This window comes from Corapipo altera, unplaced genomic scaffold (assembly GCF_003945725.1).
Source record: "Corapipo altera isolate COAL_440 unplaced genomic scaffold, ASM394572v1 23b, whole genome shotgun sequence".
NCBI lineage: Eukaryota > Metazoa > Chordata > Aves > Passeriformes > Pipridae > Corapipo > Corapipo altera.
The window spans coordinates 10483691-10555779 of NW_020884885.1; the positions used below are offsets into that span (position 1 = coordinate 10483691).

At 37.3% G+C, this 72089-nt stretch overlaps 1 long non-coding RNA gene across 1 annotated transcript; it reads right to left on the reverse strand.

Moving 5' to 3' along the window:
- Window positions 1-24239: 24239 nt before the first annotated feature.
- On the reverse strand, window positions 24240-53222 carry LOC113946768. The gene is made up of 4 exons (XR_003527542.1): window positions 53121-53222; window positions 39855-39934; window positions 29921-30039; window positions 24240-24344 (listed from the first exon to the last, which is right to left on the reverse strand). It is a non-coding gene; the product is annotated as an uncharacterized LOC113946768 (long non-coding RNA).
- Between the last annotated feature and the right edge of the window lie 18867 nt (window positions 53223-72089).

Sequence of the window (72089 nt, forward strand, 5' to 3'; positions counted from 1 at the left end):
GCATTTTAGCCCACATGTTCTGGAACACACTGTTTTCTCTTCTTCACGAAGTCATGCACACTCTTAATCTGATCAAGAACTAGGAGGCAACAGAAAAGAAAGCCATACACAATTTGGAAGATATTTCAAAGAAGAGATATACTACATGCACTTCCTATATGTAACATCCAATCCACAGGAGAGTAGGTGGCACACTGAGAAAAGAGTTGACAGAAAGTGTGAGTGGGGAAGAAAAGAAAACTCTGCCTGAGGCAAGACCATCATATCATCCGCTGAAAACAGTGTATAGTCTTCAAAACATTCCTGTCTGTATCCTAAGGGCAACCAGTTCACAGAGGACACTATTTTGGGAAATCTACATTATAAGAGATGAAAGTCTCCTTCAGGGTTGGGATGTGGGAAACATGGAAGAAAAGGTTTTGTGATGGACTCCTTCCACAGCCCTCCTAGACTACAGAATCTTTTATATATTAATATTTTGTTTTTTTCCTCTCACCATCATGTTTAAAAATAGTACATATGCCTGCAATTGGTTTAGGTATAGACACACAGATTCCCAGATCAACAAGTTTCTCTGGATCCAATTTACACAGATTAATAATATTGTATCATCTCAGTACCATAAATCTTGCTTTACTTTAGCTTATTTACTCAAAAAAAACCCAAAAAACCCAACCCGAACAAACCAAAACCCACTAAACAAACAAAACATAAACCCAGAGAATTTGAAAGCTTTCAGATTTTCCTAGTGGAAACCTATCCAGTTAGTCTTATCAATTGTTAGCATACACAATCTGTGCTCTCATTTCCACAGAGGATTTCAGCACACTAGGGTGAACTCATCCAGCTTCCAGTGTGTGAAATGTTTCTCTCACATAATGCTCTTCTGTTACTTCCAGTTTTTTATAAATGTCTGACTTCCTGCAAACCAGAGATTATCATCTTCATCAACAAGTCACTTGTGGATGACCATTAGATAACAGAAATTACTGTCTCCAGAAGCTGCAACAGGTGTTTAATCTACTTCTACCTCCCTCCACCATCAAGAAAAACTCAGCACAGCACAAGCAATCTCAATCTCCAAAAGAAATCTTGCTTAAAAAAGGTATTGGTCTTTTCCTCCCTTTTCTTTTGCCTTGAGTTTTCTCCCCTTATTAGAAATGGAGTTAGTTTATCCTATTCCTCACCCCAACTGCGAATATTAATAATACAGAATAAGATTCTCACTTGCCTGAAGCAATTTTATTTTCCACTAGCTGCCCACTAAATAGCAGTTAGAAGCTATTCCAGCAAATGGAGTGCTCCATGGCCTAGGGGGACAACATGCCACATTCTCCTTCACAGTTATTGCTTTAGTTTCCCTGCAGATTATCTAAATTATCCACAATACAGCCTTCTTCATTATAGCTATAGGAATGAAGCAAGACTATGTGAATTTTTAATGTTTCTACGATGTACCACTAACCCCATCATCAGCTCAATAGATTCATTAATATTTGGAATATTCAGAAGCAGAAGTTGGATAAATTTGTTGATCCATTATAATCCTATTTTTGAGAAGAAAAAAATATCCCATGTTTCCACAAACAAATTGACATAGAACTGAGGACATTTTTGCTATATGAGATCTCTTCAACAAAATATTAAACTTGAAACTCACTTTCAAATGTTTTCAACTGTGACAATTTATCTCTTCCAAATGCTAAAGCAAAAGCCAATCTTTTATGATTAAAACGTGTCTTTTCCTAGGACATGTCTATTTGATATAGATGGAGTGCGAAGCCAGTACAAATTTATCTGAAGCACGGAACTCCAAACAGCTATTTTCTTCAATTTGCAAGAATACCTAGGTACTCATCTGAAAAAAAGCCTGCACAATAGAGATGGACTTAATCTGAACTGCAGGAGGAACAAGCTGCTAGTACTTTAAACAAAGACCACGAGTGAACTTTGAAACTGAGTGAGAAAAAGCTAAGTGCAAAAACACACTTTGCAAAGTACTGTTTCTTAGTATGCAAATATGAAAATTCTTTACCTTATGTAATCACACGACAAAGGAAGAAAATCAAATCAGAAACAGAAAACAATTTCCACTGGACAGAATTAGAAGGCAACTAGAATAGTACAACATTCATATATCTGTGTATCAGACAGGCTCTCTAGAGGGAAGTCTTGTAATTCAAATTATGGAAGTATTTGAAGAAATCAGCAAGAACAGAAAAACAGTTTATGCAAGCAAAAGGTTTGATTTAAAAAAAAATAAAAACAAATAAGCAGCAGTGGAGTAAGTGGGAAGGTCCAAGAATGAGTAAGCAAGAGGCTAAAAGATGGAAGGTGGAGGGGGTGGGATATGGATTACTGGTCAGTATAGCAGTGGAGGAAAATAATTAGCGGAAACTATTGAGTTTGTGCAGTTCATTTTATTAAACCTTAACCCTAAAAATTATGTTAGTGGTAAAGCAAGGAAATGTGCTAATGATAGAAAGAATGCTCAAAGGAGTAAGGGTGAGCAAGGACTGTGAAACCTGAATGACCTCACAAAACTGTCCAATAAAATTGCAGGTGAAACCCAATAGAAATAAGTGTAACACAATGTTTGCGAGAAAAATGAGTCCTAGATTTATACATGAAATCATGACCACTACTGAGAAAGAACTGAAGATCCCAGTATTTGGTTCCACAAAGTAACAAGCCAGTGTTCAATAGTGAAAAAAAATAAGGAAACCTCTGGAATTAGCAAAAGAAGGGTAAACAAAACTGGTCACTATGCCACTGTTTAAATCAACAGTTTGCCTTACTGAACATAAATATGTTGATACATGCATTGCTGAACCCTTTGGCTTGAAAATTATCTGTTATTAAAAAACCAAAAACCTTCAGAAGGAGGCTACAAGAATAATCAAAAAAAAAATGAGTGGCTTCTCTATGAGGGGCAACAGGTAGGCAAAATATTTCAGTCTGTAGCAGGGATTTAGGTAGAATATGACAGGTGTGCAAAATCATAAATGACTGGAAAGGTTGAATAGGGATAGATGTTTTTTCAAAGAAGTCCAGTAAATTAAACTAGAGGGAGCCATGTTCAAAATAGCAAGGAAGGCAAAGAGTTGTATAACTCCAGAATACCTTGCTGAAGAAAGTTGTGAATGCAAAAATGCTTATATGGGTTCAAGGAAAGAAGGGACAAATGTTTATGGTTGAGATCCATTTGGCACTACCAGACAGACAAACCACAACAGAACTGGAAAATCTCCCATACTGAAAAAAGCAAGAGGTCTAGAGAGCATGAACACAGGTGTGTTAAGCCTTGTCCATGCTTGCCCCATTTTTACTTTTCCTTATGTATTTGTATATGGCCACTGTTGTTTTCCTTGTTTCAGCGATTAGCTGTTTCACTTCAGAATACTGCTTTTAAACATTCTCCAGCATAAAATCCAGCATAAACTCTTCTTCTCCCTCTGCCCTATAATACTTTCCTCAGGGGGAGTTAGAGTCTAATTTCCTAACCCACGTGCTTCAATATCTCTGCTTTCAATCTGGACTTGCACTGAAACAAAAAAAAATTTCCGTACTTCCAATGTTGTTTCCTTTAAAAATGGACACCAGCCTTATTTTAAATATCATTCACCCTCCCCAAGACAAAGCAAGACTCTTTTAGTATTTTTACCTTTATGTTACAAATACACACTCTCAACAGGACCGTTTTTCTTCCTTCTACCTCACTAAAGTATCGGGAGCTCTACTCTCCAGCATCATAATTCCATCGAGGTGGGCAGTTAAATCAGTATAAAATTAATGCAAAGAAGAAGGGAGCTTAGTCCATGCTATTCATGAATTACTTCACTATTAAATTGCAGGCTGCATTATAAATTCACCATGGTAGATGAAGAGGAGAACAACTATACAATTTATAAAGAGGGAATTAGAGAAAGTAGAACAGTTGCTAAGCTGAAATTTGGCTGCAAACACTACAAATAAAGACCCTTGCTCCTGGGAAAACAGTATAATGTTCTTCTGTTCAGGACATTGACACTGTCATGGTAGCTCAGTCAGTTCTGTTGGACCACACTTTCTTTATATATACAAAAAAAAGGAAAAATTATATATAAATAATTTTAAATGACTTTCATATAGATATTTTTAATTTTTATTTCCTTTTTTTTTGTAAACAAAAAAGCTTTCCCTGTTGCTTAAAAAATAGTGATAGAAGTGCAAATGCGGGGGGAGAAAAGTAAAAAGACTGACTTCTGGGGACAAAAAGGATAATGTAACCTTTGAAAATCTGCTAAGGCTTAAGATTTGTCTACCCAGACACTGCTTTCTACCTCCATTTAATTAGATTTTAATTTTCTTTTTACATCCTTTCCCTCTACAGATTCTGAGAAGTAATTATTTCAATATCAATCGATTTGAAGCAAGAGTCCCAAGTCTGAATTAAGCAGCTTATGGAAGTTTGTCTTGTTCCTGGTTAAACATTTCTGCTATGCAGCTGGGTAAGCTGCTTGCAGTAATAAAATCCAGATGAAATAATGGAATTGTGCTTGTGAGCCCAGGCTTGGCCTGGTTAAGGGGAACTTCTTATATGGCTCTCATCAATATCAGGGATTCAGAGAAAACCTTCCCAAATAGTCAAGCAGATGCAGAGAAGCAAAATATAAGCTGTCTCTTCCCTCCAGTGTGCCTTTCATCAAAACAATATCAAATTTTTACATGTTTCATAAATATGTTTCATAAACAGCACAATTCCCAAAATTCTCGATATGGGGGCTTAGTTTCTCACTGGTTAAAAACGATGCAACAGAGTAAGGCCTGGGCAATACTCTCAGTGAGGGTCCTAAAATAATCATGAACACCACACACAATATAATCAGTTACGGAAATACACAGCCAAACAAATGTGCCTTTCAAGACCTTTATCTATTTTAGTCAGTCTGTTCATTCCTTCAGGTCTTCCCTCATTTTCCTGGACAAGCCTCCTTGTTTCTCATAAATGCCTATTGTTAAAGCTACCCTTATTTACTGTTTCACATTCTCTTAGTTACCTTTTCTCCTACCCCTAGAACAAGCCAGTCAAGATTTTCATTTGTTTGTAACCCACCTAAAATCCTAACTATTTGACACAGGCTGCAGCTAACTTGTAAGTCAAGGACAGGGAAGCAAACTCTGCATTTCAGACTAACTCCTGAAATGTGTTAGCAGGGAGAAACGTCCAGACAGAATCCAGGATACAGTGTAATTTATAAATCAAATCAACATTCACAACCACAAGTGGAGTTTGCCAACTGATAGTATAGCCATACAGTGTTTCAGCCTAATTTCTTAATGACCCATCTGAGACATACAAACCAACCATTAAACAATTTAAAAAATAGTACAGGATAAATCCCATTTCTGTCACATTAAAGCATTGTGCAAAGGGAAACATGACGCATAAAAGGCTATTTCCTTGATCTTTTGAAAGCGTCACCTATTCCTTGTTATTCCATACTTTCTTCTGACCTGTATTTGGAAATAGAGGGTTCTAAGCACATACACCGATTATTTAAACACTGTTCCTACTGTTGCCTGTACTAGACTTTCCTTAGATAACCACAGATGACCTGGGGGAAGGGTCTGGCAGGGTGACAAAATAACTGCCAGGAAAGCCACAACCATACTATATAAGATCTTTCAACCGGATTACTCCTGAGTCAAATTCCTCTTCAACTTCAGCTATACCTTCACTTCCTCCAGAACCATGGACTTTTGCTCTTGACTTGGAAAAAGCTTCTGCTCAGGAGACCTTGAGTGGTCAGATCATCACAACTGTTCACTGAGGACTTTATTTATTTTTAAATTATTGTGTATTTGGTTAGATAGCAACAGTGAGATGAAAAATCCCAGAATCCCAGAGTGGTTTGGGTTGGGAGGGACCTTTAAAAGGTCATTTAGTCCAAACCTTCTGCAATAAGCAGGAACATCTTCAAATAAATCAAGTTGCTCAGAGACCCATCCAACCTGACCCTGACTGCTTCCAGGGATGGGTTATCCACTACCTCTCTAGGCAACCTGTTCCAGTGTTTTAGTTTAAAACTTTTAGCCCCTGTCCTGTTGCTACAGACCCTACTAAAAAGGCCTTAATAGGGTCTTCTAGGAACCTTCTCTTCTTTATTGTGAACAACCCCAACTCTCGTCCTATCTTCACAGGAAAGGTGCTCCAGCCCTTGGATCATTTTGTGGTCCTCCTCTGGGCTCACATCAATAGGTCTTTGTCTTTCCTGTGCTGAGGACTCCAGAGCTGGGCAAAGTACTCCAGATACAGTCCCAGAGGGAAGCAGAGGGAGAGAATCACCTCCCTCAACCTGCTGGCCCCACTGCTTTTGATGCAGCCCGGGATACAGGGCTGCGAGTGCACATTGCCAGGTCATGTCCAGTTTTTCATCCATCAGTACCTCCAGTCCTTCTCTCTAGGGCTGCTTTCAATCCCTTCATGCCCCAGCCTGTATTGACACCAAGCCTTGCTTTGACCCAGGTGCAGCACCTCGCACTTGGCCTTGTTGAACCTCATGATGTTCCCATGGTCCCACTTCTCCAGCTTGTCCAGGTCCCTCTGGATGACATCCCATCCCTCGAGCATGTCAACCACACCACTCATCTTGGTGTCATCTGCAATACGCTGAGGGTGCATTCGATCCCACTGTTGCTGAAGATATTAAACAGTACTGGTCCCAAAACAGACCCTTGAGGGACACCACATGTCACTGATTTTCTTCTGGACATTGAGCCCTTCACCACTACTCTCTCTAGATGGAATCATTCAGACAATTCTTTATCCACTTCATAGTGCATCCAACAAATCTCTATGTCTCCTACCTAGAGAGAAGGATGTTGTGATGCACCGTGGAGTTCTTCTCCATCTACAAATAAGAAGTCTAAGAGGGCATCTTTTCTCATTGACTTGCTGAGTACAAGAAGTCACAAGTTTTCTGTTTTTGCTTGTTAACTCTGAATAATTTGGGTAAAGATGAGATACATCCATTTACCAGTATTTGGTGCTTGAGATCACCACGCTGCAATGTTCACAGTGCTCTCACGGTTGAATTCTCAGATTGAGTTCCTGCACAAGACAGGAGCTCTCAATGTCAGCAATGTGGAGTGGTATACGCAGTGTTTGTAACCACACCATGCTAGCATACAAAGGTTACACATTGGGTGTTTGACATGACTGAAGTTACAAAATTTTTGTAGAAGAAAGAGAAGTAGTCAAATTAAGGATTAAATGTCTTAAACTATACAAGTACTGAAAATATCTTAGACATTCCTGATGGAGCACCACATTTCTTTGTCTCGCTCCTAGCATGAAACAAGTCCTTTCTAGTTCAGTACAACATAAGAACAAGATTCACGCTGAAAACTGCTCTGCACATGCTTTCTTTGACCCTGTTTTGGATGTTCACTGAAGGCAGGATAAGGACAAGCCTTAACAACACAAGTGATGATACATCATGATGATGATAAAAAAAAAATTAAGAACTTGACCCTGAGTGCTATGTTCACTGACCTCAGCCAAACAGCAAGACATTTAAACACTAGTACAAGAGTTTTGTTCTAGTACCTGTCAATTTCTGCAGATCCCCACATCTTTTTAACTCTGCACTCTGGATTTTTGTCAACTGCTCATGAATTGGGTGTCTTGGAAATACTGGACTCCTCTCCCTCCGGCTGGCTAGTATGCCCTGGATCTGCAGACCCTGGAAAGTTCTTACAACACTTGCAGACTTCACATGTCAGATCTGTATTTGGAAGCTGAGTAGCAGTGCATACAGTTGGTGTATAACAGCATGTCAGGAGCCTACTGGAAATCAAGGTGTGTTTCCATGCTAGAGACATCCATCAAAATGTTTTATTTGAAACATTTTATATCCAATAAAGATTTAAACAAAATGCTGCTGAAGATATATCAATCAGTTGTATTCCCGAACTTTCCCTTAGAGGCTGTTAAAATAAGAAGTGAAAAACCAACAGTCTGCCTACCTCTTCATTCTCATGCTGCCACCATAAAAATGTTTAAGCACTGCATCTTCTAAGCATTTCTCTATAGCATAAAATATTCCATTCTGTGGATAAAGTAGTTCAAATACAGAATAATTCCCACAGTGGTAACATATCTTCAGAAAACCAGGGAAGAAACTCATACACAGCTGGTCTCTTTTGCTATCACAGATCAAAAAATCTGCAGGTAGAAAATTTGTCTGTATCTTCAAAAATAAAATGGACTAAGAAAAGCTAGAATAAGCTTGTAGTTGTATTTCATAACCTGTAATAACGTCTAATGAACATAAAAATATCATTGAGGGATAAAAATACCTTTAACTGATATGTTACTAGATTGATCCATCCAAATTGGAAAAAAGCAACAATAGAGTAATGCTTGTAGTGTGCACCTATCATCCATAGGGTTTGACTTATAGATGGTTCTTATAGATGGTTACATCTTGAATGAGGAATCTGCACTACAGTCATCAGATATGGTGTAACAGAAGGAAATGTAATGAGAAAGATGAACTCTGAAACTCAATTTGCTACAATCAGATATTTTAACAAATTACTTTCAGACCTAAAATGCTTGGTTAGAACACTGCAATTGCATTTCAGATCTCCCACTGGTAACCACGAAGACTTATCAAAGGAATGTGTTATTAGTCAGCACTGTGTTACCTGAAATAAAGGTAGACTTAAAAATACACTATCTGACCATTTGAAGTACTGTTGTGAAATATTGAAACTTTTTATTGATTTTCCAAGATAAAAGTGTAGTTGATTGTCAAAATAAACAATAAAATCATTGATTAGTAAAAAAGAAAACAACATGTTGATTACACTTCACAAATTCCAGACTTGTATGCATTTGTCTTTTTTTTCTAAGCAATGACATTTTATTTTAGACTACACTGCTAATTTTTTATGAGTGACAAGTGTTTAATCTCTTGTAACCATTTTAAGAAGTTCCTAGTCCCTTCTTCACCCCTGTTACTTATGTATGGCAATTCATTAACATTTGTAAAAATGAGGGGGAGGACCCTCCCTGGAGAAGGCAAGAAGCGGCTTTGGGGAGGAGGAGAGCAGATGATGGGTGTGCAAGAAGGAAGAAGTAGTAGCTAACTGAATAGAAATTTTCTCTTTTGGGGCAATGCCATGTTAGGACATTCTCTGCTGTTCGTTACCACTTTCTTACCAAAACTTTCTCTCCTCTCCCTGTGATGGATGCCAAGTTACTATTATGAGGCTGGAGTTTATGAGGGGAATATTGGAGAATAATTACATATATATAAGTGTGTCTGTACTGGTTTAACACCTCCATCACAGCCAAGGCAAAATGATTAAAATAAAGCACTTTTTATTAATGAGACCATGGGTCAGAATGTACCAGCATAAATAAGTTTTTTTCTTATCTTTCTTAATCTTTGATGGTCAGAAATAAATACTAATTCTGTAAACTTCCAGGAATGTAGATACTAGCACATATCTTATGTTAAAGCTGCAAGACCTGTACATCACAGTGTAGATCCATTTCGTTCAGAAACATTGCCAGGTGAATTTGGAAACAAATGAAGGGGCTAAGACAACAGAGAAAACACTCTCATCAGCTTGTTGGTCAAACTAATGAAACCAGGACTGTGTGCTCAAATTTATGGAAATTTTGAAGATGAACTTAGTGCTGAGAAACATCAATTCAGCCAAACATGTAAGCAAATGAATGACCTGAATCATGTGAATGTTCCCACTGGGATCAATAAGCTGGCCTGTGCTTTTGTCAGAAATAATACTAGAATAAATGTCCTTGCTGAAAAATGGAAGGTGATACTGCAAGGAGCCCAACAAAGCTAATGAAAAAGAATTAAGATACATAAATGAAAAATTTGAAAGAAGAAAAAATAAAAACAGTAACAATCTTTCAGCTGAGACAACATATACAGACATTCAAAACAGTGCTTGTGAATGAGCAAGATGAGGCACATATGAAGATTTTTGTCAAGTTAGGGTAGACAGAACAGAGACATTGAGGCATTAAGATTCTGGTAGTTTGCACAATAGAGAGGACATATAATTCCTATTCCTTTAATCTAAGGCCATGAATTGATCTGAAAACATGGTGTTCTTTTAAAAAATTACTTCTGTAATTCACACTCCAGAGCAAGAGATAAGCTTAGGAGCTCCTTGGTAGTCTAGGTCTTTATGCCAAACCAGTTCTTTGCACCTGGCAAAGAGAAGGTGACATGACTGGGATATCTGTTACTAGAGTTTAGATTGTCACAATGGTCTGTGTCTCAGAACACTTAAGATGTGAACATGGTTGTTCTAATCCGGTTTTGAAGATAAACTCAGAACGGGCTACTGACAAAATCAACACCTGATTCTTAGCTGCCCTGATGATTTTCTAGCTCTAATTGAGGATCAAGGTCCTCATTTTGAGCAACATGAAGAATACCTTCCCAGTCCTTTTAAAAATGTTAAATTCTGACCTTTTTTTCATAGTCTGAGGTACTTTAAACTAAAATTATTTTATTATAAATTTCAGAGCATCAGTCTCTCTGGGAACAGAGATTTTTTTCTTTTGATCTTTACATTTATCACTAAAGAAGATATTTTTATTCCTGATACTTTCTTGGAGAAAAGAAAAATTGTCTCTTTCCATGGTTACACTGTTCTCCTCCCCTAATGATCCCAGCAGCCACACGTGCCTTCGATGGGGTAAGTGCTGACACACCACTCACTTTTCCCTTAGAAGTGCAGTTGCAGCTTTGGCTCCTGACCACACCAGGACGGTGGAACAAATGTAGGAACTGACAATGCCATCTTATGGTGGACATACAAACTGCAAATGCAGTCTGTGAAAGAAAATACAAAAATGGCCGTTGCCCTGGACAGGTAAAAACAATATGTGGGATTCTTAAGGATGCAGCTGGGTGTGTGTATATGAATAATTATTAATCTCTAGCCTTCTTTAAGGGCTTAAAACCAGCAGGATTAATTTAAATGCCAAAGCTGAAGACTTTGTTTGTGATGACAAGTGAATATAGGAGAAGAAAAGGAAAAAGGGGAGAGAAATGCTCTCACATTCTCTTCTCATTGACTTGCTCTCATGTTCTCTTAAGGTCCCTTAGCACAAAAATAGTACTCACTCAACATGGATGACATTGCAAATGGCCAATATACAAATGTCCTCACCAGCTTAGCTCAAGCAACAAACTTAGAATACCTGTTGTGTTGTCGTTAGATATAAACCAGCCATTACAAACAAGACTAAAAGGAGGAAACACAAACTATTTTAGTGCTGGACTTCCTCACCATGTGCAAAGCGTCTACGCACACCAATAGCAGCAGGTTTTCTCGGAAGTTGGGGTATCCATCAGTTAGGACTGTGTTTGTTAGATGCCCAGAGATCCAGAATTACTGTTCAAAACAGCAGGGCATGAAGACCAACAAAGGCAGTAATGTGCATCCATATTGGAGAGAAACTATGAATACACCCTGCAAGTTTCTGTAGGAACCACATGGATTTTTATCATTGGACTGTCATTACACTGGAGCTCTGACTTTAATAACTGGTTCCTGAAACATTCCTGGAGGAATACTGAAGCAAAACAAAGGGAACCATTAGTGGTCAAAATTAACAGAAAAACTTTGTGTTTCAAACAGCAAGATACATAATATGGTTGAGGTTCCTCTCCTCAGTGTGAAGGAAGCCCAGGGGCATGTGTGTGGTTAACAGAACATGGGGTTAACCTTGATACAACTGTGATCTCAGTGCTGTGACACCTTCACCACTTTTGTGCTTGGGGATGAGAAGCTGGATTCCAGCAAGACCAGATCATTTGAGTCATAACAGCTGCCAGTGGGGAACCATACATACCATGTGTACATGGTATGTTGAGGTACACATGGTACTGTGGAGGTACTTTTAGCGTTGGTATTGGGTTCTATTCCTTTATGTCTTATTTTTTTTTCTTAAAAATGCTGTGAAAGGTCCTACAGTAAAACAATATCATTAACATTTCAGACAAAGCCTGTCTTGTGACAGCAAAAATATTGTGAATTTAACCAATTCTCAGTGAGTAATTGTTAAGTGAACCCTGTTAAGCCTTCCACTGGGAAAATGCTGGAATATGCATTTTTGGAACCATTTATATAATTTCTACCTTTGCTTTTTTCGCTTTTGATTTTTACTTTTCTGTTGAGAAATTTAACTCAAGCCAGTGCCCTGAAAGAGAAAGAAAAGTTGCCTGGGAGGAACTGAACAAATGCTGAATATTTATATACAATGACAATGACATTTGACTTCAGGTTTTCTTTGATGGAAATCAGTTCCATTTAGCTGTGACCCATATCTCTTTGTCTTGGCAAGCTGAGGGAAACATAACATGTTGGACCAAAAGTGAATGAGGACTAAATTCCTCATTTTGTTCCCAAAAAACACTGGCTTGAATTTGATACATCTTAACAGATGAACATATTTTAAAGGTTGAATTTTAAAAAATTATCTATGTTGTTATTCTTACATCTATTTCTCAATAGCACATTTTGTAAAGTACAGTTCAAAGACATGCATAAATTTAGTTGGTTTTTTTTTTCCCCAAGAACCTTATTATTCAAGGAGAATGACAATAAATTAACAAATAGACTGAGGATAAGAAAAGTGTCATTTAGAAGAGAAGTGGTTGATATGATCATTGCTCTTTTTGGTGAGGCTGCATATATCGATAGTGCCTTCCTCAGACTAGTAAAACTTGTCCTACTTTTCTAAAATATTCTAGCATATCTCTGAATATTACAGCTCTGCCAGAATCACAGTCTATTAGGATTTGGCCCAATCGTTTATGTGATTAGGACAGCACTGCCAGAAAACTAGCTTAATATGGAAAATAATATTGATGACTTGACACATCAGGATTTCTGGCGTAAAACTTTAACCACTCACTCTCGAGGCAGGACCTGAAATAACCTCTTTGAAATTAAATGGAAAGGCATGGTTCTGAATACACTAAAAAGCCCACTATGTTCTATAAGCCTGGGAATATTAACTTAAGTGTTTGTTAGTTCTTCTGCAAACCCCCTTAGTTTTCTCTGTGACTTCATAGCCTGATTCCTTTATGTAACTATTTAAATATCACATTAAGACAATATTGACTGTGGCACTGAACACTGAGGCACTCAAGAAGCCAGAGGTGTCAAAATTAAAGTAGCTAATTCAATTTTCACCAGTTCATGCACAGCTGTTACTTCTAAGTTATAGCACACCAAATCTTGTGTTATAATATACTACTTGGAATGGAAACATTTAAATGTCAATTTTTTAGAACAGTAAACATGAACATCACGATTTATTTGTGTGTACTACTCTGTCAAAGATAAAATCCACATAAATAATTTTATGATACATATGGAGTAAATATCTCAGCAAGAATGTCTTTCACCAGCCTGCTCATAAGAGTTTCTGTATTTCACATCAAAGAGTCGGTAGCTCAAAAATCCAGTTCAAAACCTTACCTCTAGCTCTGGAATTTGAATCCAGCCTTCCCTTACTCCTGAGCAGTATGTGCTCCCCAATACACCACACAGCTCTACTACATTTTTCCTATTCTCTTTCGGTGATGAATCTAAGCAGTCCGTGTGTCAGCTGCAAAGTCACAAGAGTCACATAAATATCTGCAAGACAGGCAGACAATGATGCTTCTGGAATTTTTGAAAAATAAGGGGAAATAACACAAAATAAGACAACCCATCTAGAATCTAAATCAAGGGTTGTTTACCTTTTAGCATGCACACAAATCTTCGAAGGAGAACATTCTATCATTCTTGCTCTTTGCATAATACCTCTGGGCCCTTTTATAATATGTAGCTATCAGAAACCAAAAATCCCAGCTCACACAGATTGTTATTGCAGTGCTTGGAAAGTTATTGCAATGAATCAGAGACACACAGAAAAATGAAGAGAGTTATCCCTGTTCATTCAAAGGCTGTCCCACAGCTGCTTAAGGTTACAGGCTGATTCACTTGGCTACTTTTGGTTTTTCACAGCTAGAAGAGACCATGGATACTCTGAGACTCTTGTACGCCAATCAAAACAAATTCTTAATAAACAAAAATATCTTGCCTTTGAAATCCAGAGAGAATCATGCTGTCAAGCAGCAGCTATGCAATATTTTCCTTTCTGTTGAAACAGCAGTAACCTTCTTAAAAGAATTCAGGAAACGTCAAAAACGTTTTTTTCTCCTGCTCCAGACTGAAAACTTTTCCCCCATTTTCTTCACAGGATGAGCTGTTTGTGAATAGCAGGAAAAAAAATCTGATTTTAGCAATAAGGAGTCAAGCAACTTTTGCATCGTGACTGTCTCAGCATCTGCCTCAGCAGAAGTTGTAGCAGGGCTTCAGAGAGCAGTTACTCCAGTTTTTACTCCTTTTGAGGTCTGAGGACACTCCATTTCTGGTCATAGTGTAGCTTTAGAAATTTTGAGTGACAGGAATAGTAAGCTAAGAGCAAGTTTTCCTTTGGAGAATTTAGCTTTATTACTAGGGCTTAACTTTTGAAACACTCACAAAAGCAAAACTGGTGATTTAGGCTTCTGGAGTGTGAAGGTATTCAAAGTATTTTAAAAAAATTACTGATAGATGATGAATCTTGTGAGTCCAGATGCAGCAGTTGTGAAGGAGTGAGAGGAATGATTAATTTATCTCACCTTACATTTCCCTATTCTTGCCTATTGCAGTAATGTGTGAGATTGCTGTCAATGCTTCTCATCGTAAATTCTCTAGTAGATTTATATAAAACCTACTCATTTCAAATTTCCAATAACCCAAGCCATAAGTCTGTGTTACCCAAACAGCTATTGTGATTCTCATAGTTTTAGGGTTACAGATGGCTCATCCAAGAAAAGCAGTATACTCAATTTATAGCTATCCATTGACTGAGATCAATACCAAAGTCTGAGAGACCTTGTTGCATATTAATTATAAACAGTTCCATGTGTCCAGAAAAAAAAAAATTGAACAGCAGCATGAGGCTGGGGTTTATGAAGAAGCACAGAGCAGAAGGGGAGAGAGCACACCATTATTCTTGGAGTCCAAGGTGATGAGCATCCTTTGGATAAGAATGAATCGTTAAAGAATGATTGTAGACTGGCTGTAACAAAGATACTTGTAGAATGAAATGCATTTGCAGGAAAAGCTTTTGGAAAGTCAAGAGGCTCAGTACAAACGTCTTTTCTCCCTCTCATTTACTTTTTTGTCTCTCTTAAAAGGTGACCTCTCTCCAAGGATATTTGCTGGAAAGCAGTTACAAGAATTGAAGGGTTACACAGGAGACAAGTACAGGGAGTAGGGAGTTAACTCCTCAACACACTGGCCATGACTGTGTAAATACTTGTTTTGATCACGGAGAAAGAAATTGTCTGATGTCCAGGCTCTCACACTTTTACTGCACTTTGCTTTAAAGGGGACATGTTCTGATTCATCAAATGACTCCTCTGGAATAACTGGCCCAACAATGTCAGCTGTTCCTCATCCCTTGCTGTCATCTTGCCTGTCTAGTCACTGTTTTAAAGAACAAACAAAAAAGACAGAAAAAAAAAGGAAAATAAAGATAAAAGAAACCTCCAGCTTATTTTTGCAGAGCATTTCAGATTTGACTATTTACTAAGATATTTCTGAAGCAGAAATTAAAAAATATCAATTTTCCTGGTTGCTTCTTTCCCTAACTTGGCCCACTGCTCAGCCTTTCCATCAGTACTGCCTTGGGGGTTACCAAAAAACTCCCAAGGGACCTGTGAGGACTCTGCTGAATTGTAAATCCTCCACTACAGATGCAGAGGGCAACACCACTTGGTTTTGGTGCGATGCTGACCAGAAAGCTGAAAATAAGGGTATTTTGTACAGTGTGTCCACATAAGCACATTAACAATTCATATATTAGAACTAGTCATTAAGGAGAGTAAGGGCAAATTTATAAAATGCTGCTCTGTGAAGTAAGTGGTAGAGTTTGTTCTGAAAATGTTGGTTATACATGATAGCACTTGCTAACACCCTGTTTAGACAGCCTCGAACACCTCTGCCATCTTTGCCCAGAGACTAACGGAAGAACCACAGAGAGGAATGCACATGTGCAGACTCAGCAAGCATGCACCAGGAGTCCTTCCACTGTAAAAATGTATTCCAGGACTTGACAATGATCAACTGCATTTAAATCAGATTTCTGCATTCACTGCTGCTGCTATTGCTGAACTCTGAGGCCAGGATCTGAGCATGGTGCCATATTATCATTTTCCTACTGAGAACAAAGAAATATGCATTTAACTTCTCGCACCTGCAACATGCCTGTAGGTAGTCCTTGTTTGGTAACAGAACAAACTAAATGCTCATGTGTGACTTCTGTGTGGTTTATTTATTTCACTTAAAGTTCTACCTTAGCATGTAATATAAACAACTATATTTCAGAATATGGGTATATAAATGCTTGGCCCAATGGATTCTCATGAGCACAGAATTATGAATTGTGCCCAGCTATGAGCACTGCAAGAGCTGAATATTCACACTTGACCCTTAACTGTAAATTTGTAGTATAGGCACTGGAGTCAAAACAAATCATTCATTTCTTCCACAACTTCTCTGTCCCTCATGTGAAATCTCCATTTAAGCGTTTGGTGATTAGTGCTGCCTGCAGGATGCCTGCTGATTTAAATAGGCTTCTGCCAGTTTTCTATATCCTTGTTTTGTAGCCAAAGGGCATGATAACCTACATGGCTGAAACCTGCCTGGAGAGTGGAAATAAGCACATCTGCGGGTTCAAACATTCATATTTGCCATTTTCCCTTTGAGCAAGCAATCAGCCAGGTCCTCCAAACTGCAGTTTTCTTTTGTTGTCTGCACATGTTTAACCTCACATCCCTATTCAAGGACAAAAAGGGACATGATCTGACAGTGAAACTCATACTTTTCAAGTCTAGAAAGTGGCCACAGGGGAGATGAATAATATTGATGCTGTAGCCCTGAATCCTGCTTTTTTTGGTAGACAAAATTTAACACTGTGTGTCATGTGCATGGGTACACCCTTAAGTTCAGTTTCAGAAGAAAAGCCTAACTTAAATGTTTCTTTTGTGTATGACCTCCAGTATGCCAACTCCCCGCTCTCTCTATATGCTACAGAAGCAGGGAGAACTGGGCCCAGAGGGAGACAGCCCAAATGAGAGCAAGGGGAAAGAAAAACAGCATGAGGATAGATGAATTTGGACAGCAATCAAAACAGACTTGTCCCTACCCCTTACCCCCTATGTATTTTAATTGCACGGTTTAAAATAATCTCCTCAACTTTGAGAGAAAGTCTGCGTGTCCGTGAATATTTGATCTGGCATTGACTCTGTCTATATCTGAAACCTCATTACCATGAGGAGTTCCTGGGGTTCCTCGGGAAGAGAAGAGAAGATGAAATGGGGTATACTGTGCTGGAGCCTGGCAAAAAGTACTGAATAGAATTGACCAATAGCCAAATGTTTTCAACCCTAGCAGAAAGGCATTAAATGAAACTGGCTGCATTTAAGTGAACATCTTTTGATTAAATAAATAGGTAAAGAAACCTCTGTGTATGTGCATGTGCATTATATATTTACATATTAGTTTTTCCATTCTTAGATACTTTCAAAATTTCCAGCCTACTGTAGGTTGCTTTAAATTTTATGATAGGGTTAGGAACACCCAAAGAATGAAGGAGGAGAAGATTCATGTCGGGATTACATTTCCTTGCTTACTCTGTGTCATTCCTGGCCAAACCCACCACCTGGTTGCTCATTAGGAATGAATCTGACCCCCTGTTTTTGCAGGTCTTAGTTAAATGCTGTTTAAAAAAAAAACCAAAAAAAAAAACCAAGCTGTAGTGAGATCTTCATATTTCTTCTGTGAATATTTTGTAGCCATTCGTTCGGTCACTGATCATTCTTCTGAATGACTCTCAAAAATACAAGTTTATTTAGTAAATTGATAGAAATATAGCAGACGTGCTGTCTAGCACAAAGGTTGTCTAACATTCTCTGCTGCAAACCCCCTTTCTACAGCTGAATGTAACTTAAGTAAATGTTACCTATTTGGCCTTGTAATTTCTGTGTTTCACCTCTTTCTGAAGTTGATTTATGCATACATCAAAACCTAAGACAACTCTGTGGTAGCTCACTTGCCTCAGACACATATGCTGTGGAATCATGCAGTAGCTTATTAAAACTGTTCTTTGTACCTTAGGAAGGCCAGAGAAAAGCTTTTGGTGTTTCAATGGCAAACTCTCTCCAAGGCATAGAACACTCTGAACATGAAGATTATTCTGCCATTTTAGAATGAAGTTTCAACTTCAATTACTACATATTTCTTTGGTAAAAATGCTGGTCTTCCAGGGACATATTATCACTAACTGAGTAATATGACAACCTTTGAAATCATAAACAGTTAAGGAAAGCCCTTGGTAAACAAGAACTGCTGAAAAGGCTACATCTCATTTCCCTAGAAGTCTAAGCTCTACATGTATTTTAGTGAAATATCACTAATTCTTTTTTTCTGCAGATCTTCAGCTACCTCTTCTTAGGTTTGAGATTGATGTTGTGTTTATTTGGTGCAATTTGTATCCTTTTGACTACCACCGTCTTCTGTGTATTTAAGTTGGGATTCTTTATTGGTATCCTCTGCTGACACAATTCCTGTGGAGCCATTTCCATTTCTGCAAAACTCATGGAAAGAGGGCATAAAAGGGTGTCAAATTAGAATTATGACCTTCACATTGATTTTTCCAGTTAGTTAGAAGTGACTGTCTAAGCTGTAGAGCAGCTTAATAATCAAATCCTAGGATTCTCAAATCAGAATGTTCAAGTGATCCATGACTGCACTGTATTTCATAGTGCTTCACTGTTTTTTGGCGGTAGAGTCATATCTGCAGAACTCCTAATACCCTAATCTCACTGTATTCTCCGGAGCTGACTTAACCCCATACTGGCTACGTATAGACTAGCAACAACACTGATCTGCAGTGAAGTTTATTTTATGTAGGTTCATTAGATGCTACCAGTTCAGACTGTGTACTATATGTGGGTATGATTTAAGTTAAAATTCTGCTGGCTTCACTAGGAAGCCTAGTATTTAGACAAATGGTAGTATTTTGGGCTTATGCAATGGTCTGCTGCTGTAAAAATCTCAGGTTTAAAAGCAGCAGGTTTTTAGAGATAAAAATAATGCTAATAGCAGAGGTTTGCTGAGATCAGAAGTGAAGTCTCTAACTGCACCTAACTGGGCACAATATCTGACATCAGAGAGCTGAGGGAAATGAAGGTCGCGAATCATGAGACTAATGAAAAGTAGAAGCTTAGTTCTGTGGGACAAATCAGATTAGTGGACCTGATTTCAGAACAACTAAAAATCTATTTTAACACCTTTCATTCTCTTATCGAACTGAGACTGAGGGTTCTTTTAGATCATTTATGGTGGTGTGTAACAGTTTTAATTCCCTGATCATCCACATGTCTGTAAATTAGTTTCAATTTAGGATTTACTCTCAGAAGAGCTAAATATTCCCCAAAACTGAGAACTTTCATCTATGGTAGAAGACATTGTCTGCTTAGCATATCCGGCACTTGGGAAATCAAACTTTGCAGTCATGGTTTGCCAATATTTGCTGAGGAAGCAAAGGGCAGCATCCCTTTGGGGACAGACCTGACTTTCCACAGTGTACAGTATGTTTGTGTGGTATAATTATAGTCCTAAATTCTATCCCATAGACAGAATTTGTAGACCATCCTATAGAATGAGTTATTTCATGAAGTGCCATTCCATAGTCTCATCTGTCACCTTTATCAGTAATAGCAGTGGTAGTGACACCAAGAAAGGCTAGTTAGTCAGTGCTAAGGAGAACATGAGTCACTGTCTCTGGGCATTTACACAGAGCCTATTGGAGCAGTTAATGTTTTGTGCATGAGATGGACAGAGCGGAGTGGGCTGCAGCCCAAAGAAGTGTGTGTTGTTGAGATGCAAAAGACTGTTTACAGCTCTATTGCTATGGTGTACTCATGCTGGTGTGTAACAGGGATGCAACCTTTTCATCCCAACAGGTCAGAAGACTTCAACAGCAAGTATGCAAGCCTGGCCCTTGGCTGGGAACTGTGGGATACTCACCCACATTTATTCTTCCTTGTTTGTTCTTTCTCTTTCATATATTTCTACTTGAGAGAAGTATACTCCTACAGAATGTGAGCTTACCAGGAATAATACTGTTAGAATAACAAAAGGAAGCAACAGTTGTAACTTCACCAATGTTCATTTTACTACCAGTATGAGATATTTCTTTTGAAGTATAGTTTTTTTTACATTATGTTTTTCCTAAATTATTTCCAAAGGGTTTTATTTTCTTATAAGATAACCATTTCACATTCTACATTGCTCAGTTACGTGGTGTTATTATAAAAGATATCATCTTTTGGCTTTTCTTTTGTAAATCCTTCACCACTGAATAGATCTACATTTGCAAATGGTAGGTTATCCTACCTTCCTGTTAGCATAAGAGTGTTTGCTTCTATATTTGTAATATCACCAGAATTCCCACAAAACCTGGAAATTTTGGTTTTGTCAAGTTTGACTACACGAGTGAGTTGGTGTTTTAAAGAATTAGAAAATAGTTGCTCCCATCTTAGCCGGGTTCACTCATTTAATTTTATACTTTTCCTGAAATGTCTGCACAAAACCTTTCAACTCTAGCTTTCCAATGAGAAACTGTCCACATCCTGTATGGCAAATGATGGATTCTGAAATACTGTAGCCATGCAACCACTCGGTATTGATCATCTCCACAGAAACAAAGAGTGAAATTATAGAAGTATTAAATACTTCTGGGTTTTTTATGTATTTCCTATTCTACTTTATACAAACACTAAATTATGTGAAGAGTTACTAGCTGAAATAGTTAAGTTGCTGTTATCCTACCATTTAAAAACCTCTTGGGTTTTGAAATTGTAAAACTAAAACAAAACAAGATAAATATGGTATATACTAGAACTTGACAAGTTTCATCTGATCAAAAATTTAAGAAATAATAACAAAAACACGGATAGTAAAATTATCCTGAACAACTTTCATTTTCCATCTTTAATGCAAACTGGTACCCCAAAATGACTACATAAACTAGAAGTAGATAAATGATAGCAGAGGGAGAGGCATAGGTAAGGAACATAAGAAAAAAATTGGTTATGCCAACACGCTCCCAACAAAGCTACAAGAAGACAGACTCAAGAAAACCAATCACAGCACTATCATAATTTTCTTCAGTCTTTAAATCCATCAGTGGTCCTCAGACTATTTGTCAGAATATGAAGTAGCTCTTATCACATCTCATGAACCAGGGTATCTGCATTTTGCATAGATGGCATTTTTAATTGTATTAGGTGAATTTCTTAAGGTGTGGAGTGCTGTTCTTTGTAGTGCTTCACAGTCTGTAGCCCTTAAGAAAGATGATTTAACTATTAAATAATTTGGTCATAATGAACCAAGAAGGGTTATTCTAGAGGTAACAGAGGAAAGCTTTAGAAGTGTCCTCTTTCTTTAACCATGCAAAATGTCACCAAGACTTTCTAAATTCTAGTACCAGTAATTGCCTATGTCCTTTTCAAACAAAAATGCTTACTTTTGATTTCAGCATTTACTGTGTCTCTCTCACACAGCTGTGCACCAGGCTAATTCTGTCACTTTATCAGCCGCTCTCCAGCTTGTTCACCTCACCAGAGAAGCATTGTTCTTTGCAGAATATCACCTGAAGCTTTGCCAAAGCCTAAATTCGAATAGTTTGAGTGAAGAGATTTCTAATGCTTCCCCTAAGAGGTTGATAACACTGTAATTAGTTAATTTGGCAAATAATTCTAGCTTTTCAGCCTTAGTTTCCCCTTTCTTTGCTTCAAAGATACTTTCTTTCCTATATTCACAAGCAATACTTTTAATTTCTTTAATATTGTCCTCTCAGTATTTTCAGACAGATTTCCTACTTCTGCCTCCTTAGTTTGTAGTTATTTTAGGCACAACTAATTCTTTTAACCTTTTCCTCATGACCTTCCTTAGTTTTCGATATGTCTTTAAAGTAAGTATAAAACATTAGCTTTTCAGACAGGATGCATGTGCAGTGCTGATCATGGTGACTTTATTACGATTTTGTAAAGGTCATTACACTGAAGACATATTTTGCTAAATCATTAAATGTTAGAGGAAAAGCAGCTTATTTCAAGAAAATCTTCTGCAACATTACTGGGCAATTCTCTGTTTCCTCAGAATTCTTACAAGAAGACAATTGCATTGAACTAGGGATTACAAACCCTGTAGTGTCCTCATGAATTTAGAAGGAAAAAAAAAGAAGCAGTTGCCACGACGAGGGAAGAGAGGGACACTCAATATGAGAATCAGCAAAATTCGTTTATTGATCACTGCTAACAGTTTAATATATGCTTTATAATTAGCTCATACATATTGCAAAAGCTAAGCTCATTATTGGTTCTTGCTTAAATGTTGATTTCACTTTTACTCCCTTCTTTTGTTGACACAGGTGGCTCTTAGTTGCTTTTGTTTTGCTAATCACAACGTCCTGTTTACCAACCAACTAGCAGGCACAAAAACACTGTAGCCTTGCCATGGCCTTGCTATCCGAGATCTTCTCACAGGCCTAGACAGGCCTTGTTCTATACTCTAACAGCTCATCCATAGCTTTAGCTATATCCGTATGTCCTTGTCTTGCTAGCCAGCCCTCTACAAGCAGTAACGTGACATTTTTTACACATATGGTATTTATGTAGATATTTTTTAAAGTATAGAAGTGTAGAGTTACACAGATAATGGAATAAAACACAGTTTTTGATTTAAAAGTTAATATATGAGATCAAGAAGAAAACCAGTTAAGCCACTTTAGGGTATGTATTAATATATGATTTTAAATATTTTTTTGTTATAGACATTTTTCATCTAAAATACTACTCAGCTAGTTCAAATGTTTACTGGAGAATTATTGTGCCATATTTCAAGATTTGTAGTCCATTTTCTGAAAGTAGTAAGCAGAGTAATTTGAATCTTACCTAGGTGGAAATATCAGTACAGCCGTAACCATAAAGTTGTTGTTCATTTTTTCATTCTTAAAAAACCAAAGTTTCCATGTGATTTATTAGGTAGGGGAAATATTTCAATTTATTTTTCCCTTGTTGCAGTTGTGTGTATGCATGTTTGGAAGTTCGAGTTCCTAAACAACAAAGGTGTAGTCAGGTCTTTGCTTTGTTAAACAGACATCTGAACAAGATATTCTAACTTATTTTATCAGTCATCGGTACCCAAAGAATAAAAGCACCCAAAGCAAAAGAAGGCAGACTTTATCTTCCAGACTGAAGCTTTTAAACTCCAAACAGGTAAAAAGGAACACTTATCAAACCAGCATCTTCTCCTAGCTAATGATTGCCTGTGAATTTTTATACAAATAGTCCCTTAGTCCATCTTAACTAAACTCAAAATTGTTGTTTGTGTCCTAAGGATAAATTTCATTCACATAAAAAAAAAATGTTGCTGCAGATAATAGCATTGAACAACAGTGTTCAAAACCCGTTTATTTGGGAGCCTTTTTGAAAGTGCTGCATGGGACCTTGTTTTTTCTGAAGAAGGTAAGAGTGAAATAAGGAGTGCCCCATAAACAGACAAGGATGCAGACAGAGTGTGCTTCTGTAGTATAATATCACTATCACCCTGGACAAGGCCCTGGAATCACCACACCTGTTACAAGAGGAACTGTAATGACTAGAGAAGTTCCAGGAAGCAGAAAGAGGTGTTGCTTTCAGAAGCAATAGGGTATCAGCAAATGGAGAGGCACCTCATCAGTGTCTATACACTGTAGATGTTTTGCTTTGCAACTTACTGTTTTGGTTTGTAAGGTTCCTTATAGTCAATTCACAGCTCATTAGGAATAGATGAAACAAGAGAGATTCTCTTATGCCATTTTTTAGTTTTCAAAGAATGTGAGAAAATCTTGCAACTCTCAGTGGTAAAGAAATGAACACCACCATCCTGAACACAGTGTCATGGATTAGTTTCCGGTCTTGCCCTTCTGATGATTTCTGTGCTTTAAGAAGCTCTTCTTCTCTTCTACTACTCAAGAATTACATTTACAACTACTTGTCCTGCTTGCCATCTTCCTTTTTGCCTCTCTTCCTGCCCCAGCATATTAAACAACCTCCTTATTTTGTGATAGTAGAATACCTGGCAAAGTTGCTTCTCATTTGGCCACATCTCTTTGACTCTGTGCTGATGTTTTTAGTATTTACACTTGTCTCCCTCTAAAAAGAAGGATAATTGCTTTTAATGAAATTTAAGCACTTAGAATCCATTTGCTTTACACAGATCTAAGACTGCCTGTGGATCAAAGCTTGTTCTGATGGCAATCGTGAATTTGAATGTATTATGTGACATTTCTAACCAGTCAGAGCTAAGACAGATGAGTTTCTGAGCAGTGACAGCATGTTGATTGTAAACAGCCAAATAAACAAAGCAATAAAATATAAAATTAAACTTTGCCCCTAAAGTAAGGATAGCTCTAGAAACTGGAGATTCTAAATGCTATTTCACATGGATGGTTACCCTTCTAATGAATCCTTCCAGTGGATTTTCTACCTTGAATACATTGTGTTTCAAATAAATAAAACATTCAGGAAGTACAAAGTAACCCTATTAACGCTGCTTTTTAGTCCTTTCTGTATATTCCCATTTTTGTTATCACTGTATGAAACTAATAACACACATTACTATCAGCTTTTTTTTCACTTGACTGAACAAAATCTATTCCTTCAGTCAAAGCTAGATTCTATGTAAAACAACAGAAATCTTACTTTGGAAAAGTCTAGTCTTTAACTGTGTTTTACAATGACAATGTACTTTCTTCCTAAAGAGATGAATCACCTCTAACAAAGGACTGAGACATTTATTCCATTCTGCCATTATTCATAAAGGACCTCTAAGACAAAGGGTGAATGACTTATGCTATATCATTTAAAATATCACTTCCTTTATTCTCAATTCATCTTGCCCCCATTTTGACAAAATGTCATCAATTAATGGAATTGTCTGTTTAAGTACTGTAAATATTTTTTGTTCTTACTCCTAAGAAAAGTTGGATTTTAGTGTCTGAAAGAGAGAAATTCAAATCTCTATGTCCAAGATGATGATTTCTGGGAATATCATGTGGTGTTTTCAATAAATAAACAATTTACATACATATAATAAACAAAAGAAAAGCCCCGAACAGACTCAGACTCTTTCCTTGTACTGCAATAACTGGTGTGTTTTCAGAAGCCTTACTGATTCAAAAACATACTCTTTGAATATCTAAAAATTATTTTGGGGCAAATATGAATAACTATAATGAATAATATATTCTTTAACTCAGTGCTGTCAGCACTTTAGGGGTTGATGAAGAAAAAAAAGTATGCTTACTAAACTCAGGTCACGACAGAAACTATGTTCACCTGTGTGCTGCTTTGGGCTGTAATAGAGTTAATTTTCTTCATAGTAGCTAGTCGTGGGCTATGTTTTGGATTTGTGCTGGAAACTTTGTTGATTAGAAAGGAATGTTTTAATTGTGCTTAGAGAGATTCAAGGACTTTTGTGCTTCTCACACTGCCCTGCTCCTTGGTGGCTGGTTGGGCATCAATGGTTGGTGGTGAACAACCGTTTACACTTGCACCACTAGTCTGTCTTGGGGTTTATTACCTCTGATTGTTTGGTTTTTATTATTATTTTACTTTTACTTACAATATTTTTGTTGTTGTTAAGTATAGTAATATACAACTGGTTTTGTGTCAACTCATGGATTTTCTCACTTTCACACTTTCAATTCTCTCCCCATGCCACTGGGGGTGCTGGGGGTGTTGGGAGTGAGTGAGCAGTGGAGTGGCACTTAGTTGCCAGCTACTACTAATCCACAACAAGCTTAAAGGGCAAAAAGACTTCGATTGATATTTATGTACACCAGTATGCAATGCAGAAGGAGACCTGGGCTGGACCGCATCCAGACCCAACAAGAATAAGCATGGCCCACACTGAAAAGGACAGTGGTCATTCTAGCAAGGTGGATTACACTTATCCTAGTTCCAGAGGAGGACTCTCTGCTGCATGTGCTCCCTACTAGGACAACTTCTCCTGCACAGGGGCAGTACAATCAAATCCTGACTGGAGCAGCCAGTATTCAGGCCCTGTCATCCTTTAGGGTCCTGCAGCTCTAGGACAAAAATTGCTAAGACTAAGCTGTGAGTCTAAGTAATTTTTCTGGTAGGACATGGATTGGGCATTCCTGTTCTGACATCCCTAGGTGCCTAATTCATACTGATTATATGAGAGCCTCTATGCATAGATGATAATGGAATTTTTATTAAAGCTTGAAACAACAGACTTTTCTCTTGCAGTCATCGCAGACTTCACTAGACCATTTCACAAGTGTCAAAGCCAGTTTTGAAGGTGGAGAGTGTTTACTCTGTGTGGGTGTAAGAGCGGGAGAAAGACAGAAAAAAGAGGAAGCAAAATAATCCTAGGGAAAAAAATAATTACCTATTTCATTGAAAGTAAAAATACGTACTTCTAGCACAGGATTCATCTTCAGTGTGTCTCACCATACATTTACACAATCATTGCAGACAAATTTGATCTCTGATAACCAGTTTCGGAATAATTCAATGGACACACCCCCATTAACTTCTTAAATTTAGAATCAAACTCATGCCTAGGTATGTGTTTTAGTGGTGGAATACATGAAGTCACTTACAGCTTGTTACTGCGCCTGTTTGGGAAATATAGTTCATATTAACCTTGCAAGAACTCACAGCTTGCAAAGACAAACCCTTTCTAGCAATAAGCTTGCTTTGACTTAGCTCTTAATTACACTGCATAGAGTATTGCCATCAATTAGTTTATCTGTAATTGTTCAGCTTAACATATAGCATAAGCTAAATCAATAATGTATGAAATAAAGACCAAACATTTAATCTAGTATGTATTTAATGTAAAAAGGCTGTGCTTTTCCAAATTGACAGTCATGTCTGAATCTTTGTATTCTCAAAACAGCCAATAAAGGACTACAATTTTAAAATATTTTGAAGTGTCCTTGTAAATCAGGAGCCTAAGTTCTATTTTCCAGTGTGACTTGGAGGCTTTTGGTGTTTTATGGCATTTGGCAATCTAAATCTCCAAGCCTCATTGTAAAATGGGACCTAGATATCTTTGTAAATTTTACTCTTTGTCCAATAGTTTATAGTTTATGACATTTATGGTATTATCAAGTTGGGAAATCTGAGCCTACTGTATCACAGAATCACGGAATCATTCAGGTTGGAAGGGACCTCTGGAGATCATCTAGTCCAACCCCCTTTCCAATGCATGGCCACCTACAGCAGGTGACATAGGAACTCATCCAGGTGGGTTTTGAATGTCTCTAGAGAGAGACTCCAGACAGCCTGTTCCAGTTGTCTGCCACCCTAGATATAAAGTAGTTCTTCCTCATGTTGAGTATCATAGATTTCTTCTTCTATAGTTTCATATCACAACCTTTGAGGGATGCCTGGAAATATTTTTCATCTTCCTTTAGGTCTTCGCAAATCTCTTGAGGGGAAGGGCTTCAGAACTCATTTTTATGAACATTTAAATTTTACTTGTATGTCAAGTAATAAATGTGTAAAATAAAGGACTGTTATCAATAAGCAGTTACATTATACACTAAATCCATGTCATGAATCAAATACCCAGCCACATGACAAAATCAGAACAACTGACTCCAATGGTTTCTGATATACTACCAGCCAGAAGACAGAGAGCATTATATTTCTCTGGTAGACAACATTTCGGTTCCAGTAAATATTCATTGACTGTTAATTTTCTGAGTAGCTGTGGTGCTAATATAAATTTTACCAGTTCATGTAAGTCAGCAAAAAGCCATGAGAGCTAGCACTTAATATCACACATAGACAGCTTAAGTCAGCACTGCAGTTACCACTACAGGAGACCAAAGTGACCCAGAATAAGCTTTGCTAAATTCTTAAGGAAAATTAAGAACAAGAAAAAAAGAAATAAAACTTTTCCTACATTTGCTTGTCCTATTATTTTATTATGCCATATTCTCTAGACTCTACAGCTCTTCTCTGTCTGGCCTGCAGGCATATAACTCTGATTTCAACAGAGGCAAGACACTAACTACTTCTGAGAATTGAGCCTGAAACATTTTGGATTAGGCACAGTCATTTAAATAAAAAATACTCCAAACGCATTTTTTAATGTCTAGACCATCTAGATGATCGAGGCCTCTAGATATTACAATAATTTTGTATTCTAAATACACTGTTATAGTTAATGACAAGAAGATACAAATCAAGACAAAAAAAACAAAATAGAAAAAGGAGTAATTTTGTACAGATGCTGCTGATATAACTACTTTAGAAGTCCTTCACTTTGTTGTGCGTGCCCTCTCTAATTTGTCATTTCCCTCATCTGCTTTAGGCACTTATTTCCAACAAAGTGTACTACAGAATACATTATGAGCTGGGTATTAAGAATCAAGAATATCATGTTTTACTAAGAGTTCTCCTTCTGACTTCTGGAGTGAAATGTGCAAATCACTTAACTCTGTATACTCAGTTTGACCACTTATATAATGGACCATCAACCATTATATAATGAATCATCCACTGCTAGCATCACTTTGAGAGCTTGGTACCCACTTAACAAGTACTTAAAAGCTGCAGCTGTGATTCTGGTCTAATCTTTATGAGAGAAATTTTCTTCTGCATCTTCCTGCTCTTTCTAAAGATCTTGAGGAGGATGAAATCTGTGGACCATAAATTTTATACTGAAAGCAGAGAGAATCATAATAAGACAATGTTCTGGGAATGACTGGGTTTAGAGTTGGTCATTTTGCTGCTTATGAAAAGAGGTCCTAATAGCAAGTTACCACAGCACATTCATCAGGGCATTTGGCAGTCACCAGCTGTTGCAATGTGGTGTGCTCTGCAATCTATTGTTTGCGATCATCTGGTGCCCAAGGGGACACCATGATACAGGTCAGAGGATGATAGATAAGATTGGAGCAATGATCAATTCTAGTCTACTATTCCACTTCTTATTCAGTAGGATATTAACTTTAAGAGTTTTCCATTCAGTGACCTCGATAATTGGAAGGCACTAATTAAGTAATTTCTCACAAGGGTACAATATTACTGTCACAACTTTTTAAGGAACATAAAACTCATACTGACAGTCACTGCAGTTCAGCCATAGGGCAAGGTGAAACGTTTAGACCAAATAATTTTTATATCCAACGTATGTAGATTTGGGTCAATGGACATATTTAATGTTCACTTTGTGAAATAGTTTGAAATTAGTGGAATGGAGAGGAATTTTAAAAAAGTTTAATTATTGGAATTCCAAGTAATTGAAAAATTATTTAAAAATTATTTTTTGCTTTGAAATTAATTCAATTTATTTTTTAGAAAGTATAAATAACCATATATTCAAATTTAAATTAAATAAAATTATTAATTTTTTAAAACAAAATTTGTACTAATAGTATTTGTAACTGTGCTGAAAGTGAACTCAGATCAAGGAATTCTCTTTCCTAGCTTAGACCCTTTCTCCTGCCAAGAACACAGTAAGATGTATTGAGCTGAGAAAGACTGAATTGTCTTTAATAATAAAAAAAAAAACCAAACAAAAAACCACAAAGACAACTAAATGCCATGCTTCTTTCAGAAATGAAAAAAATGTATAAACCAAGGTCTTTGAATTTTAATTGGCAGATCAATAAAAAGGTGACAGTCTTCAGCCATCAACATTGAACTTTTTGGAGAGAAAATTCTGCATTGGCTTCAATCTTTACCTGATGAGAAAACCCCTGATTTTCTCCCATCTGTTTTTTGATTCACGATTGTCTTGGATGCCAGACTTATCTCCAGGGCCTCCTTTGGTTATCATAAGAGTATTATCCTCCAAGATTACCTAAGTAATAAAAAATAATCCAGTGACATTTCTAGTGAACAAATGAAACAGTCTGAAGCTGTGAAATACCGGTTTCAATACACTTTCATAATAGGAGATTCTCATTTCACAGAATAACTTAGTGCTGACCTTCAAGCAAGAAGGACAATGGAGGATCAACTTCTATCACCTCTAAAACTTATATCACTTGTTAATACTCTCAGTGAGAATGGCAGATATAGGCTATATTTACTGTTGATGAAAACGTACATTGTGACTTGCTTCACGGTAGAACAGAACAGAAAATATTATTTTTTGTAGTATGGACATCCTACTTTCGTTTTATTGGCCCTGGTAGCCAGGAAGGTCAACCGTGTCCTGGAGGGCATCAGGCAAAGCATCGCCAACCGGTCGAGGGAGGGGATTGTCCTGCTCTGCTCGGCACTGGTGCAGCCTCACCTTGGATATTGTGGCAGTTTTGGGCATCACAACATAAGAAAGATATTAAGCTCTTAGCGAGTGTCCAAAGGAGGGCAATGAGGATGGTGAAGGGCCTTGAGGGGAAGCCATATGAGGAGTGCCTGAGGTCACTTGGTCTGTTGAGCCTGGAGAAGAGGAGGCTGAGGGGAGACCTCATTGCAGTTGCAACTTCCTTGTGAGAAGAGTAGGGGTAGACACTGATCTCTTCTCTTTGGCGACCAGTGACAGGAACCAACGGAATGACCTGAAGTTGTGTCAGGAGAGGTTTAGGTTGGATATTAAAAAAAGGTTCTTCCCCAAGAGGTGGCTGGTCACTGGAACAGGCTCTTCAGGGAAGTGGTCACAGCACCAAGTCTGGCAGAATTCAGGAAGCATCTGGATGATACTCTCAGGCACATGGTGTGATTCTTGGACATGGTCCTGTGAAGGGCTAGGAGCTGGACTTGATGATCCTTGTGGATCCCTTCCAACTCAGCATTTTCTCTGATTCTGTGATTCTGTGGCTTTAGGATTCATTTAGTGAATCTTGCACTAAGAGATTATAAGAATCACTAACACTCCTCAAAAAATATTTTCTGTTCCATTAATGGAGGAGGAACACATACATTTATCTTTTTGTTTGTTTGTTTTTGTTGTTTTGTTTTGTTTAAATCATCATAGGCTTAGTCCAATCTTTTAAGTAGTTAGGAACCTCAAAGCTAGGCTGTGAGGAAACCTCACACAATCAAACACTGGCTTGGAAGGAAATCTCTAGGATGACCAAAGCTTTAATGTCCAAAGTGCCACAAGAATATCACAGGAGATTTTACTGGCTAGAAGAACAAATTTAAATCTAAAATAGAAAGAAGACAAAGTTAACATTAAAAAGGTCTGGGTTGGCAATGTTAATTCCCAATTTGAGAGAGGCTCCTTACTTAGTCCAAAAGAACCTTCCCATTTCTGAAATAAGTTCCTTTCTTAGGCAAGGATTCCTACTGCATTCTGATTTGTCTCTTCCTTCTCTCCATTGTGAAGTCAAGAAAATAAGTAATAGTCATTGTATAATAGAAGCCAATTAAATGATTTGCCACGTGTTGTCTGATAATTAACTAAATAAGATTCCCTCAAACAAGCAAATCTAACTTGTTTTTATGACTAGATGAAAATGTGAATCTTAAGCAAAACAAGAACATAAATCTCACTAGAAGATGTTATAATATAATCAAAGAGGATTCTGAGTAGAGAAAAGGCTTTATTGAAAGCCATAAAACTTCTTCAGATGCCAGTGAAAAAAATTATGATAATAAAATCAGCTCCAGTTTAATGGCTTGGTAAATGAAGAGAACATTAAATGGAGTCCTGCAGGGTGCTTACAGTCCACCCCATTACTATCTCCTCCCCACAATCAGAGTGCATCCTCTAAGTGCCTCACTGTGAGCTTTTTACTTTGGGGGCCACTCCTTTCTCCCCACTGACAGATGTTTCACTGGCCAGTGCATCCTTTCAAGGGAGTACAAATCTGGAGAACTAAAACCTTGTGCAGATAAAGGCTGCAGCCCTTACCCAGGTGCATAGCCATCAGTCCAGGAGAGTACAGACAGCAGGCCTAGTCTGTCAGCAAAATGCACAGCAGGATGGTTGTTTGCACATACAGGAAAGGCCCATTAACAGAGCAATAATATTCTAACCTAGAATTAAATTCTACACTCTATATTCTACAGTGTCTTTTTTTCCCCTAAGGAAAAAAAAATCAGCACATAACCATCTGCAGATCTCTTAGCATAAGGAGGGGAAAAGCCCTGGGCTAAAAATAAAAAATGAAAATAACATGGTGTCTTCTCTGACATGCAGTCTGTCAGGGTGCCTTAAGTTCTAGTCTTCTACTCCTGAGGCTTATTTTGGAGAGAAAGTCCAAGAAGGAAGATTTCATTCAGGATACAAATTCATCATTAGACACCTACATATGTGCAAATTCTAAATTAGGAATTTAGAGTATCTAAAACCAATACAGTTACAGAACAGCAGACTGAAACCACTCCTGGAATTCCTCTTTCTTTATTTCATGGAAATCTCACTCCTACTTGCCAATCACTTTATTGGAGATAGTCTAAAATCCAAAGGAGTTGCTAGAACATGAAATGAGTTAAACCTTTTCTGGAAAGAGCTTTTCCAATTTCAATTCCAACTGTACATTCAATATTTCCAATTAAAACAACAGCTTTAAGCTCTCATGGAATTTTTGTTTAAAAATAACTAGATATTTCAAATACACAGCAAAATTTGGCAGGGCAAATGCTGAAAAAGTCTTTTACAGAGTGAGAGAATAGTGCATGAAAAGGAGTTGAAAATTTCTAAGTCTAGACCTAGCTGTTCAGGACACAAAAAGAGAGTAAAATTAGAACACGTCATGAGAGTATGATCATCAAGTCATAGAATCATATAATGGTTTGGATTTGAAGGGACCTTTAAAGATCACCTAGTCCACCTCTCTGCCGTGGGCAGGGACACCTTCTACTAGAGCAGGTTGTGCAAGGCCCCATCCAACCTGGCCTTGAGAGATGGGGCATCTACAACCTCTCTGGGCAACCTGTTCTAGTGTCTCAGCACTCTCACAGTAAGAATTTCTTCTAAATATCTGACCTAAACCTTGCCTCTTTCAATGTAAAGTCATCACTCCTTGTCCTATTGCTAAAAGCCCTTGTAGGGGGGATTTTTCCCTTCCTGTTATTTATGGGATCTGCAAGGAATTGAAATGCAATTTACGCATCACTATTCTCAGGTTATCTCTGAGCCCTTATTAGTAGACAAGGAAACCGAAGGTTTCCTCCATCTCTGTCTTATGTAAGTAAGCTGATAGGAGATGTGAAGCACATAGGAATGGGTATATTGTTAAAAAATAGCATAGATTAATATGGCCTAGAATGAACTAGATAGCACAAGTCAACCATTTTAAAAATCTTAAACATCTTTGTGTGGGTAAAGCTGTGGGTCATGTTCATTTGAAGCACTGATGCATTAAATGAAGTGTTGCCCCTATGTGCTGTCAGCACCATCCTTCTATATTGTGTGAATTCCACATGAAACAGGCAAATTGCTTTATGCCCATTATTTTCCCATCTCTGCGCTTACACTATTTTCTGACAGAGAAATTAATGATGGTGTTGTTTGTTCAGTAGCCCAGAATGAGAGCTAATCTGACAGCTTGTGTCACAACTAGAGTTTGTAATGGAATTATTAAAGAGAGGGACAGGTCTAAAGGGTAAGCTTTAACTTTTACAGGTTGAAAGAGACAGAGGGAGGAATAGAGATCACTGTACACTGAAGCAATGTGAGAAGCGGGGAGATAAAAAATTCCTTGAAACAAGAGAAAAGAGCAGCGTCAGGTTCTGATTTTGCAGGGGTTTATGTGAAATAGCAGGAAATGGTCATTCTGGCTATCTTCCTCCTTCTCCACCATGCACGCTTATCTATGCTAAACTCTATGTTGCTCTGCACATATATTGCATATATAATATAATATAATATAATATAATATAATATAATATAATATTTACTCTGTGTTTTTAAGGATTTGTTGCTAGCTATTCAGCCTAGGCAGCCCCAGAGGGCTAGAAGTAGGGTTAGATATGTCTGAATGGAGAATCAGCTGCAGTGACTGGAATGAGAGGTCAGTAGTATGTGTAGGTTGTAGCTCAAGCTTGCAGTGCCATGGATTGCTGACTGGTTACACTGACTGAGGTTGACTTGTTAAAAATGTGTGTATTACTGATGCCTGCTTTACTTTGCATATCTTTGCAGGGGAGTGTAGCAGTGGTGGTGGTGGTGTGTGTGTGTGTCCCCTGCCCATTCTTGATTTTATTGTCTAAATGGAAACAAGCAAATTAGAACCAGAATTTTTGGTAATGCATCAAATGTGGTTAGACAGCATTGTCAGAAACATCTTTCAGAGTTCTTTAAACCTGCAGTTTCCAAATCACAGCAGTAAAATAATGCAAGACAATGTTTATATTTCATTGTAGAGAAGGAAGCATCTCAGCCTGCCTGGGAAGAACCTACAGAAGTAAAAATTAAGTTTGAGCATACTTTGAATGTTCACAGAGCTTGAATACACTATAATTAAGCAATGAACTGAGAATGAGTCAATTTCCACAATGGAACTGAATTATACCAGTGTGAGACCTGGAGATGGACAGCACCATATGACACATGAAAAAACTTGAGATATTACTAAAAAGACAAATAGTTTTCATTTTTCCCCAATTTATTGAAAAAACCCTAGTTCATCAGAAAGACTGAACAAGGTGAGAATCAGAATATTTCATGGATATAGCTGTCAACCCCACTATAAATTGGAAAGAGGACATTTGAACTCAGTTTTTCTGTATCTGAAGGTGAACTAAAACAACACTGATTTACACAAGTTTTCTGGTTGATTTATTAATTCCTGCTGTAATGGGCAAATAGGGCAAGTAAGAACTTAAAAGCAATGATTCCAGCTAGCATATGGGTGCCTAAATAGTGTTATTAAATAGCTTTTATTTCCCATATTAATCAACATGAAAATTTGGAAAAACAATTTTTGAAGTGTTAGACTATTTTTTTTTTATTTTTCTGAAATTTGTGGTTTGTTTGTTGGGAAGGGGTTTTTTTCCCTTCTGCCTAAACAGTTCATTGCATGTGACCTTTTCCTAGGGGTATGTCAAATTTTATGCTCTGGAAAAATTCCAGGCTTGCTAGTTAGCATGTCTGAATGAATAACTGGTTTACACAGTATTACTTCATTTTGGTGTCTTGTCCCATAACAAGAGAAATAAGTGTGTTTCATAAGAAATAAAACAGAGTCTCCTTAAAACCAGCAACAGTAAATAATCACGCATTTTAATTTCAGCCTGTAGCACTTTGTACTACTTCAAATCACATATTTTAATATCAGATTGAGACAATATTACCTTTCTATATGTTAAGCACCAGAAGTTGTGTTCCACAACACAGACGTTAAAGCCTCAGAGCATTGGCAGTTCAGAATAACTGCAAAGAAAAGCACAGTGCAGTGAGGTGGGACAGGGAGGGCACTTGTTAAATCCTAGGCACCTTCTATCTAATTTATTATATAACATATATATTTACTTATTATGGATGAAGAATTAAATCAGCATCAGAGAATGGAGAAGAGTGACATACTATGAACAAGTGAAGTTTATTCACTGTTTGGTGTACGGATATTCATCATAAGCTGATCACCACAGATGCTGAAAAGATCCAAACTCATTCCAAGTAATCTTTCTTCCATGCATAATGCTGTAAATTAAGCAAGAATATTTTCAGTGGGGACTGACTATCTGAAAATCCAGGATTTGACCACTGCTAGAGCAAAGAATGGAAGTAAGATTGAACTGTGACTTGACCCGATATGGCTGTTTCTACATGAAATGAGCAGTGAGAACACTTATTAGGTAAGAACACTTATTAGGTAAGAAGACAGCACTGATAAGCAGGATGTTGTTAAAGTCCTTGGCAATGTATAGGTAGGAAGGAAACTTGCATGCATCGATACTTTAGACCATAGGAATTGAGAATGAATAAACTGAAGAAAGAGAGGTTTTCAAATTGTCAAGCACTCCTCCATATATATAATCTACTGCACTGCACCACCAGGGAACTGTTCTGGTTTCTAGTGGAACTGGAATTCAGTTGTGACTGGAAACATGGAAATTTGTTGGCTAGCATGTCTTTAATCAACTATTTGCTTTATATTGTTCCATTTTTAACATTTCTTTTGTTCTACCACCACTATGGATATGTCAGATAATGACATTTTATTCTAACTTTCAGTCATCTTTCAAGTTAATCAGAAATATTGAAAATATAAATCTTTTGTAGTTGCCTGTAAAGAATATAACAGAAAGTCTGAAAGTTGGCTTATACAAAAATATTCTTGTCTGAAAATGTTATTTCATTAAAAAAAACCTTTTCAATGATGCACATGAGTTTTAACAAATCCTTCAATAAAGGCCTTTCAGCTACAGTTTGGGATTTGGAGTCTGAGACAGACAGAGCCAACTCAATTATCAGAATTATTTCTTATATAACTCAGAATTCTCATATTATTAGAGAATGTCCTAATCAATCCACTCCTAGCTGTTCTGGAAAATGCCTTGTCTGCTTATGATTAAACCAACAAAATATTTTTACTTTTTTTTGGTGAATGTATAGTGGCAAAAACCTCAAGATCTCTATTTCACAGGAGGAGAGACAAAACCTTTCACAGATTTAATCTATCAATACTTTAGCTAAGAAGAAAATGTGAGGGCCTCCAGGTAAGGGTAGGTAGGGAATTGAGGCAGAGGCCACTGCCTCTCTATGAGGGTGCTACACTGCATTTTACTGTAGGATAATTCTAGAAAAAGAAGTTCGTTTGGCTACTGAACTTGAACTGAACTTGGACTTAACTCAAAGGACCTTACCTTGGATTTTAAACAATATATTTAAATAACTGTCAGAAAGTTAACAAATTTTGGAGGGCAAGGTTCTGCATCCCATTATCTCTGTCCTGAGCAAAACAGACCCTAATAATTAGTGATTATAAAACTTCAGTGATGAAATTTAGTTTCTTTGCCCTGCATGTCAATGAATGACATAATAACAACAACCATAATCCTACAGAAATGTACGTATAAAATTGTTTTAAGAGTCTCAATTTAGGTGCCAATGAACATTAAATTTATTTAAATACTCCTGGATAAATTAGGTAAAATTTCTTCAACACTTATGAGAGATGTAAGATTTTGAGATATTTGTCTTTGTCATTTAGGTTTTCAATATTATATTGAATTAACTTTTAATCAAAATATTCAGTGAGATATTTCTTTCATGACATCCAGGGAAGGATGTCTTCTCAGACTGCGCTTTAGCGATAAGAGGTAAAATCTGATCCAATCTCTGGAAGCCAGTAGTAATAGTGTTTAATTGATTGATGTTTGTTCTGATGTTGAATGGGATAAATGTGACAGAAATCTGATTAAATTGGTTTAGGTAAAAGCATAAATTACTGAGAAGGGAACTAAAGAGAAGTATAAGAAATAGTGGCAGAGTAGAAATTTCACTTAGGGACAACATGGGCCTCTCCATCAAGTTATATTAATTAATTAAAAATAATAGTTTAAAAGCCTGCATAAAACAAAGTAACAAAAACAAACCCAAAACCCAACAAAACAAACACACAAAAAACCCAAACCAAACCAACAAGCCAAAAAAAAAAAAATACAACCCAAAAAAACCCAAACACTGTGAAAAAGAACATTAAGAATGAATGGCATGAACGAGAATCTAGCTCGTGCAGACTAAGTGCTATTTTCCTAAGAGACAACTGAAAATTAAGAAAAAAATTACACTAACATGATATCCTGGGTTTCAGGACTGCAACTGAGTTACCTATACAGTAGAGGGACTTGCAGCAGAAGCTGTAGTATCTGCTTTTAGACTTTGATCACAAGAAAAATTTGGTATACAATCCATGCTTTCAAAATGCACCATGTCAGCAGAATAGTGGTGAAAACTATGAACATTTGAGAAAACAGTTCTGATATCTGGAGTCCTTCCAGTGCTTTGATTTTGGTTACCCATGTAGGGAGAAGGGATATTTACATTTTATTGGAAATTATATTATAAGTTCTGCATCTGGAACTTCAGAGAATTTCAAATCAGACACAGTGGAATGCAGCTTTCTTCCTTTTGTCTGTTTTTAGTGATACAATCCAAAAGCCTGTATCATTGGGAAACACTAGTTCCAAAGAATCCTAAGCTATTGAGAGCTGACTAAAAAAACCTATACATAAAAGATGTAATTATTTTTTTCTGTGTTTCCCAACTTACTTTAAAACACACTATTCCATATATTGAATAATAGTATTATAGTCTGTCTAGAAATACATTTTGTGCCAAAATCTGAAGTCCACAGAGACTTTTCTTCATATTGGAAGAGCATGAAGCTGTACCGAAAGAGCACAAAAAAGTCCATTATGTATCATCAAGAAAATCTGATATTCAGGATTTTTTTGGTCAAGTTACAAATCATGATTCCAGTTTGAAAAAAAATTAAAATGCTCATCTGGATAATTGGGAATCCTGTATTTTAATAATTTTAATATATTAATTTCATGAGTGCATTTTGATAAATGTGTTCTTCTCCAAAAGCATTTTCTGTTAAAAGATTTCCAACCAGGTTTTCTGTATGGTAGTCAGTACAGCTACAAAATTGCCCTACACTCCTCTACAGCTGTCTTGGACTTGTAGAGTTTTTCTGGGTAGATTTCACAACTAAAGTGAGCATATGAAAATCACAGTTGGAAGAATTTTGTTCAGTTCCCTTTCTTTTGTTAAGAGCAACACTCAGTTTCTGTTGGAAGAAGAGAAAATAGTTAGTTCTTGATCTAAAGAGCACACTTATTTCTTGATTTTAGCCAATATATTTTAAATGTGAAAGACTCGCACTTTATGCCAATTTTGATACATACTTAAAACTAATGGATTTGTATTAATGCCTTATCAGAAACAGGTACTTAAAGTGATGAAAAATTACATATAACTTCTGCATTATATTTTTTTATATCTGAACAAGTAGGGTTTTGATTATGCACTTAGAGGACAGAAGATGCTAACATTACAAGTAAAATTTTTTAATGTCCAGGAGGATTCCTGAAGAGGACAATGAAGAACATGAATTAGATATACACATGATCTGCAGATTTTTTCATTTTTATGTGTTTACATTTTTTTGTGCTTCATTGTGGCTTCGTGCTACTTATGGCAAGCCTGCGATTGGCTGCTCAGCCACAGCAAGCCCAGGCAGAGAAAAAGCCTGTGCCAATCCTTAGATGAAAATTTGGAGGCCATACTATTTGAGTTTATGGTATGGGAATAGCATAAAATGCAATTAGTATATCTTCTTGTGTAAAAAGATGAGTGGAAAATTCTCATTTTTGAATAGTACTTTACACAGCTAAGATGAAAACTGCTCTCTGGGAAATAATTAGAAAATTAAGTATCTCAAAGGGATTAGTAATTATAGATTCTGGAGTTCATTTACGTTTACTAGAGCCTGTAGTAATGCTCCTGTTGTGTTTATCACATTAGTCCAACTATTTTGCTGTGATTACCTTTCATCACTAGTGCTGGTGGAATACTGGAAATCAAATTACCTCAAATAGAATACTAATTAGAATACCTCTATTCTAGCTTATTTCAGCACAAACACCAAATTACATCTTATGTTGGCAGATTCCTATAAGACACTCAGTGACTTTGAACTTTTAGGAGTACCAAGAATGTTGAAACTTACTACTCATGGTATAGAAAACCTTATACTCATCTTTACTTACATGGGAAGTAGTAGAAAGAATAATGAGTCAAACACAGTTAGGGATGTGACAGTCAGAATATCTCTTTGGTCAGAAAATACCTGGAATATAGAGAAAGGAATAGAAATTGTCAGCAATTTATGTTACAAAACCCAATACAAGGATGAGTCAGCACTACACAGGCCTCTAATTACTTAATATCCTGTTTGTTTTGAGCTGAAACACAGCCTGGGCCCCTTGAGTACTCAAAGAGTCTAAAGAGACCACTTGGTCTGTTGGAAACAGTTTCACTATACTGAGATTTCCCCACATCAGATCCCACATATTTATTTAAAGCCAAAACACACAGTTAACAAACTAATCCACTGCTGTCTTCTAGTTAAACAAAATGCCCAGAAAATAAAGAATATATACAAAAAAGCTAAAAGTGAAAAATCTACATTCTCAGATTTCTACCTCATTTTTATTTTCCCCCACTATTAAATTGACAAAGTTTTTGTTTATAGTAATTTGCAGAGTTCTTGAAACAATTTTGAGAGTGTTCATTCCTATGTAAGGGTGCCCATTCTTCCATCTACTTCTTTAAATATTCTATTTAGCAATTCAGATTTGAAAAATTATGCTAAAACTTTTTTCTGGATTAAATATTGAAAGGAGGCTTTTTCAAATTATATATATTTTATATTATATATATATATTATATATATTATATACAGTACATCTTAATATTTATCACCTCTATATAAGCCAGTTGGAATAAATATTTTTGATCTTAAAGTTTTTTGTGCTATTGTCTTACATTACAGCAACAAACAGAATAGAATTCCAACTGATGTATGTTTGACACTTAAGTATTATTCAGCATTTGAATTTTATGTTATATTTTTTCAATTTAGTAGTTCATATAAAAACTCTGAGCCCTGAAAATTCATTGGAATGCTATTCGTTTCTGAAAACCACCTAGTGAACTTGCTAAAAAATATGAAAAAGAAATAGACTCTGTCCAGAAATGCAAAGAGCCCAGTGAAAGGAGTCTTACTCTTTCTTGCTTACATAATTTCCGATTGTGTGGCATTGTCTTATTCAATTCTACATGAAGTTTCAAAATGTGTGGTGAGGAAGTGACCAGTGACATATGGAACTCAGAATATTCTCCAGTGAGTATTTATAGATAATTTTCTCCCTTAGGCAGTTATTAATTTCTAGGCCGGGAATTATTTAGAAAACCCCAGAACTGAAACAGTAGTCAGGGTTATGAAAATATAACAGTGTTCTCATTCCTCACTTCCCTTCAAAAGAATAATTTGAAGATAGGAAGACATAAAAAAACCCCAAAACCAACCATGTTAAAAAGGTGACCCAGAGTAGATGAATGAGAAACCCGGGCAAAGATTAGAGCTCATCATGAAATTCTTTAATCAAAGAGAAATACTTTGTGGCTAAAATCCAGTCACTGGCAATGAAACTATTACCTAGAAATAAGGTAACATTCTGTTTTAACAGCAACTGTGTACTGATGTCTTTCAGTTCAAGTGGGGTCCATTTCCAGCTGCTGAATTTGATTGTATTTCCAAGAGGAATTCAGTAATTCAAAGCAGAAGTTTCAGAGTTTTATTCTGGAATTAAATTGCATGATTTTAAGGCTGAAAGTATGGCTATTTATACATAATGGTGCTTTTTTGGTTCAAATTACGGCTCATTTCCTTAGAAGTTTTATGGATGTTGTTTCTATTCCATTTTATAGGTAAAGTTTCGTTATCTTGATTAAATAAGACCTAAACCAATCCTCGAAATACCTTTACTTAGTGCCTATAGAGTAGCAGAAAGCAAATTTGGAAGTAAGTTAGTTGTCACAGGTTTTTTTCTGAACCTAGATTCCCCTGTATTCCAATATCCCTGACAACAATCTCAAACCCTTGCCTAAACATAAAGTTCATGGCTGCATTCAATACAGAATAAGTTAGGTTTTGAAGACTCGCCTTTTATCTGAGAAAGAAACAAGTCCACATGTTTTTAAGATGACAGTGTTTTGGTATTGGAGTAAGTTTGTTTAAGGTTCCAATAGGAACTATTAAAGGCATGTAGGTGATCATTTCATCAAGTAGAGAAAGGATAATAAACTGAAAGGAATCTAATTTGCTATTTTAATATGCTTCAAATTACATCAAGATACCTGACTTTATGTATTGCCTTAGATCTGAAGTTATTTTAAGATGAAAGCCACCTGAAGTGGTTAGAGAGGCTCCTTATCTTCTGCGTGCAAATTTTTAGCTAACCTAGCCCATGTTTTTGCCTAAACCTGAAGCTGAGTTATAAATAACTTTTGCTGAATTTATGAATTTGAATTAAAATTATTTAGAATCCATTGGAGTCTAATGACTTCAACTGCAAACCAGAAAAAGCATATCAGTAGAGAAAAAATTCCTTTAAAATTCACTGGGATTGAAATACCAGTCCTTGTATTAATTTCCATCCTTAGATTCCTGCTATGATAATATTTATTGAGTGACTTCTACCTACTTTGCCATGCAGATTTTCTCTAATATGAACTGAAATCTACTAAACAAGAAGTCAGGAAAGGAGGGGAATGGGGATTGATTCTCTTTCCAGTGATAGTTCCTTCCCAAGAGAGAACCTACTGTAGCAGCACTATTGGGGTTGCAGGTGTCAGGTCATGAGAAAACCAGTATGTGAATAAGATTGGAGAACAATAAAGGAAAAATATTCCCACAGGAAAACCAAGCATCTGTGGAAATAATATTGCTGCTACAGCAGCCTGAGTGAAAGGTCACAGAACTGCAAATAGTATAACAAATACTAAGAAACTAGGGTAAACAAGGTACTTATGGAATGCAAGATAAATATATTTTATGTGTAAGGATGGAGTTTTCAGGTGCATACCAGCAATGTGCTTATTTTGAGCAGTCCTCCTTCCCACATGGAGGCCTGCTGTCCTCTCAGAATGACATTGTACTTCTACATCACCTTGACTATTGAGAATTCCTGGCTCAACCATATGTTTCCCCCATAAAACGGTAAGTGCCAGCAGGGCAAATCAGTCCTTGATTTATATCCTATCGCAGAATCAAATCTCAAGTGCTTAAACAGACTTTTCATCTCAGGACACTTTTTCTGGGCCACCACTGATAGTGATAGCAAGTGGAATACAAAACTTTCACAGCAACCTGAAATAAGAGCATTGAAAGAGGTTTTATTCTATTACTCTTGATGTAGATATTATGTATGCAAGGTCCTTTTTCTTCCAGCTTTAACAAATATGACAGTTACACACAAGAGCAGATATGATTTAGTCTACAGAGGAACCAGTAAGACTTAGGTCCATGGAAGACAGGAGAAAGGCTTTGCATACCAACTATCAAGTGTATAAGCACATCTACTTCAGCACAGAAGAAGGCAAATATTTTGTGTAAATCACAGTCAACTACATCCAAAAGACCCTGTGATATAGCGATGAGGAAGAGAGATTCACTGTGCCTGTTCAATATGTGCTAAGAATATAATGATAGGATTCTCCAAAACAAACAGTTCAGATTTTTCTGTCTGTGAAGATATCCCTGAGGCAAGAATACATTTCTTGTTTTTATTTAATGACTCAAGGCAGCTGCCTCTTCTGTTTCTGTTATCTTTACTTACACTGTACACCTTCAAGTTGTTTTGGAATGAATGTGCTCTGCTCAGGCCTTTTTAATTTATTACTCTTGGGATACTTGTGAAGCATAGACTGCGAACAGACTCTCTTGCTTGTAATTCAATCTTTCATTTGCGTTTCTGTTAATTAGTGAGAGGGAAGGGAGTTCATAGAAAAGAACTATCCCTGAAACAGTTTACTGTTTTTGTGTAGACATATAGTGTGTCAAGAGAGTGAGCAGCAAGACTATGGTACAGTTTTCTCCTAAATGTCTAAACGATGTGGAGGCCAAGAGGACACTAGTGAATCAGATTCACTGTACCTGAGACACACTGTCTGAATTCATTTCTAGGACATTCTGGCTACAGGGCAAAAGATAATTTGCCATCCATGATTTATGAATAACCAATATCTTGGTCAAAGCAGGAGAAAGAACTCTAAGTAGATTGTTTATTTACAGCAAATCTTTCTTTTCCAGAAAGTCTAAATCTTGCCTGCACAGTAGCTGCCTGTGCAATGTAGTTGTTTCTGCATTTGCTGTCTTCTCAATTTGTCTTTGATAGAAAACATAGAAACTATAACACCTATAGCCAACCTCTTGCTTTCTCATCTCCATTCACATCTGAGCTGAGTAGCAGCTATTTTCCAAAAGACAGCAGGGACTGCAGTTCTTACTGGTCATTACACAAAAGAGTACAAGGAGGGCATGACAACTCCTTTACCTTGCCAGCTGTATACACCTGTGTATGGCCAGGCATAGGAGGAAGCATGAGATACAGGAATGAATAGACATCTTCTCTCTACAGAAGCTGGAAAACACTGAGGGGGAGCTTGGACCTGCTAGCTTGCCCTAAAGTTACTTCAACAAGGATTCATTTCCATGTACTAAAAAAATCACAGATTATCAAAGAGAATGGCATATGTTTTCCCAAAACTGCATGTGGCAGGTTATCTGTCATTTTACACTCTCTGTAAGCACTTGCATCCACAATCAGATAAAACAGAGTCATGAAGAACAAACGACTGATACTCCCAGACCACCCATTTTAGTGTTTCTATTGTTCATTCAGTAGGTATTTGCCACATATACCCATAAGACAACTTTACCCTCAGGTTTGCTGTAGCAAGTTCACACTGCAGATTTTTAAAAACAGATATTTATTTTAGTACAGTGCATAACCAGAAACTGATAAGAGAATTTATGCTTTTTATAGAGTTCTGGCTACTTAGTGCTATATCCTGCCACACATGACAGAGAAAGTACTGGACTAAAACAAAGCTACAGAGGCTGGATTGATGAAAAGGCTAAACTGAGGACCAAGAACGCTATATATTTTGGTACACTTAGTGTAGTGAAAACCCTGTAGTACAAACTCGCATGATAACAAAAACAAACAAACAAACAAATAAATAAAAGGGTGACTGAAACCCCATTTGTGTTTCCATGTCAGTTGATCTTGGTGGTTGTGAGCACCTCAAAGACAACTTCTTCCCAGAAGAGCATTATGAGCCTGAACTTAGAATTTGTATGCAAGTCATGTCATGGCTGTGGACAGTACTGCCATGCCTAAATAATTTATGCCATCCTCATTTTCAAAGAACTTGTGCAGTAGCACACCATCCAGGCAAGAGCTCCTCCAGGGAAACCAGGCTAGGGGTGTCTCGCAGCCATACTTTCATTTTCCTTGGTCCATATCCTTATCTCTTCAGCAGCAGCTTGCAGGGAGTTGTAACTTCTGACCCAGGGAACTTATTACTGATGCTCAGGCTTTAATGTCTGGAGAATAACAACAGTGAGATAACAGTCTGTGTTTGGAACAGGCACAAGAGGAACAGGGCTCTAGAGTTGGTTTTGCTCCCCTATCACAGCTACACTGAAGTCCTACAGACTTGCCACACGTGCCTTCAGAGACTGCTGTTTTCCTCATTCACAACCCAAGGCTGTTTCTTTTCGGATTTCTGCTATTTACAAAGTGAAAACATCATTGATTTTATTACTAGCTTTGATAGGATTATAGAATGATAGATACCTCTGGCAACTGCGTAATGCAACTTAATTTTTTTTGTTTGGCCTGCCTTTCCAAGAAAGTGCAGTTCACATACTTGTGCTGTCTGCCCAACTGACCATTCAGTTATTAGTTTCCCCAAATTATGTTTTTCCTAATTCACTAATTACAGCCAAATTTGCCAGAGTGTAACTGCATACAGAAGAAAGACTCAAACTCTGTCCTGTAGCAGACAGTACATGCTGCCACTCTTTCAGGCAAAGAGGTAGGGGATGTTGGAGTGTTCAGGGAACATGAAAGGAACTGAATACTCTTTTATACTGTCTTTAAGGATTGCTGCTCTGCCCTTTATTGTGCCTTAGCCTTACAGGTGAAGGTCTAAGCCATTTTCCTCCTCACCTGGCCTAGAGGGTGACTTTTCAACTAGAACTCTCTCCCTAAACTCTGTAATTTAGTTAGCAACTGTTAAGCATCTTACTATTTTGGAAAAGTGTTTGGAGAGCAGAGCAAATGCATTCACCACTTCTTCAATAATTGTTGACACATAGGGCATTAATGATTGGCTTGAAGGAGCTGATTGCCTGAGGCACAGCTCTAGTAATCAATAATCCTTGGAACATTCTGTGCCAACATTACTTCTGCCCACAAAAATAAAATAGGAGTCAGGGAGACAATTTATTTAGCCTATTCATAAAAACAGTTATGATTCTAGGCACAAAGCAATAATAGTAAAATTGTGATGTTAAAAACAAAGATAACAAGATACAACATTTGAGAATAAAAGCAAATCTTGCATACAATTAGACTTGCATACAGTTGCTGTCAGCTAATGTACTCCAAAGAATGAATGATAAAACAGCCAAGAGCAGATAAACATGCAGTGGAAGAGCCCTAATTGTTATGAATGAAATTTCTCTGTTCCTGAAGCAACTTGCTGTATACTCTAAAATTAGCCAGCAACAGACACTCATGAAGCCCATTTTGGAGGTAATTTCACACCTGAAGGTTTGCAGCTGAGAAAGATGCTCAGCAGGAAAAATAGATGAATATCATGTATCCCTAGTTAACTTTGAAAATCACAGCAGATCCAACTCAGCCTAATCCAAAGCAGGATAGGTACTAGATACAAAATGATGAAATACTTTGTTATTCACTCAGCCCTTTTTGCTTCTTATGGTGTTGCAGAATACGTGGAGAGATGCAGCTACTTCCATGTAATGCTAATACCTCTTTCCCAGTATTGTGCATTTCCAAAGAAAAGTGAACTGCAGCACATTGTAACTGGGAGCTATTACTTATATCCTGTCCATCTAGAAGTTCAGAGAATTTCACGCATTATATATATAGAGGATAAGCTAATTAAAGTCTGATGACAGTAATTGACACTATAGACCTCCACAACAGCACAACCAGATGCTTGTTTGCTCTGTTTGATCTTTCAGTTTCCTCTGTCCTGTCTTTGAAAGGTATCTCTGCAGAGCTGCTGTAAAGGTGCTGGAGATGTTGGACGTTATGCATCCATTCTCAGTGCTGTGCTTGTGCATGTGCAGAATACTGTAAAGTTGTGCCAGTTGTGAGAAACCTGTCTGAACTGTGTGGATTCAGATCTGCTATGCTTTGGCTGTAGGACCCCTTTCAACAGTCTGGGGCTTGGAACTGTAGCCTCTGAGGGAAATGAAAGAAAAGAACATCTGTTTGTTTTACTGACTATTGTAAAGGACATTGTTTCACCAGAGCTGACCACCAAGCAAGATGTGGTATTACAGGGATGTATTTGAAGTTCAGAGGTTAAAATATTTTCATCTCTTTTAGATGAATTCAGAAAATGCATCCCACAGCAGTTCTGTCTCCCTGCATAAGCAATGTTCCTCTTAGAAATTGTTGGAGGTTTCTCACCTTCTTTTCTACTCTTCTATCATTTTGCTAGTTCCTCTGGATCATGAACTCTCAACATTCCTTTATGATCTGGAGGGTTTAACAGAGGAGTCACAGGAATTAGTTCGTGCTCCTGTGATTCTATCAGTATCTTACCAGTGCACCCTTTTCCAAAGACAGAAACTCTCCAACAGGTCCCAGGCTCTCTGTCACTGCTGCTTTCTAAGGGCCTGAAGGACAACCCGAACTTTTGCAGTTCCAGCTGGTACAAAAGCAACACTGCAGAAACACAGTCACCCTAGGTCAAAAGGGTATAGCAGTAATATGCAGTTCTGTGCAGAAAAGTGACAGTATAAAAATGCTGCTGTACACTTCTGTGTTTATTATGCTTCTTTGACTCCAGATGTACACAGTTTGCAGCTAAAAGATTTTCTTTCTTAACTTGCCTCTTTTGCCAAGCTAATGTGAATCAGAATCAAGATAAGATCCTTTCTTAATTTTCTGCATTACTACTAACTGGCCAAAATAAGCCTTCAGCAACACAGGTATCATCCTATCACACCAGAATTTATTCTTAGGTCTGTCTGAACAGGCCAAACCCAGTGATTCCAGAGCTGTTTACTGCAGAAAGTTCTGCTGAATATCGCTGGTGATAGCTCTGCTGGTATAATATAAAGTAACATACTTACAGCTAAAATCAACACAGGAAGCTGACAAAGGAAGGAAGCAGCTTTGCTTGCAAGAAGGTGCCATTTCAACACAGCCATTTTTCTGCCTGGGATGGCACTTTCTATGAGCTCAGGCCCTAGGGCAAATCACTTCATGATGATGGTAAGTGCGCTGAAAGCCAATCTCAGTCAGCAATAAAATAACAGGATAGGATTAAGAAAGAAGTAAGTGGTGATATATCAAAAATATGGAGTATTTTTGACAAAAGATGTGATGAGGAAGCCAGAGGCTAGAGAAAAGGAAGTAATGAGGATGAAAAACTGGAAAACCATAAGATGGACAAAGAAAGATGAGGGAGTCTAAAAGTCTCAAGGAGAGCAAAAATAAGGAAATAACTCCAGAAAAAAGGAATAGGAAATTATCTATATAACAGGAAGACAGACATCATTAGAAATTAAGAGAATGATTGAAGTAATTCTGTTAAGAACGAGTACAGTGGTAGAAGAGGAAGGGAAAACACTGAAGAGGAAAAAAGTAGAATTTTAGGAAACACAGATTAGTAAAAGAAGAGTTATGCATCCCTTAAACATAGACCCATCCCTCAATACTAATGCCATCTATCCCTGCTCATCAAAGAAAAAAATAAAGCAATTTAAAAATAGGTTATTTATTTTTTTATTTATTTAAGGTGTTGTTATATGTGTATATGTGTATTTTGCTTTAAGTTGCACTTAAGGCAGGAATAGTTTTATTTTAGGGCGTCCTCAGGACTTTTGAGATGCACCATTTAGCAGTACTGTAGAAGGGTAATCCCACTGGCTGTTTTCAAGGGCACGTGATAGTGGAAGTTTCAACAAAGTAGTCTCATGTGAAGTCATTCCTAGTTTGACTTTGTTCTTTTGCTAACAGACTTTCCTAGGGCAGTATGTAATGTCTTTTTAACTGCTCATCATCCTTGTTTCACTAACCTATCTATCTCAGAAAGACTATTAATGTTTATTTTGTGCTGTGAAAAGTCACTTCATAATCTCAATTCTTTTTCTTTATATACTAATCATCTTCTGCTTTGTTGAAAATAGTATTGATGCAAGTGAAGAGCTAGTATAAATTAGTATTTGACACTTATCTTTTCATCCCAAATAATAATTTTCTTATTCTACTTCATGCTCATAATCCATCTTTCCATTTTTCTGGGCTCTGTCCTCTCTCACTTTATACTTCAGTAATCTCATCTGAAGGAATTAAAACAAGATCTGACCTTATGTGTAATCTCCCACAGGTGTATTTGCATTGTACAAGGAAAGATTTAACTGTCTGGCTGCTGCTGTCACTACTGTCTTTATATCATGGTGATAACTTCCTAAAGATCACATTCAGAACATATTCTGCCTGAACTTACCCAAAAAAATTACAGACACACTCTATCTGGAAACAGTTTTAATCTGCATGCATCTAAAGCTCCTCTGAGGCTGGTGCATAATAACTACTAACTGGGTTATATTTGTAGAATTTCAGACAATGCACAACACTAAACTAGAATGGTACCATTTGAACGTTTCAGGAGCAGGTACAGGTTATAGACAAATATAATTAAATTTTGAAGAAGAAGAATGTGAAAATCTTGCCTGGGGGAAAGGTCCTAGAAGTGGGAAAAGACTCTGCAGATCAGGGAGCACATGGAGACAAATGCGAGATGCTGAAGGACCTTGGCCAACAATATCGAATACTGATAACTGTGAGCAGCTGCAAAGCACAAACTGACAGAACTTCACTGATTGGCAGTGTGTCCCTGCTAGAAAAGGGAAGTGAAGCCCTAGGGAAAATAATACTGAGGTGGGAGTGAGCAAGTGAGATAATCAAGCCAAACAAAAGCTCTAAACTTAATGGTTCTTAAAATCCGGATTTGCTACTGGCTGTGTTTTACTCTGTGTTCCTTGTGACAGTGAATAAGAGGGATAACGTATTTCATATCATATTTTATCCTATTTTATCCTTCTTTAAAAAGGATTTTCAGAATTTTAGTAAACTTCCCATGTAGTAATAACTTGTAATATACCACAAGTTATGCCTCCTGAACATCAAAATGAACACAATAGTCAAATTATACCTCATAGTACAATTTATGATCCTTTAAAGAGGACAAAAACAACTAGTTCAAAATAAGTTTATTACAGATTTAAGTGCAGTTCCATCCCCTTGTACTGTTCCCTTTACTTAACATTATAAGCTGGTACACAAAACGAAGTTCAGAAATTCCATTTATTAGAAGTAGCGGTTTTTGTATTTTTTACAAAAGAGATTCAACTGTCAGTAAATTATATGTTACGTGCAAAATCACCCACTTTGTCTGCCTCCACCTCCTAATACTTTTTCTAAAAGACACTGTAGACTGTGACTTGCAGATAACGAAAGAGAATTCCTATGGAGAATACAGTAGAATAGCAAAACAGAGTAACTCATATATATGCTCTTGAAAAGCTCTTGAAAACAGGCTATACTGAATAAGTGTTCTAACCAAGATAAAATTTCAGTGAGAAGATCTCAGATGCACGTGAAGCAGAAAAAAAGGAGAGTCAGCCTTACCCCATTAAATGAAAATCCTACAATAAATCTACAAAGATCAAGAGGGACCCAAAAAGTGCAGATTTGAGATAGCTGGAAAACTCCGTTAATAGTGGAAGTATACAGTAGGTTGGTGTATGTAAACAGAGTACATAGAAATATATCTACTCTTCTAATAAATGCAAAAAATTATGGCTTCAAGGTGAATAAAAGAAACAAATTTTCTACTGTAAAGGAGGTTGCTAGGATATCCTTCTGAGAACATATGTATTACACGATAATGGTTTTGGATTAACCACTGAGCCATATTCTGATATTTATATATCTGGCTATTTAAACTCATCAATTTTTGTGCACAGTCTCTTATTCCAAGAAAAGACAGAAGGATGAAATTCTTTATCCATATAGCTGCAACATGGGATACAAAACCGGCCACAGTTTCTGAATTCTTAGTCACAGCCCTATTATGACCATACAGGTCAGAGTGAGGGGGCAAAAAAATCTCTGGAGTCTCTCCAACTTCTAAAAGAAGAAAATGTTTCTTGTGCCTAAAGAAAAAAGTCACTTGGATTAGATCGGGGAAAAGAAGAAACTTCCTTCCACCACTGACATTCTAGACCACTACCACAATTAGGAAACTTCTTATATTTTAGTTGTCTGTGCAGCTTTCACTGTAGACAGGATCTAATATCTGCAGAACATTTTAAGACAAATCTACTTTTGATTTGTTGAACAAGAACTGAGTTGGAAAAAGGGAGACTGGAACAGGTTTTATTGTAGTTACAAGTTAGGGAAAAGCACCTGCGATTCCATAATCTCTTCCCCAATTAAGCATGTTTCTCCCCATCAACATTTCTTAGGTTCTGGTGCAGTGCTGTGTAATTGCATTTCTATCTTTCAGACTCCCTTTCCTCTTGTTTCAGTTGTACTGCAGGACTCTGTCACCCCTATCTCAGTTTTCACACACTATCTTACATAATCTCATCAGAATTTCATTGGTGACATGAATGTCTCCCCAGAATACACGTTAGTCTCACAGATCCTTTGGCAGAAAAGGTCATAAGGTCATCCTGAATCAGTATTTCAAGCCCCAAACAAAAAAAAATAAATTCTTTTGCTACTGGAGGGAAAAAAAAAACAACAAAAGAAAGTCAACACACACATTAAAGGAGAAAACACAGAGATGTAGGAAAAGAAATTGAGGGAAGAGAGATTAAGACTAATACAAAATATTGATTTTAAAAGTTAAATATTTTAAAGCCTTATCTGTCTGAACAGTAGCCCACAGAAGTACAGATATGGCCCTTGATATCCTGGCAGGAATGCACAAGCCTATAGCCTTAGTCTCCCTTCTCTTCCAAAAGTTTTTAGTAGGTTTAATGTTAATGAAACCAGTAGTTACTCCCCTCCAGTCATTATACATTTCCAAACTAAAAGGCAAAGCTGAGTGAGAACATCATGCAGTCTTTGAGGCTGGTTTAGGTAGCTTATATGAAGGTAAATACATCAGATTTGTTAATACACACTACCCTTTTACAGTACCTCATTTTTGTGAACTTGGTATGGTTTATGAATATTCATTATCACAAATGTCATAATCTCAGCAAATCAAATAAGTAGTAGTTAGTGACTATCTCCATTACACAGGTGGCAAAGAAAACAAATTGATAACCTGGTGAAGGCTTTACAGTGAGTTAGAGAGATAAAGAAACATAACTTGGCAGGCTGACTTTCTTCCCCTTGGTCCCAGGGAACCAGTAAACAGAGATTAAGAACTGCTCACCATTCAAATGAAAAAATGCCATACAGGACTTATTACATTCCTAGTGTTCTGCTGATATTCTATGTTTATGGGTAATGGGGAAGCTTTCAAAACTTTAGAAACTTCCTGTGTTAATTTCATGGTAATCGTGAGAGTGTAAATGTGGCAGTACTTGTAAACTGATAATTTACCTTTAGGCTCTCTAATGTCTTGTTGGAAATACTTCTAAGCCTTCTTTAAAATGTCCTATTTTCACCGGGCCATTAACTCAGAAGGCTACTTTTGAAAATCCTTCTACATATTATTTTACTTTTAGGATTGCTTGCAACGTGTGGATGAATATGGCAAAATAACTTATAGTAAGATGTTCAGGAAAGTATAAGCATGACAAGCCAGCTCTAAGAGAGAGTCAGTAAACTTCCTTTTTAGTGACAGACAGAACAATCAGGAATAAAGTAACTAGCTCAGAAAATGCCTGCCTGCTAAGAAAGCCTTTCAATTCCTATATTCCTGTCTTTGAATTCGACTTAATTTTAGTTGCTACATAATTTTAACTCATTTAATAATAAATGATAATTCATAGAAAACATGCAATAATTAAATACAAACATTTAAGAAATATGGGGTTTTAATATTTCATATATTTTGGTTTTTAAAATATAAGGGGAAAGTATTTTCCTTCTCAGTCTTATTCCTAAATAAGAAAAAAAATGTAATGTGATAAAAGTGGCAGATTTAGCACTTCTACTTAAACAAATATCCACTTGGTCCTTCTTTTGGGGACCAAGACAGCAAAACTCTGGATTTTCTCCCTTTAGAAAGTAGGCTGGCCACAGTAAAGGTGTTTAAACAACTGCAGGGATAAACACCTTCAGAATTGATGACACTAGGTAAGGAGTTTCTGTTCTCTGGCCATGTTAAGTGATCTTTCACTAGGACATGACCTTACAAACCTGGATAAACAGCCCAGAGGCCAGGGACTGAGCAGGCTTTAACATGTCCTTCATCCTCCTCGGGACCAGATGTGATCTACTCTCATCGAAATTGAGGCATACTGGCAAGGGCTGAAACTGTCAAGCCAAGTAATACCCACCCAGGAGATAAACAGAGAGCTTCTGGCAGCATAGCACCAAATTTATTTTAAATACAAGATTAAAAAAAATAAAAAATAAAACCTCTTCACTGGCATGTTTTGATGGTAAAATTCAGGATTCCCCACTGCTTACAGTCCAAGACAAACTGCATTTCTTCTCTTTCCAAGATCTACACATGGGACAATTAATATCTGTTGCTTCAGCTGACACACAGATGAACTCAGATCTAATTAAAGAGATTTCAGAAATAGCACAGACATAAATGTCATTCTAGAACTGATTATTCCTAATTGACAAATTATCCTGCCACCTCTGCAGAGTTGGTAACATATCTATTTCCTGTAATACTGCAACTTTAAATAAGAGGACCAGAAATCATCTTGCTTAGGGGTAAGATCGATAATTCTGTACAAGGAAATGATAATAATAAATAAGAGAACAACTTCTTTTATGCATCACTTCCTTTCTCTAATTAAGACCAACTCTCCACTACCATCCACAACCATGTCGCAGGTGTGGGAAGTTACAAAACAGATTTGTTGGGCAGGAGTTATCTTTAGTATGGTCTACTGCACTAACTCTGCACTGTACTAGCTGGAGCCCCTCTCTGGGCTGCATCTAAGGATAACCACTTGTTAATTCTCAGTGGTAAATTCTGGGTGTGAACTTACATCACTATTTAGTGTGGAAGATATCTGGCTCTCTTCTCTCCTAGGGTTTAACCCAAAGCCTGGCCAGGGCTCAGAGGAAAATCAAGGGAGTCAGTGTGGTCCATCTACTGTCAAACAAGGCCAGCCATCTACTTCCATTGCCTTGACTAGTCTCTAAACACAGAAAGATAGACACATTCATACCTCATTAATGAACAGATACTAATCTTCACTAACAAGCGAATACCAATATATCTTACTAATAACCATACATGTTTACACAGGATTATACACAATTCTGGCTAACAAGTAGATACATGGCTAAATATGACATCAGGTTGGAAGGTTCATCTGGAGGTCAACTTTGGCTCAGAGCCTATTTTTCAGGCCTCAGCACTGCAACTGGTCAGTGTGGGATAGCACTACCAAACTCTTAATACTAATCTGACAACAGTTTATGTGTATGGATGGTAACAAGACAATGCCCAAAGAACCTATGTAGTAATATAATTGTAGTCTCAAATATGAAAGCATGGATCCTTCTGATCTGACCTAGGTGGGCATTGTCTGCTGGTTGATCTGTACAAGACTTGTATAGTTCATGGAGCAGTCTCAAAAACACTTGCCATTTTATTGGGTTGCTGTATTTTCTCTCTTGTCCAAACTCTGAGGGTCATAACTAGGCTGCAAAAGTGTAGAAGCAAAACTATTTGATAGGACAGAGAAAAGAAAAATTATTTCATTTTAAAATGGAAGGATTTTTTTCTACCCCCATAGCAAGAACCAAGAGCTGTTTGACTGTAAAATTCATCACACTGTTATTGTATTAATGATGAAGAAATGACCATTATATAACACCATTAATCCAATGGTCCCAAACTAAAGGGCAAACAATTAATAATGTGCCCTGGGGATGTTTCCAGTGGAAGACTGCAAAGAGCAGGACAAATCAATGAAAATTGCTTCTGGCTGTTAAGTCACAGCTGTTGAGCTTCATCCTCCATCCCTACTGTGCAGGCAAGAGCCAAAGCAATAAAAATCTGAAGATGGGAATTGAAAAGTAGCCAAAAGAAGGACTTTCTGGGAAGTTCTGTCTTCTGCTGAGCCTAAGGACTGTTTTATTTTCCTGTATGGTATTCTTTAAGTAAAACCTCCTTTGTAGCTATGACAAGGCAGCTGGCTCCACGGTCATTAAGCTGAGTCCTTTAACAGCATCCACAAAATTTAATGTTTGTTTAGCTAAGAGCTATCGGTGAGAACATGTTGTCTAGAAAGGTTTCTATTTCCCTACCCTTCACTACTTGTGCAAACAAGCTACACTTGCCTAGTTATTGTTCCATCTGCCTACTTCTTCTGCTTCTTACTGTAGCTTACAACCTTTGCAAGTTTTCATGCCTTGGCTTTAAATTTGTCACTTATGCTGGTAAATAGTACTGGTAAATAGTTGGGCAGGGTGGGCTTTTAAAGCTTTCTGTCAAAGGAACAACATCCAATACCAGGAAACCAAAGTGAGATAAATTCTTGAAATGAGATACAATTTTTTTTGACTATAAGGGTAATTAAAAGCTGAAGTAATTTATCAGAGGATGGGAATTTGTGACTGCACAGAATATTAAAGTCAGATTCAATACTTTTCTAAAAACTGGTTTACTTCCCACTTTTGGAAAAGTTCTACAGCTCGTATCTAGCCAGAAAATCTGGCTAGAAAAAATTGCACGTGCCCTTCTGGCCTTAGAATCTATCTATTTATAGGGACTCCTGCATAGCTAAATGGGGAACCTTTACTTTTAAAATTATTGTCTTCCCAACAACATACTTCTATGTGCTTATTTATTGTCTCATTGTTGCCTAAGAAGTAACGTCTTAGTCACAAGTATAATTTTTATTGTCATTATCATTGAATGTAATAACATAGGTCTTGGAAGTTTTGAAATTTTAAAGTTCTACAGAATCTAATAGTAAGGAAAATATAGATTTACTTTGGGGTTTTTGATGTCCTACTTTTCTTTGGCTTTTGAGATCCAGATTTTCAAGAATTTCTTTACAAGACTAGAAACATACTTTTAGAAAACATAGTCTGACATTCTTGCTGTAATTGTAGGATATCAGGAATTGTGAATTTATGACAAAAAATGCTACAGATCTCCAACAAAGCTTTTGATAGGTCACAGATTTTTTTTTTATTCTTCCCTTACTAATGTTATATAGACTTCACAGGGTGATTTTAGTTCCAGTTATTGCATTGGGTTTTTTTCTTTAACTTTAATCAAGTTCACTTAAAACACATTGGCAGAAGGATAACTTCCAAATATTTTCAGTTCAATATTGTCAAACAATATTTTGGGACTTACTTTTTGTCTTTACTTCAGTTAACCCAGTTCAAACCACACATGTGGAGGACCAGGCATAAGCAGGTTTTGTCTCAAGGATTTTGACTGTTGCGACAGGAAAGTTGTAATTGGAGGTGGAGCAGTACTATTCTGAGCAAATTTCATTTTGTGCCTTGAGACTCAGGCTTAGTTTGCCTGCACCAACTTCTCCCCCAGCCCCATCCCACGTGGGATCTAAGGACCAGTAATTTCTTTCTTCTCTTTCTCCCTTTCCTGCTTTGATTTCTCCCTCTCCCTTGCTGTGTCTTGGCAAAGTGAGGCTATTCTAGTCTACTCTCTACTCTGAACTGAAGTTTGTTGTGGGAGTTGAGAGCTTGTTGAATTGTGTTGTAAAAGTTAAGGGCTTGTTAGCTGACAATTGAGAAGTTTGTTGATTGGGAGTTTGTTGAAGTGTGTTGTAAAAGTCAAGGGCCTCTTAGCCAACACTTTTGAGACTAAATAGTGGGTTAGTTGCCAGAGTTAAGATGATTATACAATAAAAGCGTGAGTTCCTTGACAGGTGGACTGGTGTCTTTGTTCAGTCTGACGAGAATGAACGTTATAATGAACGTTGTGCCCTATATCATGTGGGTTGGGACAACACAACAAAAACTTTTGACAGAAGACATTGAATTACATTTCTGCAGTAAAATAAGTCTTCAGTAAGGCTGTCCATGTTTTCAGGAGTGGATATTTTGGTATCCTAGAATGTACAAGAAGGCAATAAGATGTTTGCCTTAGTCAAGTAAGGCAAATGTTTTTAAGAGAAATATATTTTTCACACTGTGCAAGAAAATCCTTCTATTTTAATGATATATTCCTGTGACAGAAGTATGGGGATAAGACAATCATAAACTGAAAATAAAAGGAGGATCACAATGATGATTAAAATGTTTTAAATATTTCCCTACTATAGAGATTATAAGCCTTAAGTAGCTGCTCTTTTAGGCTGTCAAATTTCTCTCTTATCTGAAAGATACTTGCTGAATATACTTTGAAATCTCCTGCAGTTGGGAGTTGGTGCATCCTCTAAGAAACCTATTCTCAGAGATAAGAAGCCAAGCGCACGTCAGAGGTGATTAATGAGAAATGTATAGTCTCTTCTACTGATGCAGGGGCCAGGTGGAGGACAGTGCAGCAAAAGTGCACAGAAAAATTGTCATGGTATCTTTATGCATGGTGTCTTGACATGCTAGTGCCACAGTAGTAGCAATGCCTGTCACTGCTAACACCCTCCAAGAAACTGCCATCATCATGTTAGTGTATCCATCAGTCCAGCTCTCTCAATCTAGTACCAGTACATTCAGCACACCTCGACTTTGAATTTCCTTCAAAGCTTCCTTGTTTCCAAGCATCCTTGTGCAATCTATTCTATGGCGTAGACAAACAGTATTGCTGTTGTAACTGTAATCAGAAGTAATTATTCTTGCAAACCATTAACAGCAACATTGCCAGGACCATACTGACAAGTATTGTTGCTATTAATACCACTTACTTTCACATCCACTAACATTCACAGATTTCAGAACTGCATTGTTCATTCCATAGAGTTTTTGCCTTCTGTGATCTATTACTTTCAATTGTAGGTCTTTTTACTGCATTTGCAGTTATACTGCAGTCTAACCATGTGACAGAATTATGCATCACTTAATTTACAGAATTCTGATGCACTGCACAGTTTGGTTCCAATATCTAGGCTACCTCATTAAAGACAGAATTGCATCTCACCATACTACAGCACAGTGTGCAATATGGACAGTTTAAAAAAAATGAAATCAAACACTGCAATATGACAGAAACACGTAGCTGCTGAATTTCCTGCAGCCCTACTAAAAATTATAGTAATAAGTATATGAAACAGCCACCAATTAAAATCCTAACTATGAAGTTTTGTGTCTATACTTTGAGGTTAAAAATTAAATCACTGCAATCAGTGTCAAAGTGTTATGTTCTCTGGCTCTAAAAATGACATTCCACAGGCATATATAAGATCTACCAAACAGTACATACACTTGAGATCATGTTCTGTCAGCCACTTATCAAATGGCATTGAAAAAGCTGAAGTCTAAATGAAAATCAACTTTTTCTCTAGCAATGTTAAACTTTCAGATTATTGGCAAGTTCTATACCTTTTTGGTATACAAACTGATAGCAAAATGAAGCTTCACTTTCAGAAGGCTATTGTGGAAAACAGTAAAAACAATGTCCCAAAAATTCAGGTAAGTCAGTCCTCATTTACTTTAGACAATTTGGATTATTATTTTCTAATTTTGTATTACTTTTTATGTTCTCCCAAAGCATAGTCTGAGAAATTATCAAAGATCTTTGAAAAATGCATTGAAGTTGTTTTGGGTTTTTTCCATTGGAGAAATTTATTTTTTATTAAAAAAAAGGCTGATTTTCAAAACAATTCTTTTCCAAAGCTGAGTCAAATTGAAAAATGAAACCAAGAAGTTTTGCCGGAAATATATGGAAATCTTAGTTTGCTTCCCTTGGGGTATGGGAAGGAAGCAACAGAAAACCAGAATCAACAACTCTTTCAAGTTAAGTAATACTTTATGAAAAGATGTGCTTTAGGTGTGGAGCCTTTTCACATTAGAAATTATGTTGAAATTTTCCAGTAATCAATGTGTTCACATAGTTTGTATAGTTTTCCACTTCTCTGTTCTTAATTTCTGCTCTATTGTCCTGTTACAAAGTACATCAGAGAATCCCATAAAATAATTTATATAACAGCAAGACCAAGGTTACACATGTAGCACCTCTGATCTTTCCTAAATTATGCCAGCCTGAAACATGTGCTTCTCCTTACACCACTCTCCTACCACACATCCCCTTGGTTTTGGCCTCTAACTCCATATTCCTAATCACTTCTTTATACTTAAGTGTCCAAAGTGTAAACATATTACTCTTTTCACCTGGACAGGACTATAGTTACTTACTCATTTAGTATAGACGTTGAATCCCTAATATTACAATGAATTTTTTCCTAATACAGTAAAAATTAAGCAATCAAGTTTTTCTGCGAGCTAAACTCATCTTGTTATGATATCAAAGTTTACTGTGGCATTTTTCAAATGTGCAATTATTATCATTCTAAAAATACTTGTATCAGGAAGCTGCCCTTTTAGTACCAGCTCATAAAGGCATTACAGAAACCTTTCCCACATAAAGTCTTAGATTCTATGACATCTGCCATTATATTGTGTCAGACTTTGGCATGCAAGGGGAAAAACAGACCAGAGATGTGGCAGAATTGTCTTACTGACTCATGGGGGGGAGGAAAGAACAAAACCCATAACTCACATACAAATTTTTCACAGTGTCTTTTTCCTGCCCTGCCATTCAGTCTTCAAAAGAGCACACAACCCTTTGTTGTCCCAAGCTCCCTGATCCCAAGCAAAATGTTTCTACCAATTATTGCTTTCAAACCAGACTGCACAATGTGGTTGTCTTCTCATCACCTTGACCAACCTGAGAATTCTCCACTCATTCTAATTCTTTACTTGAAGCTTGAAGAATCACTTTTTTGGCTTTCCCTCTTTCTTGATTAAACAAAACTTAAGTTTAATGTTAAAGGTATAAAATCTAGACATCATCAAATATCTCCTCCCCTAAAAGCAGCTTGATCACAAGGCTAGAGCCTCCAACTCATTAGGAAGTAAAATAATGTCATGTTGCTTGGTGCATTATTATATAGAGTATGTATCATGTAATGAATGCTTCCTAGCATGCTGCTCATGCACAGTAAAGATGGAACAAACTGACTACACAACTTAAAGTAAATCTAGAACCAAGGCTCATATAATGGCAGCACATGAATTTCTCAAAGTTTATTCTTCCGCAGGCAATGAGAAAAGTCCTAGCTGCTCACTGTCATAGGGAAATTTCTTCCAAGTCTGAAGAAGGAAAAATCTGCAATGTGCGTATCTGGACGCTGCCAGTTGCACAGCTTACTAGAGTACTATCCTTTACCATCTTATTTCAGGTCTTTTCTCATGGAGGTAAAACCACGAATAAATGCTGGAAGACTATTTCTTAATTCTACAGTCCAAGCATTTATCATTATAATTTTGGATTCAAACCCATATCCTAAATTAAAGCCAACAACTGCTAATTCCCTAACATGGTATCTATTGCCAGCATTGACATTGATTTCTCTTGGATCCTAAACGGGTCGCTTCACTTTGCATCTTCTACATAATTTCTAAATGTAATTATAAAAGTAACTTAAAAACTACTTATGACCTCAATATCAGAGGTATTGACCTTAAATAATGACCTGTCAGTAAAGAACTCAAATAAAGTTCTCATTTCCAGGACTTCCAACGGAGGAAAATTTGGCAGAATTTTTCTTTGGCTGCTAAATCCCCCACTGCCTTTTGAAGGAATCAAAGTCCTGTTCTGAAAGCAGCTTGTGTGACCACAAAGCACCTTTTCTTTCCTGCCTTTAATGGTCTAACTATGTCTTTTGGACTCCAACAGATGTTTTCAAACTGGAGTAACATTTCTACAGAATAGCGTTTCAATGATTACACTCAGTGATAACCCTTCCAACTCTTTTTTTTTTTAATTCTTATAACATCGCTATTTTCATGCTCCCCCCCTCTAACTTCCACATTGCCATCAGGGCCAGAATTGCTCTAATAATTCACACTGACATTACAGATACCATTAAGTCTACATACTTCAATGAAATTGCCTCTTTGCTGTCTCCTTTATGGCTTATAAAGATTCCTCATGGCTCACAAAATCCTATTTTGTTGTGGAATCTGTTGCATTGTCCTCCACAAACCATATCCAAGGCTAAAGTGATTTTTTCCATGAATCTTCATGCTGATACCCAGTAAGTATTTCACAGAACAATGAATGCTTTTTATTTCCTAAATGTTGGCCTCTTGTGCAATTCACTCCTGGATGTCACTGTAATTTGGTTCCGATTCTCAGTAGTGAGCATAAATACAGGTAAACAGTAATTGTTCAATGTAGCCATATGGAATATTCAAGAAAACTGATTCTGCAAGAATGAACATTCACGACCATCTGTTGTGACATGGAAAATAAAAGTGCAGCTTTTTCAGTGTTCATCATGATCATGTATTTTTTCTTCATTCTTTGCCCCCTCCTGTGAGATCAGGATGACCTTGTAAAGTATTCACCCAAAATGAGTGATAATCAATCTGAGGTAGTTCAGATCTCCTTAGCCACTAGTGCAGAGCAGATGAGAATGAAGGTGAGAATTCCTGAGTGCAGCGCAAAGTGACTGGATATTGTACCAATGCAAGGTCTTTCCTACTCTGCTACTCAATGATAGAGGTCACTTCAGAAATATTGGGCAGAGGAGACTTGGAACTGTAATTTCCAGAGAAATGGGTTTGCCCTGGGCATCTCAGAACCTGGAACTTATAATACTGACGTGAATTTGGAAGTGTGATGCAACAAATTGGCATCAAAAATTGATGCGTTAAGGGTATTTGTTTTTGAATAGTCACAAATGCAGGAGAAACAGGTTACTAACATACATTTTGATAAGGTGAATATTGTATTTACTGCTTAATTTATGTTGACTTTACTCTTTTATCAATGTTAGCTAGAGTAAGTAATTATTTTTCACATATTCTGTAAGGGAGTTTATTTTACTTGGGGGTTCCCTTTCCCTTTCCCTTTCCCTTTCCCTTTCCCTTTCCCTTTCCCTTTCCCTTTCCCTTTCCCTTCTCCTCCCTTTCCCTTTTCCTTCCCTTTTATAGGTTTTTTAATATTACAAAAATAACTCTAAAAATTCCTTTCTTAAATACCCTTATAGGCTGATCACTAACTAATTTTCCATTCATAGTGCAAAGAGACCTGGAAATGTTGGCTGTTCAAATCAGCTTGTGTACCTAGTTTATAACAAGACATATTTGGAGGCATACAATATAGGCTCCAATCATTACTTGAAGTTCAATCATGAGATGCCTTAAAACATCACAAACCAAATGTATTTTTTTCATTTAAATTAGAAATTTTAAATTTAAACAGTTATTAAAAACACAGTCTGCTGTTCTCAAAAGGAAAGAGAGAACAGTGTTATCTGAAAACCAGAGAGTGGAAGGATAAATTAGATTTCTGAAAGGCCTTCCATTTAATAATCCCATATGTTTTTAATGACACAGGTATATATTTTTTACACTGTCATTTTTATCTCAGCAATTCTCCTTTAATCTATTCTGTTCTGTCTCTAGCCTTGGCCTTTTTCCTCCCACTCTGAGGTTTCATAATGCTTTTTCAGTCATTATCTTTTCACCTAAATAATCCCTCATTTTGCAGTTCTCAGGAGCAGTGTCTCAGCTGAAAGTCTAATCCTCGCTACTGCCTGTAATGGCTCCCCAGGATAAGTAATCATCTGAGCTATTTGACATTCACTTTTGTTGACCTCACTGGGACAGTAGAAGGATAGCATTTTGTGCCTCCTTCACCAGCTGTGTCTTCCTGCATAAAATCTTGCAGGCTTGTGTGGTATAAGCAGCACTGGCTCCCAGAAACCAGATCAGGGTCTTTAAGGAGTCCTTAGGTTCGTAAACCAAAAATATCCTTAAACAGGAAAGAATTATTCACTATTGTCCTCCCACTCAGGACACATGAACTGGACTTTTTTTTAATCAGTACACGTTGTCCTTCCATTAGTGATCAGGCATGGTACCTACTTCAGCCTCAAGTAATATCCATACAGAACAGGCTGGCAAAGATGCAATATCCTTTTATCCTTTAACACGGAACTCCATAAAAATTGTTACTCTGCATGAGCAACCACAATAACATTAACTTTTACAGATGAATCTTATCCTCCCCCAAAATCCTTCTACAATTCTTTTCCACTGTCTTTTATGGGTACCTTCATATATGTCATTTTTTCAAGTGTTTTCCATGCACAAACTCAAGTGTTTTCAACACTACATCTATAGCCTATGCAGTAGTTGTTTCCTATACCCTGGTAATCGTTCCATGATTACTTGTTGCCACAGCACCAGATCTGCAATTTGGACTGCAGAATATCTCTGCTCTGAATCACAGAGGGGGAACAAAACTAGGCTGTGTCGGGCTCTACATATAACATGTCAGAGCACAGCTATGGTTTCCTTATGCTCCAAAATGTGAGGGTAAATGTTTATTATTCATATGATTCTTTGGTGAATGTCTGTTTGCAAGAAGAGCAAGGGATTTACCCATTCAGAAACAAGGGAATTCATTATATTTTTCACTTATTTTAATCCTCTCCCTTTTCCTGCTTATAAAGGTTCAGATTTTTAATAAGGCATTTTTCTTTAGAAAGGACAGAAACAGCATTCCAGGTCACTTAAGTGATCTGTTGTATGGCACCGGCAGCTGAAACAAGGACCCTGAAGGTATTTGTCAGAAGCAAAAACTGTGCAGATTGCTGGACACAATATAAGAAAACAAAAATTTTAGTGAGTTCAGGGACAGCTAATGAGCAGCCATGACTGGGAGAAAAGGCACACATTACTAAAAGCAAAGTATCAAATAATTACTTCAACTCTTACTACATGCTTTGAAATATATTGTAAGAAGGAAATCTGCATGAAGTTATATACCAGATCCTCAGCTATATAACATAAAATCTCTGCTTAGCTGAAGAGTTGAAGCTGTTTGTTAAAATTTACTAACATGCTTTTGATAGTCAAAGTCACCAGATAAAATTAGGACTTCTTTAATCTCAGTTGATTTTATAACCCAAACAAAAACCAAATCCTGGAAAGCTTTTTCAAGGGGCAGTTATGAACACTAAGACTTAGGGATGCTCATTATCTCTTGGGACCAGATACCAACCAATTGTAGAAAAGCAAAAATACAAATGGTAAAAAGAAAGAGAAATCAACTGTCTCTCCATGTCTTGGCGCCCAGAAAGCACAGTGGCAGCACTGCAGAGGCTTAGGACAGCTTTCTTCTCTGAAGCCTGAAGCCTTGCAGTTGGTCCTGGGGGCTCCCAGGGGCTGCCCAGGCCAGAGTGGTCCTGCAGCCCAGGAGCCCCACAGGACAGCACACGGCAGAGATGCAATGCAGTGGCTGAGCGTGGAGGTGGCTGGTGGAAGCAAGTTGGTGCTTGTCCATTGCAGATAGAAGACCCAGAGGTCAAAGAAGCAGCCACATGGAGCCATCTGAACCCTCTGTGGATGATAAGTTACAGCTGTGCTGGGATAGGGGACCCTCCAGGGCACCCACTGAGCCAGCCCCCATCACTGTTGTGCCCCGGCTCTGTGCCAGACACCTGGAGAGCTTGTGGCTGGAGCAATCCCTGCAGAGTGAGCTGCTGGGGCAGACTGGGGAGAGACTTGTGTACAGGAAGTGAAACAGGAGATATGGCCCTAACATTTGGAAAATTCTCTATAAATTATATTTACTGGGCATACATCACCCAGGTGAGGGCAGGTATGCTCTCACAGGATTGATGAGCCCTTGTCCCAAAAATGCCAAGGACCAGGAGGGCTAGGGATGTCTGAGGTGCCACATCTGCTGCCAGTGCATGGGGTGCCATCCCTACCTGGACTGTCCAGGCTGCGGGGAAGGGCTGCTTCTGCATGGACAGCTGGCATAGGTTGCCTGAGCCGGGAAAGGGATATAGGAACAATTGCCATGGGTCATGTCCACTCTTGCCCCAGGCCGTAGTGGTAAGGTTTGGTTCCTACCTTGAGGATAGAAGGTTTCAGGATGGACAAAAGGTGACAAAATGCTGCCAGAACATCAGGGAGGCCAAGGGGCTGCTCACTGGAGCCACAATGCTGGCTGTGCCATGGTCCATTTTGTCTGTTGGTGCTAAGGACCCTCCGGGATTGTGGGCTCTGGAATTCTGTTGGGAGTCTCCCAGGAGGGAAGTTGAGGCTTCCCAGTGTTCCACTCCACCCTCAACAACCTCTTTCAAATGACACAAATTTCATTTGGAGTGATTATAGTAATGGAGAGTTTAAGTGTCTCCAGAGAAGTGATGACTGAGCAAATGTGTGTGTAAATGCATACATTATTCTATAAATACCTATTATGTTAATTACTCAATCCTGCTAGTAGTAGGTTAGTTAGGGCAGTTAGATGGTGTCTGTGAAATGCTCAGTAGCTGGAGCTGAACTCATAGCTCAAGAGCCATGATTGGATGATGCAGAGGTTGCTGTAACGTGGTGATGCTGTCAGCTGTCAGAAATTTGTAAGAGAGCAATGAATCACCAGGAAAGTGCAGGGGAGTTCTATACCTACTGTCTAAAACTGAATTCTCCCTTCCTGTGCTAAAGATAGCAGAGATGCCTGTTTAATTCTCTTCTCCCTCTTTTCATTTATTCCATTTAGTAAATAGATGGGCTATACTTTCTCAGTGAACATTATGTCAGCTTTGACATGTAATGTATTTTATGAGATGACATCTGTCTTTAATGGGCACAATGAATTTTGATTCTGCCTTGATCTATTTTACCCAGGTGATTTATGTGGTGATGACCCAACATCTAAGTCATGGATCTGACAAGAAATCTGTCTCATTGGTGCAAATATGGGCCGACTGATAGTTGCAGGCAAAAATCTGGCTTAGCGTCAGATGTATTGCCAGGCAGTGAAGCACTCAAAACTCTCTGATCCATTAGTATCCCTTAGCTCAACACCAGTACACTTACAATAAAGCACTGAGCAGAATGGGTATTTAGCACAAACTTATCTATAACAAAACTGCAAGATGGGAGTAATATGGGAGTTAATTCCTAACAAATTGATATAACTCAACCCTCCAAAAAAAGGCTTGAAGTCACATGTAAATAACCTTCTCATGTACTTTCACTCATACAGTCCACTCAAGGTTATCATTAAAGCAATAAGTTTTCCTCAGCTTTCTCAACCATACACAGTTTGATGATACCACGAATTCATGAAAATAATTTAGGCCTGTAGTGACACAAAAATAATTTCAGCCAAAGAGAAAATATTTTTTTTAATGACACCTTTACTACTCCCTTGTTATCAGAATCTTCCAAACCTTAAATACAATATTCAGAGTTTTAATTGTGGGGTCTTATGCATAAGGCATAGGTTTCAAAAGTCTTCCTTTAAGACAATTTTTAAACAGAGGTGTCTCTTCATGTAAAACTCTTTTTTCAGTCTGCTTTCTTTTAAGGCTTGCTGAACTATTTGAATCCATTTGTCTCTGTAGGACCCATTATGTTCAGAAAATTAAGCAGCTTGCAGCCAGCTTTTAGATTCCAAAATCCATTCAGTGGAGAAAAGGCTGCATGCAATAAAGAACAGAGAAGTTGTACGTGATCCATTTTTTCCTGTTGACAATGACATCTACAGCAGCAGCACTCCACTTTTCTTTCCATCTTTACATGACACTGTAATTTTGTTATGTCACAAGTCCTAGTGAGGTTACTAGTTGCTAGTGATTTGTGAGAAATACACTGTCCTAGTATAGCAACTAACATGGGATTTGCTGAGAATAGAAAGAGACTTTTTGCTCCTTTGATTTCACTTCATACATTTTGTTGCTGAAGGTATGCCAGTGACCAATGACTGCTGAATACTGTCCCATGTTAGGGAACAATTCAGCTTTGAGGAAATCTCTGGAGGCCATCTGGTACAAATTTCTACTCAAAGCAGGGCAAGTATATTTAAATTTCTCCAAGAACAAAGAATGGAGTCTTTAGGGGCTATTGTGACAGAAAAGGTCTTTTACACTGTAGAAAACATTCTAAACTTAGTGACAAGACCCCATTCAGGCAAAATTAAACAGATACTTTTTTTATGCTTTTACCATTCCCTTTTCCCTATTACTCTTTCTTCTCAGCCTTCCCCTTCCACCAAGACCAATCCGAGAGAAGTGTTCTGGGGAAAAAAGGAAGTGTTAGTCAGCACCAAGCCACAAATGGTCTGCTGCATAGATTTCTGCAGGAAAAAGACCTAATTCTTTATGCACTTTTAAAGTGAATTGACAAACTTAAGAAAAGTGATCTCCCCAACCCTCCCAATGCTCCAGTTTTAGACTGATAGGTCAGGTTCACTAATTTACCTACTGTAGTTTGTCTACTTTGGCTTATCCAAAATAACTAAGAGCTCCTTTGTAACAAGACAAAATGTGAAAATATGGACAATAAATGAAAATGTAGACTTACAAAACTGGTTTGGGTTGGAAACCAGCTGAAACCAGCACAGTATCTTTAAAGATCACTTTGTTCCAACCCCGCTGCCAGGCACAGGGACACTTTCCCCTAGACCAGGTTGCTCAAAGCTGCATTCAACCCAGCCTCAAACACTTCCAGAAATGGGACAGCCGCAACTTCTCTGGACAACCTGTTTCAGTACCTCACTACCCTCACAACAAAAAAATTCTTCCTTATGTCCATTCTAAATCTGCCTCTATCAGTTTAAAACTCTTGCCTTTTGTCCTGTCAGTACAAGCCTTGGTAGAAAGTGTATGTCTTCCTTATGAGATCCCTTTTTGTATTGAAAGGCCACAATAAAGTCTCCTTGGAGCCTTCTTCTCTTCAGTTGGATGCAATTATTTAGCACAATTTTTAAAGACAACCATAAGCAGTAGGATCCAAACAAACCAGGGAATTCAAGTCAAATTTCAAGAAAACAGATTTGAAACGACCTATGTAATGCTGCATTAAAACTTCACACAGTAGATTCTGTGCATGGATACACTTTAAACAAGACTGGTTAAAAATGCTTTCTAAAGACATTAAAGAGAATATAACCACTCTAGCAAAAATATGGGTCAACCTAATATGTTGTGCTTCTCCTCTGTCCTCTCAGTACCCTTCAACACTGTCAAAATTGTGTAAATTAACAAAGAATTCATTCGTTAAGGAGAATGAAACTATGCTAAACTAGCTGCTAAAGAAACGAACTAGAATAAAAAAAAGTATATTATTCAAAAAAATCCACATGAAAACCTTTTAAAATAAACATTAAAAGAGCATTTAAAATAAATCTTTAGGCAAAGGGATGATTCAAAACACCGTAGGAAATGCTATTTTATACTATGGAGAGCAGAAAAAGCAGTCTAGAATCTGAATTACAGGTCAGTGAAAAAGTTCCATGATCAATATTGTCCCTGTTTCTTTAAATGAATTTTAACAATCTAGTGTTACTTTGTAGCCCAGCATTATGACATAGTTATATCGTAGCTAACAGGCTTGGATAGACCACAAGCTTTGTAAGTTTGGAAGGTCTAAGGGCTATGGCTTGCTAGGCTGACTTTGAACTCATTCTGATCTTCCTCTGGCTTTGCTTTACTTGATTTTGTTGTAACAGCAACAGACTTGGCACTGGAGACCACATGGCTGTAAACAACTCACCAATGCTTAACGAAGTTAAAGAAATGCAGATCTAGAAATGGACAAAACTGGTGCTAGAAATAACAGAAAGAAGAAATTGTATCTAAACCAGAGAAAGTGTCATATATAGTAAATTCAGATGTATTGTGAAGCTGCAGAACAATGAAGAGTGAGCAAAAACATAAAAGTGTGCTAAGAAAAAAATATGACCCCTAGCAGATCCTGGGGGGTGGAAGAAGAAAACATAAACATGAACACCATTTGTGTTCAGTAAAGGATTCCACATAGTGGTGACTCACCATGGTCTTGTCCTTACACACCGGAATGAAACCACTGGTGTTGGAACTCAAAAGAGCAAAAGGGTGAGCATAACAGCAGGAAAAAGGAGCAGAAAGTAAGAAGTGTGCATATAACAATTGTAACTGTATTATTCTACCCATCTAGTCTTCTCTTCTCCTGTAATAATGAACTAACAACGATTCTTTGATCAGATAGTCAAGATTGCCTTCAGTAAGTTAGTAGTTTTACATATACCTCAACAATCTATTATGCATTTTTGCTAGGATGTAACAGGAAACATTTACAGATTTTTACTCTTGGTGTTCTCTGGAGGCATAAAAATAAACCTCCCTTATGGTATTTCCTGAAAGTTTATGACAGTTGAACTGAAAAGCAATTGACGTAATTGATAACGCTTATTTTTGGTGTCTCTCTCGTAATGCTGTTTCCTTTTACTTCAGAATTCAAAACTTGGGATTATTAGCAATACTTTCCACTTACTTATATTTAAAATTTCTTTCAGCTTTTTTTCCCCAAGATTATTAATTCAGTATTTCTGTTTTATCTTAAAAATTTTAGTATCTTGCACTGTCACTGACATCAAAAAATCTTAGCAATAGTTTTTTTATTTACTCAGAGTCTCAAACACAGTGAAAGTAACATTTTTCAAAATGTGATGAATCCTGAAAAGAAGGTACCTTGTGGAAAAGTAGGAATGTTTAACAGAGAGGAGGAGCACAGGAAGGAAAAAACATGGAAAAGAAGAAATCCAATTAAAAAAATTATGAGGTTGCAGGAGGAGAAAGAGCAGTTTCAAGTTTAGGCCAACTAAACAGTTCCCTATGAAATCAGACTCTTCCCCTATCTCTTATACAGAATGCTTAGACACTATCAGACAAGTCACTCAAACTGAACCTTTCACACCTGAGCACTTACTACATGTTGTTTCCCTCACTTTTAGAGTGCTTGTGTTGTTATTCCAGGTCTGCTCAGTGCAATAGTTGAGCATTTGCAGTTGGAATTGAATTGTGCTTTGAACATATAATAGACTGTATAATGCAGAGAGCTCTTAAAAACTATACCACAGATGCATGATAGTGTAAAACTACAAGTATGTGGCACTGTTCACCTCAGTCTCTGTGAATAGGCTCTCCATCAGTCAACTGGAAGCAATAAGGGAAACTTCCCATTATGATACTAAATGCATTATCATTTATGATGCATTTAGATATGTTTGTAATACTTACAAAGGGAGGGGAAAAAATATTAACTTTTCATAGCTTGGGGCTGAATATCATGCTCCTTTATGAGGCCTGTAGTGCATACTAAATAAAACAGTAAAAACAAACATTGAGTATTTTTTCAGCAAGTGAGCATGATTCATCCAGTAGACTAAAAGATATGGAGATCTTATGGCAAGGAAGTTCAGTAACCAAGTTGAAACAGTAACTTTCTTTGACTCTGGAGTATCTTTAATATCTTGCATTTTTAAAGCAAGCTGAAAACCAGAAAATGCTACCTGTAAAAGCAGCTGACAATCCTGGCATTGGACTTGGCACAGTCACCGTGCATACCTCAAGCATTTGAGCTTGTGGAATAAGAAATACCAGCAGCTTCCCAGCCTCTTTGCAGGCCTGCAAATTGCTTCCTACCAGGGCATTCACAGACTCATCACAGGACTCTCCCTGTTGCTTTGATTTTGGCTTGTTTGTTTTTTTAATAAACTGAAACAGCAATATGCCACCAAACAACTCTTGTGGTCAATGCCCTGCTACAGTCAGACTAGGATTCCCTCTCTCAGCTTTTTGTTTCCTTCTACCAGATGGTTTCTTACCAATCACAGCTTCCTACTTTGTCTCCTCATCATATCAGTTTTTTCATGTTACTCCATTCACGTTTCTTTCTCAATTTTTTTTGCCCTGTCAGTGCTGATTAACTGAAGAGACCTTCAACATCTTCCCTATTGTAATAGGGATATTAGCATCATTTTTTCCATTTCTCTCAAGGGTGCTGTCACAGCTTCCCCTCTCCCAGCCAGGCACAGACCCATTTCATCTTTCAGCTTCTAATATCTTCACTCCCCTTCCTTTAGTTTTACAGGTTCTTTTTCCCACAAAGAAAAAAATCCTAGCCTATTTCTTCCTCATTTTCTGTGCTTTCCTGTACTTCAATCTAAGCAGAAGGTGACTGTGTAGCTCTACATGCACATTCCAGTGCTGTAACAGAGATGTCAGAGAATGAGTCATACATATTCCTTCTGTTCAGCAATAAACATGTGGTTTGGACATCAGTAAGAGCTATAAAAGGATTAAGCATGCTGAAGATCATGGCTGTAAAACTCTTAGAAGTATATATTCTGTAATTGGTCCAAGTTTGGACTCTTCTGAATACAAATTTCACAGCAGAATACCCTGTTATAAAGGCTACCCTACTTCCAAATTGTACATCTTTACCAGAAGTATGGACCCACTAGAACCTCGGAAAGGAAGATACTTTTAAATTATTGAACTTTGCATAATAACTTACTTTTCCCAAACTTTCTTCTAGAAATGGGTAAACCTTTCTATTGATAAATCCAATGTCTGAGTCCATAGTTGCCTGGTAAGTATTGCATCTTGTCAAAATATTTAATACTACAGGTATGGTTATCAGACAAAAATAATAAAATTAACAGAAATTGGGTTACCAGCTATCTTGGGTACAAAGACTTAATTCCCTATTCTGCAACCTCTACTCATTATAGGAGTATTTCTGCACACAAAGAAAGCAATTGCACATGGATTGAATGATACAACCATGTGAAAATATGACTCTTGGGTAGAGGGTTAAAAATCCCAGTATGCACACATTCATCTTTAATGATATGAAAGAGCTTTTCAGTTGACATTTACATGATTTTGCTGCCAGTTACTAGGATATATTTACATATATAGTTTTCGTTTAATATATGTCATATACCTATGCCATTCTAGAGACACATGATAAGCCACAGTTATCTAAATTGATGTGAAGCAAAACTGACACAATGCCAAC